Source organism: Astatotilapia calliptera, unplaced genomic scaffold (genome assembly GCF_900246225.1).
Source record: "Astatotilapia calliptera unplaced genomic scaffold, fAstCal1.2 U_scaffold_107, whole genome shotgun sequence".
In the NCBI taxonomy this organism is placed as follows: Eukaryota; Metazoa; Chordata; class Actinopteri; order Cichliformes; family Cichlidae; genus Astatotilapia; species Astatotilapia calliptera.
The window spans coordinates 1-60,338 of record NW_020535627.1 but is presented as its reverse complement, the minus strand read 5'-3'; the positions used below and the strand labels follow the sequence as shown (position 1 = coordinate 60,338).

Sequence of the window (60,338 nt, the reverse complement as noted above, 5' to 3'; positions counted from 1 at the left end):
CTCTCACACTGACAGAACGACTTTAGATCCTGAAGGTTTTTCGAGGGTATCGGGCACGCGGGGCCTTTTTGTGCTTCATCCCTTTTACTCACTTTACTAGAGTTTTACAGGGAACAGCTGCAGAGATGATGATCCAGGTTTCTTAAGAAATTGTAAAATTTCGGATGTAAAGTTGTGTCATCAGCGTGGTCTGTCCGAACTATGATGAGGAGCAGGTGAACACTAATGTTGTTTTAATGGCCCTGAAGGAGTCGTGGCTACATGATAAGCCACCTGACTCATGTAGATTTAAACGTTCATGTCCTCGAGCTTGTTGTGAGCCGACATCTATCCCACATGGTCACATGACCCAGAATGCAGTTCTTTTTTTCATTTTTTTCCAGCAAATGATCAGAAAACGGAAACATCCAGAGGGTTCGAGCTCCTGTGTTGACAGAAAACCTTTTTCCTGGGAGTGTTTTTACTTTGATTTTTCTATTAAAAGAAGCCAGATCATGATGTCAGACTAGAGAAACAATCATGAACCTCATTTTCCTACATGGATGTGAGGCAGCAGATGACAGACTTATTTAAATACTCATATGAAGGCAGTTAGTAAAGGCCAGTCTCAGCCCTGGCTCAGAGACTGAACGATGAATTTTAATTCCTGTTAATGTTGTTGTCAAGTGTGAGTCTGCAAATATTCAACGTGTGAAGCTGAAGTTAATGTACGTAAACTATCAGCTGTTTGTGACGCGGTGGCTGGTTGTTCGATTGACTTCAGGACTTTAAAGGTTCCAGTGAGAGTTGATCTCTGACTGTTGGTTTGTGCTGTCAGATCAAAGGTCGCACGATTCGCGTTGGACCACGTCAAAGACTACCGACCCCCCAAAGACGGCGAGGACATCGACGACGTGACCAAGCATCTGAGGGAAGGAGGGCTGCGCTCCCAAAGTCAGCGAGTCTTCCCCCTCCTCTGAGGATGACGAGCAGTACGCCGTACCTGTGAAGAAGCCCAAGAAAGGTGATGTCACATCCTGTCGTGTGAAACCCGCCTGACACAAGATGAGGTGGATTTTTATTTATCTTCATTCTGCGCTCTCTGTTTCAGACAAGAAAGAGAAGAAGAAAAAGAAGAAGGAGAAGAAGAAGGACAGGAAGAGCAGAGCCTCTTCTTCATCACCACCTCCTGTTTCAGTCAGAGTCAAAGAGGAGAAAGAGGACGCCGGGTACGACAAATACAACCAGAGAGGGCCGCCGCCAAAGCCAGGAGGACAACCGATATGGACAGACAGTGAGACACAACGAGAGACTGAGAGGGGAGGAAGAGGAGAGGAGGAGGAGAGACGCAGATCGGCAGAGAGAGGAAGAAAAGAAGAGGGGTCACGAGAGGGAGAATGACAGAAGCAGAGATAATGATAGAAGACGAGAGACGGAAAGAGAAAGAAGAAGAGACGCAGATCGGGACAGAGATGACAGGCGAAGGGAGAGAGACAGAGACGATGACAGGAGGAGGTAGAAGAAGAACATGGGAGACAGACATGTTTAAATCCAACACAGATGAATATGTTTTAGTCCATTCTTAGATATTCATTTGATATTTCGTTCATGTCAGCCTTTTATGCATTATTCCTAAATGAAAATGCTTCTGGCTCCTGTGTGAGCTCTGAAACATTCAGCCCAGCACTGGTGTCACTGCTGGCTCATCGCACCACAGCGAGTCTGAAGTTCAGCTTCTGTTTAAACTTTACGTGAAAAGCTTGAAGTCCACACGTCTGTCTGACAAAACGTTGATGTTTGTTTTACAATAAATCAATATTTCTAGTTTTGGCATGAACTCATTTTAAGCCCGTCCTGGTGACATCACGATGATGCCTCAGTTTGTTTACATTTGGAAAGAGTCGCATAAATGAAAAAGACTTCTGTGATTTTGTGCTTTGCTCAGAAAAATAATTTCAATGGCAGATTTAAACATTCGTGTAAAATGCGGAAAATAACATCAACAGTACATTTAATCTATTAGATCGATTAGTTTATTGATGCAGCACCAACAGTCACCTCAAAGCACATATTTTAATGTAGAGATACTACAGTAATGAGGTCTACTCTGGAGCCTGTTCTGGCATTTGTGCCATAGAAACTGAACATCATTTAATAATAATCCCTGAAGCCCTCATTTATTTCTTAATAACATTAAAATCTACAATAATGGATTCCACAGCAGTGGGTAACATACGTCATCACAGCAGATGACTTTCTGAAAGTGCTGTCACTAAGTTAAAGGATTTCTTGTAGCTGTGTACCACCACAGCTCAGAGCAGCTACCTGAACTCGCAAAGAGATTGATCATGTTAATAATTTTACACCTTCTGTGCAAGGACTCTGGATACTGGGTCCTCTGAAAACAAATGCCTCAGATCACAAGTACGTGAGTCCCTGGTAGAACTTGCTCTTCAACAAAACGGGCCTCTGTAAAGCTCAAATATCTTGATGTTCTTTTCATCAGTGATTGATGAAAAGAACATCAGGTTCGTCTCCAGGCTGACAAAAATGCTGTTGAGCCAACTATTCCTTTAACATAAACTAGTAAAATAACATTTTAAACATTAGAGAAAATACCAAATCCAATGCCACTGATATTACAATACTTTCATAACAGTTGATCTTTCTGAGTTAACTTCAATAATTACTTCCTCCAAACCATCAACGTGTCTTTTAGACCCCATTCCTACAAAACTGCTCAAAGAAGTCCTGCCATTAATTAATTCTTCGATCTTAAATATGATCAACCTATCTCTAATAATCGGCTATGTACCACAGGCCTTCAAGCTGGCTGTAGTTAAACCTTTACTCAAAAAGCATCTCTAGACCCAGCAGTCTTAGCTAATTATAGGCCAATCTCCAACCTTCCTTTATATCAAACATCCTTGAAAGAGTAGTTGTCAAACAGCTAACAGATCATCTGCAGAGGTTTATTTGAAGAGTTTCAGTCAGGTTTCAGAGCTCATCACAGCACAGAAACAGCTTTAGTGAAGGTTACAAATGATCTTCTTATGGCCTCTGACAGTGGACTCATCTCTGTGCTTGTCCTGCTAGACCTCAGTGCAGCGTTCGATACTGTCGACCATAATATCCTATTAGAGCGATTAGAACATGCTGTAGGTATTACAGGTACTGCACTGCAGTGGTTTGTATCATATCAATCTAATAGACTCCAGTTTGTGCATGTAAATGGAGAGTCCTCTTCACACACTGAGGTTAATTATGGAGTTGCACAGGGTTCAGTGCTAGGACCAATTCTGTTTACATTATACATGCTTCCCTTAGGCAGCATCATTAGAAGACATAGCATACATTTACACTGCTATGCAGATGACACCCAGCTCTCTGTCCATGAAGCCAGATAACACACACCAATGAGTTAAACTGCAGGAATGTCTTAAAGACATAAAGACCTGGATGGCCGCTAACTTTCTGCTTCTTAATTCAGATCAAACTGAGGTTATTGTACTCGGCCCTGAAAAGCTTAGAAATATGGTATCTAACCAGATTCTTACTCTGGATGGCATTACCTTGGCCTCCAGTAACACTGTGAGGAACCTTGGAGTCATTTTTGACCAGGACATGTCCTTCAATGCACATATTAAACAAATATGTAAGACTGCGTTCTTCCATTTGTGCAACATCTCTAAAGTTAGAAATATCCTGTCTCAGAGTGACGCTGAAAAACTAGTTCATGCATTTATTACTTCCAGGCTGGACGACTGTAATTCATGGGGATTCAGTTTTCAGGCCCCTCTTCTGTGGAACCAGCTTCCAGTTTGGATTCAGGAGACAGACACTGTCTCTACTTTCAAGATTAGGCTTCAAACTTTCCTTTTTGCTAAAGCATATAGTTAGGGCTGGACCAGGTGACCCTGAATCCTCCCTTAGTTATGCTGCAATAGACGTAGGCTGTCGGGGATTCCCATGATGCACTGAGTTTTTCCTTTCCAGTCACCTTTCTCGCTCACTGTGTTAATAGATCTCTCTGCATTGAATCATCCATCCGTACTTGGAAGGATGGATGATAACATGACTTAAACTTTTTATTAATCTCTGGCTGTTTGTCCTGTCGTCCTCCCCTCGCCCCCAGCAGATGGCCCCGCCCCTCCCTGAGCCTGGTTCTGCTGGAGATTCCTGTTAAAAGGGAGTTTTTCTTTCCCACTGTTGCCAAGTGTTTGCTAATATCAGGGTCGTCTGATTTTGGGGGTTTTCTCCTTATTATTGTAGACTCCTCACCTTACAATACAAAGCACCTTGAAGAAACTGCTGCTGTAAGCTAAACTGAGTTAAGGTGCCTGTTGAAGACTCCGTCAGATTCTAATAAGCTCAGCTGTCAGTTGAGCTTCAGTCCTCAGAATTGTTGCCATGACAACATCTCCACTTCCTGTCACTCTGGAGCAAATAAATTTGTGAAATTTGGATTGTGACCCAGTCCTTCCAAATTCAAGATTGTATCTTTTATCAAAATAGTTTTTGAACTGCGAGTTTTTGCACAAAAGTTTCTTTTTCTGTTACTGTGTCATAAATATGGTCACAGGATGGATTCAGAGAGAACTTGAACCTGCTCCTGAGGGAACGTCCTCAAACTACAGTGTCTTTCTGGCACTTAGCAGGTACCTAAAAAAAAATTAAAAAAATAAAACAAAAAAAAGCCTAAACTTTGAGCAAAAGCAGCAAAAAATGTGAAAAAGATGAAAACAACTTTAATATTTGGTGTCCTGGTATTTTCTTAAAGACTAAATCGTGTCTCTAGCTGAAAGTACACAGCATCAGCCTAAGTTCAAAGTGAAGCCAGTTTAATACGTACACCACCCTCTTTTCCAAATATGGTAAAAAATTTGATGCTCATTTTTTTTACTGATGGTTTCGAACTGAAATGTTAAAATATTTTGGTGTACTCCAAACGATGAGGAGAAGTTCTGTTTATTAATGGAAGGAGGAATAGCAACATGAAGGTCAGCGTAAACAAACCTGTTTATTACAGAAACATCACAAACTGAGCTTTACAACAGAAACATCACCGTGAGCGTAGAAAACGTACTCTGGAAATCTCAAACAGCAGCACAAATACGTGTGAAAACAAAGAGTGGGAGGAATAAATCTTTAGAAAATAGACTGTCCCTTTAGCTTCATTTACAATATCTCAAAATATTTCATGGAAAGTCGGCGTGAAAGTGATTATTGTTGAGTGTGTCTGTGGACACGAGCGTCCCGGGTTGTGGACCTCCCTGTGCGTCCTCATGCTTCATTTCCAAGGCTGTTAAAACTGAGTCTGATTCTTTGTTGGCATTCAGAGGCTGGAAAACCCTCATTCAAATATGAACACATGATGGAGGCTCAAGACTTTTGCACTGTGTGTGTGTGTGTGTGTGTGTGTGTCAGCATTTTTCTTATGGTGCCATAAAACTTCTTTGCTATGTGGAAGTAAACGTGCTTTCATCCGAAGAGTAAAAAGGTTTCTTCGTCACTCCAACACTGGGAGAATGTTTCCTGCTCTCATTGTTTGTGATCAAAGATTCACATCAAACTGCAGCGAGCACTTTGAACTTTGAACTTTGAAAAATCACAAAATGATCCGCAAACGGAAAAACGGGACCCTGAAACCGGGACACTCGTGTCGAGGTAACCACACCTGGAGACAAAGAGACAGCAGTGTTTGCTCTGTGTTTCTACTGTGTGCACATACAGCAGTCATATTAGAATAAGCCTTTTTCCTGCCCACTCTGGAAATGTGGGATGTGACAAGTTTTATGACAAATAAGCTCAAATTTGCAGTTTTCTGTTCACGACCCACCAGTCAAGCATAACACACCACAGAAACACGATAATCATCGAGCAGGTACGAAGGAGCCGGGTGTGTTTTTCTACAAGCACAGAAATCTAATGACTACAGCTTAAAAGCAGAAGTCAGCCAATCAGAATAAGACGTAACTCTGAATCATACAAAGCTACCCTCTAAAGAAAATCCAGAGCTGGATGAGACACTTGGATGAATGATGGGAAGAAATCGGCTTATTTTGGACTTTTCTTCATCTTCATGAACACAGAGGAAACGCCGCTGAGCTCGGAGGGCTTTGCGGTTCAGTTACAGACATGTCTGTGGTCAGAGGTATCTTTCTGGTCAGTTGCTATGACGGTTTCACGAGAAGGAATTTAGTTTTTAAAACCCACATTTCCACATAAATACACGAGTTTGTGTCGGTCGTGTCTCTGTGGCGTTGAGCAGACGAGCAGCTCTCCGTTCTTCTGAACACATCGTTGCGTTTTTCTGTTTCCCAGAAGCAGCACATCAGCACCAAGGCCCCTTTAGAAAGCGGGTGAATGGGAGGAGGTGGTTAGCGGTAGAAAAGTAAGGCGCTGGCGGCTAAACGGACTGCAGGAGGAGGGACGGGAGGATTATTCCTCCATTTTACTGCTTTTATCAGAGATTAAAGAAAGTCTGAGGATTAACTGAGCACAGCTCAGGTCAAAGGCCGACCTCCAGTCAGAGACCCGCCATCAGTCACCATCTGCAGCTGCAGGGATCTGAACCGGCAACCTCTCAGTCAGAATGTTGGTGTTCACATTACTCTGCTTTACCTGAACTGCTGGCAGCCTTCTTCCACCAGCTGACTCCAGGTCTGTGGAGCTTTTTCACAGTATTTGTTTTTTATGAACACAGACGGATTAACCTGCAGATCATTTTCTATACGTGCATATTAAAAACACAGCTGACAGCCCGACCCACGGCCCTTTCTTTACTGAGTTTATCAAAAAGGTTTAAAAAAGTGTGAGGAAACAGCCAATGAGAATGAGAATGACAGTTTTTAATTTACTGACACGTGACAAAGAAAACTAACGACTCAGACAAACATTTTCCTCGGATTAAAAGTGTCTAATTCCTCATTTTGCTTTAAATTCCAGTCTTAAAATGACATTTATCCTCTTTCATACTAAAACGTTACAGCAGAAATAAACATGTTCACATGCCTCACCTCTATGGACATGTAGATAGTTTTCACCAACTCCTTCAGTGCACAGAGATTATTGAAATAAGTCAAATTCACCTTGAATAATATTTCCTGAATATTTTTGGTCTGTTGGCAACAAGGTTAGACTCATTTTCCGCTCTGTCCTATAATCACTGGATGATTTCTTTGTTATATGTGATACTAAAGCAAATATCTTTACATTCTCCACTTCCTTTCAACAAAAAAGCCAAAACAATAAATAATCTGCACATTAACCAATAAAGAAGCCACGGCTGAACTCTGCATGTTCAGAATCTCTCTGTAAACAACTAATCAGACGTGAACGTTATCAGAGCGTTTCCTGAACCATTAACTGTGAATGTCGTAACAGTCGTGGTGTATTTGGCCTCTGCTGGTGAAGAACGTAAACTCAGTCTGATAGCACCAGAACTGCAGAGCAGAATATTGTGAACACGCCGGCCTGACAGGAAGCCGATTAACCCGACGCAGGAAGAGGGAGCCGCTTCGGCAGAGAGAAGTGTTTGTTTCCACCAATGAGGACCGAGTCCTCGGGAGTTTAATCTCTAACCAGGCCAGACGTCCTGGCTGCGGTCGAACCAGCAGATCCGACCGTTCCTCCATCGAGGAGAGTGTTGGAGGCTCGAGGTGACGCCCTCGCTTCCAGACAGGTAACCAAAGGACATTCTGCCCCACGTCCATCGTTAGCTGACCACAGAGGTCAAAGGGCTGCTGCTGACTGTTTGAGCCGACTCCTCGAACGACTCCAACCGAGGCTGTCAGCAGGTGCACTCTGCACCTCCTTAACTCCTCCCTCGGCAGGAGGCTCCCCTCGGCTCCGTCAGCACATGGAGATGGTGACGTTGATCCCCAGGTTACCATTGTCAGCGAACAGATGGGCGATGGAGGTGTCGAAGACCAGGCAGTCACTGTTCATGATGGCGGCGGCCACGCCATCGTGGATGGAGCGCGGCGTGGCCTCCCAGGTGAGCCGGCGCCGGTTGCCGTTTAGCTCCAGGCGATAAGCGAAGTTTTCGGCCTGCTTACGGGTGCCGATGAGCAGCACGACAGCAAAGAACTGCTGGTGACCTTCATACTTCTCCTGCTTCTCCAGCACCAGCATGAAGTGGTGGCTGAAACATGACTGCATCATCACCCAGTCGACGGCGCCCGGCAGATTGATGTCCGTCGCCAGGAAAACGATGTCCTCCCCCTGCAGCACGGAAACAAGTACCGATTAGGAAGAACTCAACGTTTTCACACTTCACACCTGCAATCATGAGGAAAACAAGCTGAAGAACCAAGAAGTGCTGTGGTGTCAGAGACGTGAGCAGAAAAGGTGAAACGTTCACTTACACGAACGTCACACAGTTAAGGACACTTGTGATCCCGTTTCTACACAGTGCCGTGTTTCTCTGTTTCGCTGCTGAGGATTCCTTAATAATTTACATTGTTTGTCTCAGCAGCTTGTAGACCTGATGTGTAGGATGTCCTGAAATCTCTCCTAGCTGCGTTCCAACTACATCCTGCATGTTCAGTTGGTGAGTAGTTAAATCTGCTGGTTACTTCAAACGGCGCTTTTGTTTGATTCAGAGGTTCCACTGATACTGAATGCAGGGCCTTACACTGGTTAACGGTTGGAACGCTGACATGACAGCTCGACATTCATTGTGGATGCATTGTGTTAAAGCCCCAAAGTGCAGAAACAGTCAGAAGGACAGGCTGCAAACAAAGATGGTTCCCACTTTGCCCGTGTTTCTACCCCATACTGTGTGTCTGTAGAATCAAAGTTTGGATCTTGACCTGCAGCGTGGTGATGGACTTGTGAGCGTGCATGAGGTGAGGCATGACGGCCTCCAGTGAGCCATGCCACTTGCAGGTGGCTCCTGGGCACGGGCAGGTGTACGGCCTGAACTCGCACACCTCCTCGTGATCGGGCTTCTCGCTGTGGTGAAGAGACAGCGGGCAGCCGGCTGACGAATACTGCAGGGAGGACACACAACACAGTTAGAGGCACGCTCGACCTGAAACATCAGCTGCTGAAGGAAAGTCGCATCTCACATGAATATTACATCAAGGAAATTGACCCTTTTCTCTCACCGACAATCTACTTGAACTAATGTGGAAGTGCCTTAAACTTGCATTCTTTTCAATGTTGTAACATGACGGGGAAAATGACCCTTGGCCATGACCTCTGTTACCGCTTTGATGAGTTCATGGACTCACTCAGATCATACTTAATAAAAGTCCATTAAGAGTCAAAGACTGGTTATGCTCACTGGCTAACGTACAGTTTTTCTGCCATCGTACGGTTTCTTGTTGAGATCCGGCCCTCGCCATCCAGGTTCAGCGTAAACACTCATCTTAAGGAAGTAACAACATTTATACTTTCTACAGTTAAAACTACGCTGTGTGCTTAAAACAGAATAAACACAGAAAAGTTGTAATATTTTTAGTCATTGTTAGTTTGGTTCGTTTTAAAAACTAAACTGAAACATTGTTATGTTAGTCCAGGTCCAACACAAACCACTTTTCATTTCAACGGTTCATTGATGCTTCTGTACTGATGTTTTGCCATTTCCACATTTTCCCTCCTGATAAATGTCTGAACTGTTGCCTCGGCTCAGAGGACATTAAATGAGGAGTAATTTAAATTTTCTGGATGAATTAAGAAGCTGGGATATAAAGACAGCCGATGGCTGCTGCCTTTATGCAGACAGGAGTGCGTTACTGTAATGGCTGCAGCTGTCTCCTTCATTTTCTGAAACGCTGAAGGTCACAGCGGTGAGACTCTCCCTCCCTCATCCCGTTTCATCTCCAACAACAGACTGACTACAGACAGACGGAGCTTATAGCGGGGCATGAAGGGGGGGGAGTGATGAGGAAGGCAGTAAATGAGGTATGAAAACAGCGAGGCGGTGAGGAGCTCAGGGAGACGGGAAGGCTCTCGGGGGAAGCGGACGATGTCGTTAGCGATGCCGTTTGAACATCGCCCCCTGGTTTCGGCGTGCTGGGAGAGCATCCATAAACATGAGGGGAGACACATCCAGACAAGAACGGCGTGTTCAGAAGATGACTGCTGATTGGGTGGTTTGACACCGGAACACCACACAGTACACGCTCTGCACCCAGCTGTCACAGCACATCATCGAGATATGGATCCATTATTTATACATCAAATATATGCAGGAGAGTAGCTTTGAACAGAAAACAGGATCCCAGATGCAGAACGGACATCTGTGCCATGTCTCTGATGTTCAATGTCATATCTTTCCCAGTCTTACTAACGCGGTGCTGGAATGGGGCAGACATGTGCCCCGAAGATTTTTAAACTTCAGGAAGCACCTCTCAGGTCTCATTGGCCACTTTGTTCAGCTAAAGCATGATCTCATTTTAAGATTCTTCAAACTTAGAGGAACTATGGAAAAAGGTCTCAAAGTCTTGGAGATAGTCCACTCTTCTTAAGCTCAACTTCTACATCGGTGTAGCCTACACAAGGTTCAACTGTAGCACTTACATTACATTCATACTATACATTAGTCAGTTCAAACTGATCCATTCTGCCGATCAAGGTGAAAAATGGTGACAGAAGCAGCTGGAAATGTGAGGAAATAATCACAGTAATTGTGGGCTGTGCCAACATGACATTAGCTGTACTGAGAGTGCAAGTCAGGTTATGGAGTAAGCTCTGCGTAAGGGTTTCAGGATATGGTAAATGGCCTGTATTTATATAGCGCTTTACACATCCAGTCATCCACCCATTCACACACACAGTCACACACTGGTGATGGCAGCTACATTGTAGCCACAGCCACCCTGGGGCGCACTGACAGAGGCGAGGCTGCCGGACACTGGCGCCACCGGGCCCTCTGACCACCACCAGTATGCAACGGGTGAAGTGTCTTGCCCAAGGACACAACGACCGAGACTGTCCAAGCCGGGGCTCGAACCGGCAACCTTCCGATTACAAGGCGAACTCCCAACTCTTGAGCCACGATCGCCACCAGGATACTCCGTAGACTCAACACAAAAGTACAAAGTAAAGTATGACTGAGTGTTTCTCTAGGACTTAAGAACCATCAGTACGTTCACACCAAACACAAAGTTTTTCTTGAACTTTATGTTCTGCTCCTCCTCTTCCCATCAGCTGGGCAATTTTTCTGTGTCCATCATGAATGAATATGTTCACACAAGCAAGAACTGGTCTGTTTTTCAGGGACTTTGGTTTTTAGCAGAGATGGCACGATACCACTTTTTCATGTCCGATACCGATATGAATCTGATATAGTGTGTTTTTAATATCTTGCTGCATTTTGTATAAGTTCATACTCAAGTTTTAAAAAACAAAACATTAAAGCTATTCTGTTATACCTGTATGTAAAAAAAAAAAAACTTTGGGTGTAAGATTCAGATAATTATTTATTAAAAGCTCGACATGACAGAATAAGAAAGAAAAGTATGTCTTTGTGCCCCCCTTTCCCTGTTCATGCCGTATCGGCCCCCCTGGCTAAACTTTGCTAGATCCGCCCCTGCACAGTTACCAGCGTCAGCTACGTAGAAAAAGATCCTCGAGTAGAAAGTAATAATAAATAAATTCTAACAACAGCTGATCAAGCTTAAACGTGCAGCTGTTGTTCAGCCGCTGGTTTCCTCTTTCTGGTGCAAAGTGGGCCAAAAGCAAACCAGAGAGATGGACTCGCGACAGAAAAGCCGATCAGCTGATCGTTAAGCAGTTTCATGATTGAAGTAGCAGCAGCAGAGAGAGAGGCAGTCGCTCCATATATCGCTTGTTAAGCTTAACGCAGGAATGCTTTACAAACACTCAGAGATGAACTTACACACTTGCTTTACTTCTCTGGGATCACTTCCTCGGAGATGAAATGCTGGTTTGGTAGCGACACTCCGAATGCTCAACCAGGTCTCGCACGCCACAGCCGCTCTATCACGTGACCACACTGCTCCGACGTGCTACGGTTATGAGCCGAGTTACGCCATGTCACAAGTTTTGTGAGGTGCTTTGATGATATTTAATGGATCGGATTACATTTTTTATTTCTCTCCGATATCGATCCAGTAATTTAGGTCAGTATCGGACCGATACGTGATATCGGATCGGTCCGTCTCTAGTTTTTAGTAGAGATGGACCGATCCGATATTACGTATCGGTATCGGTCCGATACTCACCTAAATTACTGGATCGATATCGGAGAGAAATAAAAAATGTAATCCGATCCATTAAATATCATCAAAGCACCTCACAAAACTTGCAACGCGCCGTAACTCGCCTCAGAACGTTAGCACTCGGAGCAGTATGCATCACGTGATAGAGCGGCTGTGGCATGCAGGACCTGTCGGTGGTCTGGATAGCATGTGGAGCTTCGCTAGCAACCCGGCATTTCATCTCCGACAAAGTTATCCCGAGAGAAGTAAAGCAAGTGTGTAAGTCCATCTCTGAATGTTTGTAAAGCATTCCTGCGTTAAGCTTAACAAGCAATATATGGAGCGACTGCCTCTTCTTGCTGCTACTTCAATCATGAAACTGCTTAACGATCAGCTGATCGGCTTTTCTGTCGTGAGTCCGTGTCTCTGGTTTGTTTTTGGCCCACTTTGCAACAGAAAGAGGAAACCAGCGGCTAAACAACAGCAGCACGTTTAAGCTTGATCAGCTGTTGTTAGAATTTATTTAATATTACTTTCTACACCAGGATCTTTTTCTACGTAGCTGACGCTGGTAACTGTGCAGGGGCGGATCTAGCAAAGTTTAGCCAGGGGGGCCGATAGGGCATTAACAGGGAAAAGGGGGCACAAAGACATACTTTTCTTTCTTATTCTCATTTAAAATGTCGAGCTTTTAATAAATAATTATCTGACACCCAAAGTTTTAATTTGATGTAAAATGAATAGAAGTCAATTACTGTATATAGTAACTATTAAGTCTAATATATATACCCTAGTAAGCTATAGTACTTTTTACTTTGGGAAGGTACCATCTGTGCAGTCTGCAATTTTGTTGAAGAAAGATGTTGAATCTATTTAATATTTCTTGAAAAATAATTGATTTCTGTGCATTTTTTTTTCACACTGCATCAAATTAAGGTTGATTACGTCGATTAAGCATCATGAGGTGGAGCATGAGGGGTGGTTCCCTATTTTTTATTTATTTATTTTTGTTGTTGCTGGGAGTTGGAACCCTATTAGTTAGGTTGCTTAATATTTACGCTAAGTACTCTTTAAAATACCAGAATAGGGAGGATGGTGTAGGCTTAAGTTTATTAGATTGATCAGTATTGCTGAACTATGAAATATTTTTTTTGCATACAGGTATAACAGAATAGCTTTAGTGTAGTTGTTGTTTTAAACTTGAGTATGAACTTGCAGACTTGCAAATTGCAGCAAGATATTTTAAAAAACTGTTTTGTTGATTAAAAAACACTATATCGGATTCATATCGGTATCGGCAGATATCCAAATTTATGATATCGTATCGGACATAAAAAAGTGGTATCGTGCCATCTCTAGTTTTTAGTTCCTTCCTCAGTCTCTAGACTTCATTTAGACTCCTGCAGCAAATCTAAATCCAACTCACGCATTAACCACAAAACCCTTTTAACTCCCACACAGCAACGTTTCACGCCATCCAAGTTGCCGTGGTATGTGTCGGCCTAATGTGTAGTCAGATGCACATCAGGTTATGTAAAAGGTTTTAGGTTAGGGTTAAACTGGGGTTCTGGTTATGGTGTAAGCCATAAACCCGACGCAGAAGTACAATTCAAGTTTAGGAGTAACTGATATTTAGTGTTGGAGTTCCATCCATCCTTTTTTTCCCGCTTATCTGGGGCCAGGTCACCGGGGCAGCGGTCCAAGCAGGGAAGCCTCCTCCAGCGAGTCCTGGCTCTGCCTGACAGTCGATTTAGAAATTAGCTAATTTTTCTAACAGTCGTTAAAACTCTTGTTAAGTTATGAGTCACGCACAGCTCAGAGCTGGAGGTCAAGGAGGAATGCAGAGCAACCGGTGAATTAACAGCTTCACGTTCACGCTTTGCTACATTGGGAATGAGGTGGGTTGAGTTTGGCGTGGGGAGTTTCAAGCTTGTTTTGGATCTCTGGTCCTCGAGTGGAGCAGGTCTGCTGTGGCTGAGAGAGCTGAGAAAATGAAACGGACCAAACTCACAGCTCTGATCATGTTGTCCTCAGTGTCAGTGACACGCCAAACACCAGCATTCCCACTGATTCAATGCAACTGGTGTAAATGCAAAAGAAAAAAAGCTTCTGAAGCTTTGCTGTTCTTGAAGGATGGGGAGCAGGTCGTTACCCTCAGGACGCTCAGAGAACTCTTTGGTGATAAAGTGGAACATATTTAGCCTCCTGAGCTTCAGCCGCTACAGTCTCCACCCAACGAAACATTCTCACGCCAAACAAGACGCTGTGATTTCTGCTAATGTGTGCTTATAATACAGTGAGGATAAAATGTCTGACAGCAGATCTGCCTTTGTTGAAGCTCATTATTGAGGCATTCTGGCCAGTGTAGTAATCATTTAAGCTGTAAAGCATCACTCTGCTGCCTAAACACAATAAACAAACCTCAAACACGCTCTGTTAATAAAATAGGATATAACCGGTTTTGGCTAAGCCTGAAGAACTGCTGTCAAAGACTGAGCGTTATCTCAGTCGGCAGCACGATAAGTAGATTAACGTCTGGAAGGCGACTGCTGGAGAGGGTCTGGCTGTCAGGATGGATAAGGAGCACACCTACACATCTGCAGGAGGAGAAAACAGGATGATCATCCATTTATTCACTAATGTATAACACGAACCACTTCCTGTTTGTGTTAACACAGATCTGGTGAAACACTTGTCTACTACAACAGGCAGCACAACCTGCTGCGAGGTCAGGAGACAGCATCAGACTCATGACCAGGAGTCCAGTTCAAGCCTGTGAGGACTAGAGCTCCTCTTTCCAGTAACCGATGACTAACCAGCAAACTGACAGTTTCACTCAGTTTCTCAACTAAGTCCAGGCTTTAAACAAAAGCTCTCAATGAAATGAGACTTTTCAGACAAATTCAACCAGATCTGGCTCGTTAGCTTCCTTCAGACTCCCATTTCTGAGAGACAATCTGCGTAACGTAGTTTGAATTTTCCCCCCAACTGAAGGTTATACTGAAGCCTCCTATGGATGTTTCTGGGGTATCCAGGTTACCTGGATCTAAACTGAGAGCAGATGATAAATTAACCAGTGATAAACTTAAATATGCTATGATGGGTTGACCAGTTGGCGAAGAATATGCCGACTAGCCACTTCCTGTGGGTAACACTATTACAGCATCCCATTTGTTCATAGAGCTTTTAGTAACTTGAGAGTTTGGGTGTATGGATGTCATCTCAATGCAACCCCACCAAAGAGACAGTTCAACTCTAGAGACAATCGATAACCAAGGGACACAAAATAGCCTCGACAGCATTAATGATCAGAATAATGTAGCAGGCATGAAGCCACTGCAGGCGAAGTCCTCGATCGCTGCTCAGCAGGAGCTTTACTCAGTGATTAAATATTTACGATCTGCGGGTCAAAACACAGCAGCGGCTTCCTGGAAAGGGCAGCAGACACAAAGGCCACATTAACCGACTTCTATTCATTAAAGCAAACTGCTGGTTCAGATGTAACAAGCGCAGCTCTCTGAATTATTAACTTGTAAGCTAATTTATAAACTTACATGAGTTGTTCTTCATTTGTCCTGGGTTTAGATTATTTATTTGGAATGATTACTTAGTTGAAATTGTGATTTATTAACTACAACCTATAAAAAATAAAATAAAAATTGTAATATGAATATTCATCTGTTGTCCAAAACCCAGAAAACATGTCCACCACCTTCTGAAGCCAAAACGCAGATATCAGCAGAACTAGGGCTGCTCGATTATGGCAAAAATGATAATCACGTTTATTTTCACTGAAATTGAGATCTCGATTATTTGACGATATTTATTTAACAATAACAATGTGTTGGATAATGACTTTAAAGATTGTCAAAAAATAATATAAAATAGTGTGCAAATACTGATAACAGTGCAAATGTTTGCAATATAAAAAATAAATGAAAAATGAGTTCTGACTGTGCGAGCCCATAATGTTTCCACACCACTGAAGTTTTTTTTACCTCTCTTTTCAACCAACAGCAGTCACTCTCCTCTCCAAATAACTTCTGCTTAGCTTTCCGAACTCCCTCGGGTCCTCTTAATCAGCGGTCCCCAACCCCCGGGCCTCGGACCGGTACCGGTCCGAGAGTCGTTTGGTATGAGAGAGTTGAGGCTCAAGTGTGAAATGTATAGTTTTCAGGGTTTTTATCGGTTTTCAGTGTTATTTTGTTATCGTTTTTATCGTTTACTCGGTTTTCCTGGGTCTTTTCACGTGTGTTATGAATAAATCTTCTTTTTTTTTGGTACCGGTACTAGTTTTATTTTGTTGTATTTATCCGCGACACCTTAAAGGCCGGTCTGTGAAAATATTGCTGGGCATAAACCGGTCCGTGGCGCAAAAAAGGTTGGAGACCGCTGCTCTTAATTGTTGTGACACGTGTTCGAAATGCAGAGAGGTGCGCTCGATTTGCCACACGGAGCAGCGCGAGAGTAAACCACGAGGGAGGGGCTAATAATCGGCTCAGTCATTTTTAATGATCGTTGAAAGCCCAGATCGTAATCGTGATTAAAATTCGATTAATTGAGCAGCCCTAAGCAGAACTAAAAAGAACGACCTGATTTCCATGATCAATTTTCAGGACTCGATTTAGAACAGGTCAGAACATTTTGTCACTTTGTGCCAAACACACAGCAGGCAGGAATCCTCTTATCCAGATTGTTTTAGCAGAGGATTTAGAACAAAACCTGTGCAGCGTCTCATCAGGACTCCGACGGCACAACCTGCTGTCAGGAAACACCTCGCAGTCCTGACCAACACAGGCTGAACATCTCTGCATTAGTCTGCTGTGAATCTGATGAATCAACATCTGTCATGTACAGGAAAACCAAAACTGTAGAGTAAACTGTTGAATTTAAAAGCATGACAGTACTGAGAGTTACGGGCAAACCAAATGTATGCAGGGTTTTCTCACAGAGGAAGCATGGATGATGAAAAACCTGTTGGTCGAAGCACAAACCCCGTGGAACACCACAGACAACTTGTGTGTGAAGCAGATAAATAGATGTGATTCAAACCAGCACATTTCCTTTAAAGCCAACATGTGCTCAGGTAGCTGCAGTGAAAAGCTGCACTGTAAATATAAGTGTCTCATTATGTTCGATGAATTTCATCTTTGAGGTCTTAAAGTATTTTTTTTTTATTTGCTGAGTCATGTTTTGATTATGAGTCAGCCATAAAAGAGAAAACCAGCTCTGTGCAGCCGAGGTATCAAACTCCACCCTCGACCATCAAGGCTGGTTTTTAGGGTAGCTAAATCTTCACATCCATTAACCTCATTTCATCATCGATCTCAGTCAAACTTACTGGACCCATTTGTTCCTAATAAAAACCCGACTGCAGAGGAGGGAGGTTTCTTTACCCCCAACTCGTTTAGCAGCACGTCTCGCTCAGCCTCTCTGATCCTTTCAGCCTGATTGGTATTGATCGTGCTGGGCTCAGCTGAGTGCTTTCCTGGCTGTGCTGCTGCTTCAGCCGGCGCAGATCTGATGAATCTGTTCTGTTGGGATTGGTGAGACGATGAAGGGCGCTGTGGTTCAGGATAATGGTTTTGGTATTCCTGCCGGCTGTTCACCACCTGCCTGAGGATGCTGCTTGTGATTACAGACACATATGTGCACAGTGAACGGCATCTGAATACGAGCTGGGACTCTGGTTCGCTTAACCAACTCTGGATTTGTCATTCGCCTCACAAAGGTGGCTTTTGTCTCTCCATTTCAACAAAGCCTATTTTTAGACCCCTTTATTCTTTTTTATTTTTAGTCATCTCTTCAAGGAGCCTGACAAGCTTATCAAACTCTGCACATATCTTAGAAGTTATGAAAATGTGTATACCTCAGTGATTATCTCTATGAGAGATGCAGCCACATCCTAAGACATTGATAAAGCCTCCTAAAGCAGTCATGCTCAAACATTGTAAACCCACAGCACACCTGCAGTCAAGAAGAGACCCTTTCACCTTATTATTAGACTAAGACATACGCCATAGCACCTTTGCTCTACCGACACTTCTCACAGCCGCAACTTTGCAGTAAGCTAAAGCACATCAACTAACCTCCATTGCCTTATCAGATACTTTCAGACAGTCTTCCTGCCTCTGGTTGAAAGAAGTGTTTCTTTAGTTCACTTGCGGTTTAGATTTAGTCGAATGAAGCAGTTGGTCTGTAGGCCGATGTAACCGCCAGTACGCTGCAGAATCAGATGATGCTCGTGGTCTTTTCAAGACCTTGTGAGGAAAAAACGATGCGACTGGTATGGTATTAGCTCTGACATGAAAAGGTGCACCTCTGCAGATGCGTTAATTGCCAAAGACATATTCAACTGATGTTGCAGCGAGGCCCCAGTCCTTTGGATGAACACCAGCTTCACCCTTTGCATTGCAGCTGGTATTTCCCGCTTATACTCTGCGACCATGATCAGTGAAGCAACACATGAACTGGACCTCACAGTTCAAGGCGGAAAGACGCAAGACTGCAACAAAAAGGACGACCAACACCACAGGATCCAACCACCGAGCGAGGAAATTCGTGCAGACGCAGCTCAGCGATACCGGCGAGAACTGTTGCAATCCGGCTTCACGTGCAGCACAACTTTACAGTAAGCTTTTAAAAAGCTCTGGTGTACACGACAGTCCATAAGCTCAGTGTTGGTTCATTCCCTACTTTGTTTAGTGTAACAAACGCTCGCTCAGAGGACATTGTTCAGATTTTGTCTCTAGTATAGTCAGATGTTTACGACGTGAAAGACACATGGACACGCATCACTGCAACTTGTAGATCGAGCTTCTCTTTCAGCCATCTTGCCTCAAACTGAACTACGTGAGGTGCATTTGATTCATAACAAGACTCAACAAACGTTTCAAGGAAGTGTAAAGTTTTTGTGCTCTTTAAAACATGACACATGTTACATTATGTTATGGAGTTCCACAGGGTTCAGTGCTAGGACCAATTCTGTTTACATTATACATGCTTCCCTTAGGCAGTATCATTAGAAGACATAGCATACATTTACACTGCTATGCAGATGACACCCAGCTCTATCTGTCCATGAAGCCAGATAACACACACCAATGAGTTAAACTGCAGGAATGTCTTAAAGACATAAAGACCTGGATGGCCGCTAACTTTCTGCTTCTTAATTCAGATAAAACTGAGGTTATTGTACTCGGCCCTGAAAAGCTTAGAAATATGGTATCTAACCAGATTCGTACTCTGGATGGCATTACCTTGGCCTCCAGTAACACTGTGAGGAACCTTGGAGTCATTTTTGACCAGGACATGTCCTTCAACGCACATATTAAACAAATATGTAAGACTGCTTTCTTCCATTTGTGCAACATCTCTAAAATTAGAAATATCCTGTCTCAGAGTGACGCTGAAAAACTAGTTCATGCATTTATTACTTCCAGGCTGGACGACTGTAATTCATTATTATCAGGAAGTCCTAAAAACTCCCTGAAAAGCCTTCAGCTGATCCAAAATGCTGCAGCAAGAGTCCTGACAGGGACTAGAAAGAGAGAGCAGATTTCTCCTGTTTTGGCTTCCTGTTAAATCCAGAATTCAAAATCCTGCTCCTCACATACAAGGTCTTAAATAATCAGGCCCCATCTTATCTTAATGACCTTGTAGTACCATATCACCCTATTAGAGCACTTCGCTCTCGCTCTGCAGGCCTACTTGTTGTTCCTAGAGTATTTAAAAGTAGAATGGGAGGCAGAGCCTTCAGTTTTCAGGCCCGTCTTCTGTGGAACCAGCTTCCAGTTTGGATTCAGGAGACAGACACTATCTCTACTTTCAAGATTAGGCTTCAAACTTTCCTTTTTGCTAAAGCATATAGTTAGGGCCGGACCAGGTGACCCTGAATCCTCCCTTAGTTATGCTGCAATAGATGTAGGCTGCCGGGGATTCCCATGATGCATTGAGTTTTTCTTTTCCAGTCACCTTTCTCACTCACTATGTGTTAACAGACCTCTCTGCATTGAATCATATCTGTTATTAATCTCTGTCTCTCTTCCACAGCATGTCTTTATCCTGTCTTCCTTCTCTCACCCCAACCAATCACAGCAGATGGCCACGCCCCTCCCTGAGCCTGGTTATGTCGGAGGTTTCTTCCTGTTTAAAGGGAGTTTTTCCTTCCCACTGTCGCCAAAGTGCTGCTCATAGGGGCTCATATGATTGTTGAGTTTTTCTCTGTATCTATTATTGTGCGATCTACTGTACGATATGAAGCGCCTTGAGGCGACCGCTGTTGTGATTTGGCGCTGTATAAATAAAATTGAATTGAATTATGTCTGGGCATCCATAAACAAAATGTGATGATGTGTTTTAAAATTAAAATAAACTGAAAATCTGTCTTGACGCAGCCGTACGTTAAAGCTCGCCAGCATCATTCAGGACTCACCTGACTGCCCGGCAGGGGTTTGGTGCGTCCGACAGGTCGACGGGCTCTGTCCCTGACCTCTGACCCATGCTGCTGCTGCTGTACGGTGTTAGCAGTCAGCCCTGCAGCACTAGCTGAACCAACCCCATGGCGGTGATGCCAGCCCAGAAGGCAGCGCCAGTGAGCCAACTCTCTGAGCAGAGGTAGGCAGGAGGCTGGGCACAGCATCGGCACAGGCTAGAGCTGCAACAATTTTACTGATTAGTCGACTCTAGTAACTGTTTTTGATCTTTTCAGCTCATATTTCCAGGTTTCTTTGGTCTTCTGTGAAAGACAAGTGAGTATTTTCTGGTTCTGTTGGGTGGACAAAACAAGACATTTGAACTCATCACTATGGACAATGACGAAAGCTGACTCCTGCTGAAGCCGACAGCTCACCAGCATAAAAGTCTCTCACTCTTTTAAACACTACAAGTCAGAATCAAAACTTTAGTTAAAGTTTTTCTGCACATGCTCCATGTGTGCAATTCCTTTCTTTGAAATTTGTCCTGGAAACTCAGAGGCTCCAACTCTAAATTTAACTTTGATTTCTCAAGTCTTTTGTCCCTTTGGGCTCACCATACTGAACCAGACAAAACAAGCAGCAGCTGTTCAGACAGACTGCAGAGCCACGTGGAGATCATATAGCAGAGTGATCAGAAGTTCACAGGAGGACAGAGACCGGACGAGCGTCTGACCATGTTTGGTTTCTGTTTAACTCACCAAGTCAGACGATTGGCCTCAGTCTGCTTTAGTGTGAGCTCTCAGATTTACTGCAAGAGTCTTGAAAACAAACACAATGAGTTTGGTTTGAATACATGCTTACAGTACAGGAGCACCTTTATAGTCACACCAAGTATCCAAAACCATAGTAAAGCTATTAATCAGTACATTTTCTAACAGAATGGTGCGTTTAGAAAGAAAAAAAAAAAAAAAAGACCTCTTCTGTTTTCATGATCAACTTCAAAGGACCATGAAATAAAACCAAGCTGATGGGTTCAAACATCTTGCTTATTCTTCTCAGTAAAAGATTTCAAAGTATGAAACAAAGAACACACATTAATTATCAACAACGTTGATAAATGAAACAACCTCATGTTAGTTGGATTAAATAATGGGGACATTTTTTTTAATACAAATATTTTTCTAATTGTCCACAAATCTCATGTTCAGACTCAAACCCTCACCTGTGACTGTAAAGTGTGCTTCAGCATCCTTTGGTTTGGGAGGCTGCTTCCATGGTTTTGTTCTCACTGTGAGGAATCTGTGTGGAAACCGGCGCCTGAGCAGCGTTAGCCTTCACCGCACGCACCATGTGAGTTTATAGAGCCATATTGCTATTTAAAATAAAAATCTGAGTGATTTTCAGTGATGATGGCTGTTTTTGTTGTGATTTATCAAAGAACAAAAAGAAATGACATGGTCTGTGAATATAAGGCCAGATACACATCAGCCACTGCCAGCAGTAAATTAGCAAAAATCACAGCGACAGGCCGGCTATAGCGATGCTGCTGATCTCGATAGACTATAGAAATAAACACATACAAAGAGCCTGCTGCAGAAACACTTTAGGTCTTTATTGCTAACTGCATTAAGTTTCCTGACAGGTGGACGATGAGACAGGTGCTAGCTGCTGCTAGGCTTCACCTCAGCTAACTGCAGAATCCTTGGACTGGATCTCTGTGCTGTGTGAGTCTATTTGAGCATTTTTAATGCAATGATCCAATAACAGGCCCGTGTGAGGCTAATTCTACTAGATATGGTAGCAAGTAACAATAGTTATATTGTTACTTGCTACAGTTATTTGATATTATATTTTGCACTATCCTACTGTATACTTGTATTCTATTGTACATATTGTATATCTTATTCCTCTGCTGCATTGAGCATGTGTATGACAAAAGAATTTCCCTCGGGATAAATAAAGTTCTTCTTATCTTAAATTCTACAGTATCTGAGCATTAATTAGCAGGTATCCTGTGTCTGTGAGGCACCATTACAGCCAGGCTAGCTAACGTTAGTTGCTAACGTAACACCCTGTTGTCCAAATACAGTCCAACATGGCAGCAGCCAAAACACCAACACCGAGACCAACAAACCAACACTCTTTCTTTTTATATTAGAGTCAGTTAGGCACCGTTTTCATTTACTGAAAACTCTTCATACACTTTTAAATTTATAACTTTTTTAATGTTTTTGTGGTGAAATCGTAGCACACTGTGACTCAAAACACAGGTTTAGTGTTTAGTTTGAGAGGGTATGAACATGAGCTTTGTTGGCAGAAAGAATAAAATGTTTTATATTATTTTTAATTATTAAATAAAAGAACTTGTAAATATTTTAAAATAAAAATGTTTGCTGTCCAACGTCACACGTCAGCTACCCCCCAATTTGTTTAAGCAGCGCCACCCTGTGGTTCAGTGTGAATGTTTATTCTAATTGTTAATTAATCTGCCAATTATTTTCACGTTTCATCGTCTGGGTTTAAACTGCCCAAAGACACTCAGTGATTTTACAGCATTTTTGAATGAAGCGTTTTCTTTGCTGCAGTGATTAACACATTCACTGTGCACGCCAGTTTGAGACCCGGACACAAATACAAGATCCGGGTCACGAGAGTACTCCGAGTGCTGGTCCCAAGTCCGGATCAAGTGGAGGAAGATCCAAACCAAAACATGTGGGGGCCATTTAAGAAACACCGGAGCAGCCAAAAGAGACTTACGTGCTCGCTGTTTTCCATCTAATGTAGATGAAATTGATTCAGTTTAGTTTTATTTATGTTTTATTTATTATTATATGCCGATTCACACTAACAGCCACCTCAGTGTAACGCTTAATTCAACTGTTTTTGCTGTAAATTTGTTTTTTTAAATCTGTGAAAACACCGAGCCTCCGAGTCAAACCACAAATGCTGTACAAACAACATAAAACAGTGAAACGTCTCTAACATGGGAGGAAGTAGAAATAGAAATATTTTTCATTGGCTTTTTTTGGCTTGAAGAGCAACAAGCAGTAACACAATCGACAATCAAATACTCATTGTTGCTGCTTCACTGTACACATTTATTATCATTTTAATTAATGAGGAAATTAACTGGCAGATTAATCAGACCCACAGCTGCACCACCAACATGAATCAGGTAATCGATTACTTTGACAAACAAAAACATTTTCATACGTTGTTCTGATCAACAGCATTCGTCTCCAGTTCAGGCGGTAAAACATCAACATCGGTTCGAACCAACCTGATGACTCAAATCAATCGATAATCGATCGGTAAACGTACCAGAACCTGTCGGATCAAACAGACGCAGCCGTAATGCAGCTGAACCTCGCTCGCCCGCTCTCTCTCTCCTGCTGCAGCAGCAGAAAAGAAAACACGGGCAGCTGTTTTCTTCTTCTGTGGTGACGAAAAAACAAAACGCGCAGGGCCTAAACACACGCACACACACACGCACACACACTGAGTGTGCTGTGTGGCGTCCGTCTGACTGACCGGCGGTGAATAACACCGACACACACTCGATCACTGTTTCTGGTTTTTAGTGAATGTCTCTCGAAGCTCTCCCTCTCACTGTCTGAGCAGCAGAAAAACGTGCGTCCTCCAACCGACACTGAGACACTGCAGCGTGTGCGCGCACACAACACACGCACACACACACAGTGGGGGCGGGGAAACATGAGAGAGAGAGAGAATAAAAGGGGAGTATCGCTTAACCGAGTGCCATCCTCCTCCTCCAAGCATCTGTCAGCACTGCTCTGCATGCACAGTGTGTGTGTGTGTGTGTGTGTGTGTGTGTGTGTGTGTGTGTGTGTGTGTGTGTGTGTGTGTGTGTGTGTGTGACCAAACACAGGACCTCTGTCTTCACTCTTTTGTTTTGTTGTGAATATAGAAATAAAATAATTTCTATTCAATTTTATTTCTTTTGCAACATATTGGTAAAAAGGGTAAATGGCCTGTATTTGTATAGCGCTTTACACATGCAGTCATCCACCCATTCACACACTGGTGACACAGTGTGTGACCAATACAACAACAATTTCCTCAAGGTGCTTTATACTGTGAGGTAAAGCCCTTACAGTAATACAAAGAAAGTAGAGATAGTGTCTGTCTCCTGAATCCAAACTGGAAGCTGGTTCCACAGAAGAGGGGCCTGAAAACTGAATCCCCATGAATTACAGTCGTCCAGCCTGGAAGTAATAAATGCATGAACTAGTTTTTCAGCGTCACTCTGAGACAGGATATTTCTAACTTTAGAGATGTTGCACAAATGGAAGAAAGCAGTCTTACATATTTGTTTAATATGTGCGTTGAAGGACATGTCCTGGTCAAAAATGACTCCAAGGTTCCTCACAGTGTTACTGGAGGCCAAGGTAATGCCATCCAGAGTAAGAATCTGCTTAGATACCATATTTGTAAGCTTTTCAGGGCCGAGTACAATAACCTCAGTTTGATCTGAATTAAGAAGCAGAAAGTTAGCGGCCATCCAGGTCTTTATGTCTTTAAGACATTCCTGCAGTTTAACTCATTGGTGTGTGTTATCTGGCTTCATGGACAGATAGAGCTGGGTGTCATCTGCATAGCAGTGTAAATGTATAATGTAAACAGACTTGGTCCTAGCAAAAATCCACGACACTTCAGGCAAAACCTGACTGATTTTATTACTTGATGTGCCTGAAGTCTGTTCCTGGTGTCTGCCTCCTCACTGACAGCTCTTTAAAACAAATTCAATGCAAAATGCTGTTTGCTGGATTCACATCCACAAAGAAAACCACTACAAAGCGCTGATTCACTCCTGACATCTGTAATCATTCTGAATACAAAGCCTTCTCAGATTTGTTCATCTTGCACCACTGTCAGATCAACTGTAGAAGCTTTAAAAACATGAAAATTAAAGCTTTTTTCCAAAAGTCTATAAAAATGTCCATGTGCCAGTAAAACTGACCTGACAGGTTTCAGGTAGGACGGTAAAATTATTGCCAAGATTAAATAACGTCTACATCATCACACCATCTTGTTTTCAGCAGCACAAAAGCTCTGCATCAAAGCGCAGAGCAAACGTCAGAGTGCTGATATACTGGCTCACACTAAACGTAAAGCCTCAAAGACACACAGTAAAGATTGATGTTTATGCCTCAGTTTAGATTGTGTATTTATCTTGTTGTATTTCAAGGAGTTACACAGAACTTCCTCCTGTTTGTCCAACGACTGAATGTTGCCAAATACGTTCTTCACACACAACCACCTCCTGGAGAAATCAGCAGCTTACCTCCTACCAGTCACCAGTAAAAATGAGGGAAATATATATTTAATGGCAGCTGGCATCCTTGTACACGCAATGCTGCCATCTTCTGTTTCAGTCCGTTATTACACTCTTAAATCCTGCTACTTATTCCTGCGTCTTTTGTGATCTTACAAAGCTTCAAACGACGCGTCGACTATTAAATCAGTCGTCGACGATTTTGATAGTCGACGTAATCGTGGCAGCCCTATTTGAAAACCATGGCACACAGTATATCAGCAGAAATGTGCATGACTAGCTTGACAGTTGATCCTTGCTGCTCTCTGCAGTTGCTTAAATACAATAAAGTTCCTACTCATCAAACCAGTGTTTTAGTATTTTGTAATAAAGCTACTGTGTTAGTGTACAGTGTTAATACTGGGACTGATCGATCTGCTTGTGTACTCACAAGCGCGGCGCAAATTTTGGGTTCTTCGCTCTAGTTAGCGTTGACGCAGCGCATGCCACATCCGATTTGTAAAGACAACTTACTGCTAAAGAGAGACAGATGGCAAAGTGGGCAGTACATCAGTTTAACATTAACTCGTTGCTGCAGCACTAAAGTGATCCCACATCTGAAAAAGCATGCGGGGCTGCTCGTGTGTTGAATTTATGGCAGTGAGGTGCAGGCCTTATCATTTGCTGCAGGAGTTCAGAATCATCGTTATTGTGGCAGTGTACATTCCTCCTGACGCTAATGCTAAGGAGGCGCTATGGGAGCTGTACGAGGCCGTCAGGGACCTGCAATCTCTCCACCCCGAGGGCTTTTTCATTATCACTGGGGACTTCAACCAAGCAAACCAAGGACATCAAGCTCAAAGAAAGTCAGTGATCTCTTTGCCTGGTCAGGAGATTCTCAGCGAATGTGGCGGGACATCCAAACACCTCTCAACCAGACGCAGTTAACACATTCGATGCCAGGTTTGGGACTCAAAACAATGAGCCAGCATGGAAAACCAGCCCCTCGCCAGACAACCAAGTGCTGTCCCTGTCCACGGCCCGAGTGAAAGGACTCTCGCTAAAGTCAACCCACACAAAGCTGCTGGACCAGATAATATACCCGAACGTGTGCTCAGAGCCTGTGCTGACCAGCTGACCGATGTCCTAGGACAGCGGTCTCCAACCTTTTTTGCACCACGGACCGGTTTATGCCCGACATTATTTTCACGGACCGGCCTTTAAGGTGTCGCGGATAAATACAACAAAATGAAACTAGTACCGGTACTGAAAAAAAGAAGATTTATTCATAACACACGTGAAAAGACCCAGAAAAACCGAGTAAACGATAAAAACAATAACAAAATAACACTGAAACCGATAAAAACCCTGAAAACCAGACATTTCACACCTGAGCCTCAACTCTCGTGGCCCGGTACCAAACGACCCACGGACCGGTACCGGTCGAAGGCCCGGGGGTTGGGGACCGCTGTCCTAGCAGACGTCATCAACATGTCCCTGAGCCAAGCTGTTGTGCCACAGTGCTTTAACCCCCCCCCCCCAATCAGACCTGTGCCAAAGACAGCTACAGCCTCGGAGCTCAAATACTACTGCCCAGAAGCACTTACTCCAATCATCACAAAGTGCTTCGAGCAACTAGTCCTGAGTTACATCAAGAAGCAGCTCCCCCCCAAACTGGACCCACTACAGTTTGCATATCACGATCAATGGGTGATGCGATCTCATTGGCACTCTGCCTAGCTCTATCACACCTGGATCAACGCAACGCCCACATAAGAATGCTGTTCACTGATTTCAGCTCAGCATTCAACACCATCATCCCCCAACAGCTGATCAGCAAGCTGGACCTGCTCGGACTCAACACCTCCACCTGCAAATGGATCCTGGACATTCTCACTGATAGACAGTACAGGTTGGAAATATAAGATCCAACACCATCACACTGAGCATAGACGCCCTCCACCCCCCAGGGATGTGTGCTGAGCCCACTAATCACGCTGCTGACCCACGACTGCACCTCCAGCTCCAACACAATCCAAATGATCAAGTCTCCAGATGACACCCCAGTGGTGGGACTCATCAGGGACGATGATGATGCTGCATACAGAGAGGATGTGCAACGGCACTTTGGTGCAAGGACAATAATCTATGTCTCAATGTTGACTTTAGGAAGACCAAGGCTGTCCATCTCCAGCTCAGCATTGCTGGTGTCGCAGTAGAGAGTGAAGAGCACCAGATTCTTCAGTGTTTGCATCACAGAGGACCAGCAACACCAAATCGGTGACAAAAAGAGCTCAGCAGCGACTGCACTTCCTGAGACGACTAAGGAAGGTTTTGCCTCCCCAAACCCATCCTTAACACCTTCCACAGAGGCACCATGGAGAGCATCCTAACCAGCGGCATCACAGTCTGGTATGGAAACTGCCACAGTCTGACTGCAGAGCGCATTATTGGCAGCTCTGTACCCAGACTACAGGATGTTTACACCTCATGCTGCTATTCAGAAAGCCAATAGCATCACTGTCACGACTTAGCTAACATAAACTAATGTTAGTCTGTTAGCCACAACCAGCCAACCAACCACATGACGTCACATTCTGTACGGACAGAAGATGGCACCAAACATCTTTTTAAAACTTTAAGCACTTATTCCTTAAATCCGGCTTCACAGACAGTGTAATATATGTCAGGTGTGAGAGCAGGACTTAGTGGTGTAAATCAGCCATTATATGTAGAGTTTCATGTCCTCTCTACCTCAGCAAGGCTGCAGTTCTTCCTCCTACTGTAGAGAACAGCTCAGTAAATATTGGGTCCTACGTAGAATTTTCGGGCTTTTCAAAACACAAACCTCCCCTGAAAAAACCCAAAACATCTGTGACCAAATGATTTGTATGGCTGACATCTACACCAGCCTGCAGACACTTACCAAGAAGCATTAGACGAGGAAGATCATCACAACAGAAACAAAAAACATATTTTAACAGCAACAGTGAAACAAATGAGCATGAGCCTGCTGTCTGCAGGAGGTATAACGACACAACATGATTACAGGGCAGCAGGACGTGTACGAGTGGTGAGGAGATTCTCGTGGGTTGAAATCTAAATGATGACGAAACGCTCGTCGACCAGCCAAATTTTATGCATGATCTTCACTTACAGCTTCAATAAACTCAAATTAAGCTGAATTTAATGTTTTCTCCCCTAAACTCTTGGGGACATATTCTGTTGAGGTCACATGCACTGCATGAAAACACCACCAGAGGGCAGTCTGTCCTGTAACCAGCCTGCTGAGCTGAGCGAGCTGTGAAACATCTACTTTCAGTTTGTATCAAGTCTTTCTGTACTATGCAGGTTGGAAACTGTGTCCATATCAGACCTCCTCTTCCTCCTCAGGGTCAGAGTCAGGACTCAGTTTTCAGCCGCCGACACACAATTCAACTTTAATGTGCGTGTAATGGAACCAGAGCCGCCGCTCCAATCAGTCGACACGCTGCGAGGCCAAAGGTATGTGGACAGCTGCACACTTGTTGGACATGTTATTTAAAACCTGGTCACGATTCTCACTCTACAGTCACTTTGGTATGCAGGAGATTAAAACACCAGTCATCCATTTTTATCTGCAGGTTTTAGACAAACAGAGGAAACAATCAGCAGAGTGACGAGTCCTGATTAATCAGTGGACTCATCACTGCTGGCTGAACTATGTTTATTACAGTTACTGAACTAAACACAGACTCTGGACTTTCCTGGTTGTATTACTCTGACAGAGTATTAGGGCCACGTAAAGAAAATAAAAATCATTGATATTTTTGAGAATAAAACCAAATGATATTGCGAATGTGTACTTTAAAATGTGTTTTAGTTCCTTTAGGACATGAACACAGTGCAGTGGGAGGCATAAGGACACTGAAAAGAAAGGAAAGACCAATCAAACAAAAGAACAAACACACAATCGTGGAAGCGTTGGCCAAATTTGTACAAAATGAAATGGCAATGAACAAATGCCAGGATATCGATGATTACACCTGCAACAAAGAGGATGGACGTTATCACAAGATATGATAGGAAGATGTTTCAAAGCAAACAAATCCTCTACAAAATAACTAATTTGACTTTTTTCTTGAGATTTTGGTTTTATTCTCAAATTGATCAATCATATTTTTTCTTAATGTCGTCCTAATACTCTTTCTATATTACATAATGAACTCTGTGACATGACTTTCCTTCACTGATTGCACGCAGTGAACTAAGCAGTGATGCTTCAACGTCCGATTATTACTACAGGCAGTGAACTCAGCACGGAAAAAATAAATAAATAAATCCCAATTTTCTGGAGTAACCTTTGACCTTTAACTCCGTTGACTGTGTGTCAGACGTTTTCTTGGAAAATCAATCGAAATTCTAGTTTGGCTCTGATGACGTCACGTGACAGGTGTGCGTGGAGGAAGTTGTGCACAAACTGAAGTGAAGAGAGTTGTGATGTAGTGTGTGAGTATCAGCTGGGCCGGTTTGTGTCTGTGGGTCTACCTTGCAGGGGAACGGCAGTGTGGAGGCCACCTTCTCCATGGCCAGGTTCCGGATGCTCGGGGTGAGCGGGCCTCGGCAGGTCGGGCAGCAGCTCAGCTTCTGACGACACTGGTTACAGACCAGGTGACCCGCCTGGCACTGCAGGATAGGCGGCAGGACGTAGTCGAAGCATACCGGGCACTCGAATAGCGCCGTGAGCTCCGAGGATTGTCCGACGAGGCCGGTAGCCGGCATGGACACGGTGGAGGAAGGGGGAGCAGACCCCGACCCGGCCACGGAGCTCACGCCGGCGGCCGCTGCGGCAACAGAGGCGCCTGCCGTTCCCCCGTGCTTCCCTCCGCCTGCTTTCCCGGCCCCGAGTCCCCCACCTCCGGCTGAAGATGGACGACTCATAGCTTCCAGCTGCGGTCCCGTTCCTGAGAGCTGCCGAACAGGCGGTACCGTCATCTACTGTTTACTACCGGACGTCCCTCGAGGCCCCCGGAGACACAACATGGCGGCTGCTAGTTTGTATCGCCTGTCGGCTCCTGCCATTGGCCGCTACGTCAAAGATTGACAAGCCGCTCGGCCAATCAGAGAGTGGAGTCGTGTTCGGCTTGAAAGCAAAAGAAAAACAAACAGCGTCGCATAAAAGAACAAATATATACAATAGAACAGGAGAGAATATTGGAAACTTATTTAATTATAAATATTAAAAAAATGAATGAAGTGAGAATTTAATGTTTTTCTCTTCTTTGCTTTTTGTTGTTGTTTTATTCTTTTTGTAACTGAGCAAAACACTTTTTTGTGGGATTTTTTCCCCCTAAAATGATGAATCATGATAATTAAGCACCTCAGCGTGGTCGGAAACGGCTTTTGTGTCGGTCCTAGCAGAGCTGACCTGTTGTAGCCGCGCTGGGCTGCTCCTGCTTGGTGGCCAAAGTGACAGTCTCCTGTTTGCTGCAAACTTTTGTGAGTTTCATAATCTTCTACAAAGTTAAACAACTACGGAAACAGTTGTAATAAATTAAGAATTAACAGAACTCAAGCATGAGCAGTTTCCTTCATCCCTGAAAACCCACCACCCAATATTTATGCTTCTTTTTGTAAATGAATGACTCAATTACACCAAAAAGGGTTTAATTTAGAAGTTTACGCTCCCTGCTCAAATCACCTGAAACTCGCTGATGCCCTCTGCTGGATGTTAGACTGACACGACCGCCTTCTTTGCCCTCATTATCTTCAAATCCAGCGGATGTTAATAAACGGAGACACAAAAGCTCTCAGATGAGCTTCAGATGTTCCTTCCTCTGTGTTCATGTCACAGCAGACCGTGCAGGTCACATTAGGCTCGGGACTTGTTTCATTAAAGCTGCTGCACACGTTTCAGTGTCAGCATGTTGTTTGTGGAGTGGAGCAACAAAGACAAACCAGATGTGTGGATGTGTTTGAATTTATAGAAACCAAATCTGAATTTATTCTCACTTCAATAAGCAGTGACTCCACCGAAGGTAAAACAAACAAACAAACAAACAAACAAACAAACAAACAAAAAAAACCTGAAACTGTATAAAGGACGAAAGAAAGAAAAACTTTTCATATTTATTTCCCCAAATGAGCGACTTTAGAACAACAGTTGAAATCTTAGCAAACAAGATGGTGAGAAAAGTATAAAAATCAGAGAATATTTACAGCTGCTGTGCAGCAGTAGTTTTTATTTTGTTGATAGAGAAAGACGGGAATATAAATGTGAAGCTATCGATAATAGAAATCAATATTATTCTTTGTCTTTCGACTGCTCCCTTTGGGGACTGACACAGCAGATCATCCGTCTCCATCTCACCCCCGCAAAACTTCCACATTTAAAAATAGTTTTAAACTTTCCAAAGCAAAGCTGCCAAAAGAATCTGAGGAAACTAGTTTTTTATTGATTGAATCTTTATTTTGAACATGTTGAAAAACATAGAATTCAAAGAGACAAATGAACAAAGCAAAACAAAAGGAAAACGAGCAGCCACAACTCCAAATAAGGAAACTACAGTTTTCATTTTATATCCAGAACATTTTTACATTGTGTTGAAATAAAATCATAAAAATCAACCCACACATGTGCAATAAGACTGCTATATGTGAAATTCTTTTTCTGACAAAGTTGTACTTTAGTATGTTCTTACTCAGTTATAGCATTTGTATTCCATTTTATTCTATATAGTATTTTATTTTATTGCATTCCAGTGTTTTCTAATTTCTGCTACATAACTTTGCACTTTTGCTGTAAGGAAACAAATGTCCCACCTGTGGGACTAATAAAGGTCATCTAGGTCTCGCTCCCTTAAGGCCAAAACAGAGAGAATGAGGAGGAGCTTCTTCCCCCAGGCTATTCGGGCCCTGAACCAGGTGTAGGACTGGACTCTCCCACACATCACCACACATTTCCTATAATCCTATAATTTATAATCTTTATAATACTTTATAATCTCTTCTGCTATTTGCACATTCTTTACTGTAAATTCAGAAGTTAATTTGTAAATTTTGTAGTAACCTGTAAATTGTAAATATTGTAAAACTTTTCTTCTGTCATTTAATGGTCGGGCATTGTACAGCTACAAGCATTTCACCCCCATGTCATACTGTGTATGGTTGTGTGTGTGAGACAAATAAAATTTGATTTATCTTATCTCTGACCTTCCCAAAGTGTGGGGCCCGCCCCCTAGGGGGGGCGCAGAGCCATTGCGGGGGGTCGCGGTATGAAAAGGGAAAAAAATAAAATAAAAACAACGCTTGGACACTGCCAGCACGGGGCTCCCACACAAACGCAAAGCAGGAGATGAAGCATCGCTGAACATGTTTCCAAACCAACTTCATTCTAAGACAAAGACTAGAAAATATGATGAAGCAAATCTGCCCTTTGGTTTCACCTGCACAGGTGCTGAGGTAGGTCTCCCTGCAGGATCAGTTTCCCCGTCTTCGGGAGCAGCGCTGGGCTGTTTAGATCACGGAAAAACAGGATCCCACATTCTTGATCTTTAGTTCACAAACACTTGTTGTAATGACTAACTGCTCCTGACATGTTGGAGATGTTTGCTCTTTATACAGTAAAGCAGTAGCGGTTTTAGATACGGGCGACACGGGCGGTTGCCCGGGGCGGCATCACGGGCATCGGCACAAAAAAATAAAAAATGCTCGTACTCATGCTGCCCCGACATCAGCCAGCGCATACTGGGAATGGTACAGGCACCGATCGGTTTTCTATCGCCCATTTGCTGGGAGTAAGGGCGCCCTCCGTTTGCGGGGTGCGCCTGCTGTTTGCGGCGCAGGGAGGAGAGGGCGGGGCGGCGGGGAGTCTCTGACCGGCTGGAGCAGCGTCTTATAACCAACCCGCAAAATAAAACAAAATAAAAACAAAACAACAAACACGAAAACAGCAGACATCATGATACAGACTTATAATTTGCACCGATGTTTTTTCGAAATTCTGTACACGAGTGAGCGCGAGAGCCCTCGGTGCGCGTGCTCGCTGCCGAAGTCAAAGTAAACTTTATTGTCATCTCCGCTACAGACAGTTCAGGATGTAGAGAGACGAGATGACGAGGCTGCAGCTACAGCAGTGCAAGGAAACAAACAAACAACAGTAAAATAATCACAGCGTGACGCCTCTGCCTTTGTAAACAGAGGGACAGTAACTGCGTGTAAAACCTGCAGACAGTCAGATTAACAGCATTTCGTCTCTATCTGCCATTCTGTTATTCCTCTCATGTAAACAATAACGTGGCCACAGCGTGACGTGAAAAAACATACCTTTGACGTTGCGTGACGAACTCTGTATTCCTCGTCCACACATAAACGCAAAAAAGGAGTTTTAAATAATCTCCGTTTCGAAACGTCGTTTACGTGGACGAAACAGCTGCGTGTTCAAAAATACCCGTGTGTGCGGACGCAGCGTAAAAGAGTTTATTTTCTTACTACCTGTAATTTATAGCAGGTTACTTGTATTTGCTTAACTGTTCACTAAATGTTTGAGGTGTGAAATAAACCGCAATGGAGCAAAATATGGGCGCGTGTGGTTGGAGGATGTGTTTGTGCGTGCGTGCGCGCGTGGGGGTGGGGGCGAACATTTTTCTTGTTAAAATAAAGGGGGGGGGGGGGGGGGTAGCAAAAAAAGTTTGGGCACCACTGTCTTATCTTATCTTATCTTATCTGAACTCTACTGAGATGTAATACCAAGCTGCACCACAAGATGGTGCACTTCAGTCAGTATATGCTGAATATGGGAAAAATAAACTACATAAATAAATAAATTCACCTTTATGTCCAAATCATTATTTTCAATGTTGAGAACCCACGCAAACACGTGGAGAACATGCAAACTCCACAGAGAAAGACCCCGGCCTGATGGTCAGGACCTTCTTGCTGTGCAGCAACAGTGCTAACCACCGTGCTGCCCATTAATCCATAACATGAGGATTTATACCAGCTGTAAAGCACAGGAGGAAAATGTATAAATTCACATCTTTATTCACATTTATGAGCTTTGAGGTATTAAGGTTTTAAATTGATTTGTTGACCCTGTTTTCACTGATTTAAATGAAAACTGTAACTGATAAAAAGAAAAAAAGATCATTTCTGTGAGCTCAGGTGTGAGTTGGACTTTGGCACATCAGACTGTGTGGAGGGACACCTGAGCCTTCCATCACACTGGTCTGGTAACACCTGCTCCCAGTATCAGTGCGCATTGTTAAAGTTTGGCTCCATAACTGGTTTCTGTTGGCCGGTTCAGGCCGGCTTTGGCCCTCGGCCCACCTGAAAGGCTTTTACTTTTATTTTCCAGGAGGAGTTATAAGAATTAGCTGTCAGCAGCGTCCCAGCTCAATTAACCTTCAGATGCTTTTGAGTTCGCTCAACAAAAGCAGCTTGAGAAGACAAAAACGCTGAGCAAAGCCAGCTGGGAGATCTCTGCAGTGCTTTTTAAAACCTACTGCTGGAGTATGAAAACTGAACATGTCAGACACACTCCTGATCTGCAGCTTCTTTAGTAAAACTAAATGTGAAATGTTTCAGTTTTTAGATCAGCTGCTGTATTCAGCTGTTTTATAATGAACCCTCTTACATTTCATGAAATGAAATACAAACTACCAAAGATCAGAGCACTAACCTTTCTGGGGCTCACATGAATGATCGTCTGTGATCATTTCAGTGGAGCACAAACTGGAAGATTGTAGATGTTTCTGTAGAAACTGACATCATTGTTTTAAACTTCCACTGAGTCACTGGTAAACAAAGAGAAAACCAAACTGGACAATATGCTGCTTTTTTCCTTACTTCTGTTCCAAAGAACAGACTTTAACCTCTGACTTCATCACCACGTCTCTGTCTGCCAATTTAATTCCTGCTAATCCGCTAATCTCCTCCTGATGTCATCACATCACTTCTCAGACTTTATTTTTTCAGTCGGCTCTCCACACGAGTCACACCAAATACACATGTGGGCCAACAAAGTGGGTTTCACACGCCACACAGCAGATTTTGAGGTTCTTGAAATATTAAAGTTGTGATGAGTTTTTAAATGTAACCGCACATTTAGGACAAACTGTCAGACAAGCTGGAGATGTGATCGATGCACTGAGCTCCTCCATCCTGCTCATCCTGGACGTCGCTTCGTGTGACACTGATCGCTGGCTTGTGGATTATTGTTTGGAAGGATGGAATTTGTCATTTTGGTTGACACCATTTAGTTTTCTTTCACCTGGATGTCTGTTTTATAGTTTGAATAAAACCAAACCTCTGCCACCTTAAAATGAAAACAGTTTAAAAAATGATGTTAAAGGGAAAAAACAGCAGAGAAAGATAAATAAATGAATCAGTAAACTGCACGAGACATTCTGAGAATGTTGTTGGTTAACCCAACAATACAAAGTGTAACTGTAACATCAGTAAAAGTGCAAAATTATATTTAAGAGCTACAAATTGTTAATCTGATGTTTGAAGGTTTTGTAACATGTTAACAAAAATGTCATCATAGCACCTTAAGGAGGATTTTTAGCCAACATGGTTAGCAGGAATCAGAAGTTGTTGTGACACTGTTGAGCCCCCATACAGGGACCACCGCACTACAGCAAACACACTGACCTGCATCATCAGCCCTCCCTCTCTCTCTCTGTCTCAGTGAGGTTCCTCCTCCCTGCTCTGTGGTCGGACTCTGATGTGTGTTTGCACTGTTACTAATAGACTGTTTTTGCCGGGTCAATAACAGTTATCAGAACGAGATGAAGTTCCTCTGCAGTGGATCAATTGCGCCTCTCGTGCTTCTCCTCATCCTGCCAGGTAAAACCCCTTTTCAGCTTCACTTCAGGTATTTTTAAAGTGCAGAACCATGAACACAGTGAGTGTTTTTCTCATTATTGTTACTGATGTTGATATTTCAGGGTTTTACTGTATGTTTTCTTAAAGTGGGGAAAGTGTGAGCTTTTTTAAACAGTGTTCAGTGTTGTATGTGAACGGTGATATAGCTGAGGATTAATGATATTGATCTCTGTGCTGCTGCTGAACCTCTGAACACGCTCCATTCTCCTCCATTACAAATCGCTCCAAGTGATATTTTATTAGCGGTGAATCTGAAGATTTCTATCTATGATTAGTTCACTGTTTCATTCCCAAAGTGTCCAAAAATACTTTATATATGCCCATCATATTGGATTCAAAGAGGCACACTGAAAGTGCCCTAAAATATAAAAATAATATGATAAACAAAAGCTTTAAGTTTTGGAATATTCCTTTAAAATGACTGATATTTAAAGCCCTACACCCTGTAAGCATGACCTCCCAGGCTTTATTAATAACCATCTGTGTCTTTGTTCATTAAACAGTGAACATTTGCTTCTATGATTCGTTTCATTCTCTGAGACATCAGTGTGAGAGCAGAAGAGAAGCTCTGAGACCAAAACATTGTTTGGATTGAAAATTGGACCTTAAAATGTAAAAAATGTTTTACAAACAAAATATGAAGAAGTTTTCTGGAACTAACAGACCAGACAGACTCGTTCACACCGTGCGTCTTGTGCATGTTCTGCTTTGTGTTGTATGCTGTATATTCTGCTCAGCCTTACTAATAATGACATCAGCGTATGGGCGGTAACCCCTGTGACCCTCACGCTGCTCTGAACACTCAGCTTCACACTGCTTTCTCCTCACTGTGCTCTGTCATGTCATAAGGGCAGAATATCCTTATATGATCAGATCAGGCACACAGCTCTGGTAGTGATAATAGAAGCCCCGCCCACCTGTTATTTAAGATTCTTTTATGAGGGGCAGCCAATCAAAAGAAAGCTGGCTTAAAGCAAGGATTGCCTTAAATGGGGAGAAACTAAAACAGCTTATTTCAGACAAACCTGGGGGCCTTGCTCTCAGGCCCATATAAGATTATCATGGATTGTTTTAAACTTTGAATCATGTAAAGCTACCACGAGAATAAATTATGGAGCTGGAGCTGTGGGAGACTGCAGGTTTTTCAGGACACCACTGGTACTTTTGTATCTTTGATTGATTGAATCTTTATTTTGAACATGTTGAAAAAGTATTAAAAAAGTAGAATTAAAAGAGACAAATGAACAAAGCAAACAAAAGGAAAACGAGCAACCACAACTCCAAATAACGTCTATGTTCAAAAAGGAGCAGGAAGAAGCATAAGCTTATTTAATCCCACCCCTTTTCCACTATCTAGTATCAATAGACTACAGAAATACCTCCTTGTAATTACATTATATGTTATGTGTAATTTATTTATTTATTTTTAAATATATACACATATATGTTTCTATCTATCCATACATACGTATATACACATACGCACATATACACATTTTCAATAACCCCATTAACACCTCAAGGATACACAACCTACAATTATATATATATACATATATACCCATACCAACAAACCCGTGCATGCGCACACACATGAAAATATTAGACAAGAACACCCTATCAAATCTCTACCTTTTCCCTGTACGCTGTAAAAACCATATCCTTAAACCGCTGTTTAAACTGCGCCATGCTTGGACTTTGCTTCATATCTTTACTTAGTCTGTTCCACAGCTTCACTCCACACACAGAGATGCAAAAACTTTTTAATGTTGTACGGATACGAGGATGTTTTAAATTTAATTCCCCCCTCAAATTGTGTCCCCGTTCCCTTCTAGAAAACATTTTTAGAATATTGTCAGGAAGCAGGTTATTTATTGCTTTATACATAATGTGTGCTGTGAGAAAATGAACCAGATCTGTGAATTTTAGAATTTTTGATTTTAAGAATAGTGGATTTGTATGATCTCTGTAACCAGTTTTATGGATTATCCTTATGGCCCTTTTTTGCAATATAAAGATTGATGATAGCGAACATTTGTAAGTATTGCCCCAAACCTCTGCACAGTAATTCAAATACGGTGCAATCAGGGAACAATAGAGAATGTGGAGTGATTTGTGGTCCAGAATGTGTTTTACTTTACTCAAGATTGAGACACTTCTTGAAATTTTGTTATGTATATGATTTATATGAGACTTCCAGTTTAATTTATCATCTATAATCACACCAAGAAACTTATGTTCAAGTACTCTTTCAATTTCCACACCATCTACATGAATCTGCACTTGTGCATTTCTAAGGGAATTCCCAAATAAGATAATTTTAGTTTTACTTAGATTTAGCGATAGTTTGTTCCTGTTAAACCATTTTTTAATTTTGCACATTTCTGAAGTAATTGTATCCAGCAGCTCCTTATTTCCCCCCCAGAACAAAAAATATTTGTGTCATCTGCAAATAATACTAATTTTAATATATCAGATGCCTTACAAATATCATTTATATAAATAATAAATAATTTTGGACCCAGTACAGAGCCTTGTGGAACACCACAAGCAATGTCCAAGCATGATGAGGAATGGACACCCAGCTTCACAAATTGTTTCCGGTCACTTAAATAATTTTTCACCAGTGCAGTACAACCCCCCTGATCCCGTACCGTTCCAGTTTATTAATTAATATGTCATGATTGATTGTGTCGAATGCTTTCTTGAGATCCAGAAATACTCCAGCTGCATACTGTTTCTGATCTATAGCATTCGTAATCTCCTCAATTGATTCGATTAATGCCAGAGATGTTGATCTTTTTGATCTGAATCCATATTGACTGTCAGAGAGTAATTTATATTTATCTAAGAATTTGTCTAATCGTTTATTAAACAGGTTTTCTAGGATTTTGGAGAATTGTGGTAGTAAAGAAACAGGCCTGTAATTTGTGAAGTGGCGTCTATCCCCGGTTTTATACAGCGGCACAACTTTAGCTATTTTCATTTTGTTTGGCACTTTTTCCGTCTGAAATGATAAGTTGCAAATATATGTTAGAGGTCCTACAATTCCTTCAATGACCTTCTTGACGATTTTCATGTCAATATCATTACAATCAGTAGATGTTTTATATTTACACATGTGTACAATGTCAATTATTTCTTTTTCCTCCACTGATGTGAGGAACATTGAGTTAGGGTTCCTATCAATCAGGTTTTCACTACAGTCTACTGATGGCAGTGACTCAGGAATTTGTTCTGCCAGTTTTGGTCCAATATTTACAAAATAATGATTAAAGCTGTTGACCTTATCAGCAGTGTTTTCCATAATATTGCCATTATCGATAAAGTATTGTGGATAACTTTGTTGTCCAGAATTATTTTTAATGATACCGTTTAAAACATCCCATATTCCTTTCATATTATGTTTATTGTTGTTCAATATTTTACTATAATACTCCTTTCTACATACACGTATAATATTGGTCAACTTATTTTTGTATTTTTTATGTTTATTTTCAGCATCTTTTGTTCTTTGTTTTAGGTATTCCCTATATAGTGTATTTTTCTTTTTACATGCATTTTGTAAACCCTTAGTGATCCATGGTCTATCTGAATATTTGTGCTTTCTGTTGTATTTTATTGTTGGACAGTTTTTATCGTACAACTCCATGAATATTCTTAAAAATATGCCATATGCAATATCAATATCAGCTTCTTTGTACACATTGTCCCAGTCCTGATTTAATAGATCGTTCTTAAATGCAGTCATAGTTTCTTCTGTCCTTACACGTCTGTATCTCAGTTGTTCTTCATGCTGATTTTTCTTATAATTAGTGTCATAAACTGCAAAAACTGGTAGGTGATCACTGATGTCATTAATTAATATTCCGCTCACAATGTTGTTTTCCATATTGTTAGTGAAAATATTGTCAAGTAAGGTGGCACAATGTGGTGTAATTGGATGTAAACTCAAACTGTACATAGTGTTTAGGAATTCGTCGCTCATTTTATGCTTTTTTGGATTCAACAGGTCAATATTAAAATCACCACAGATAAACATAACTTTTTGATTTGTTTTAGAGAATATTTCCTGTATGAAGTCATTAAATACTTGAATACTAGAGCCAGGTGTTCTATATATACAGCTAATTATTACATTTTTCTCTTTTTCCTTATAAATTTCAATTGTTATACATTCTAGTAAATTATCAATTACAGTTGTCATACTTTCTACCACCTTGTAGTTTAGGTTTTTATCCACATACACAGCTACTCCCCCTCCACTCTTGTTCCTTCTATTTACAAAATTCACTTCATATCCCTCCAGTCCAAAGTCCGTTCCTTTCTCCGCATTGATCCATGTTTCAGAAATGGCAATAATTCCAAATGGATTTGTCAACTCATTTAGATATTCCTTTATATTGTTGAAGTTGGCATACAGACTTCTGCTATTAAAATGGATTATTGATAATTTATTTTCTGTGTTGATGGTGTGCTTAAACTGTTCATCAGTGAAGTAGCAGCAGTTACAGCTGATGTTGTAGAAGAAATTATTTTCCGGGTCTATATCCTTTTCTAAGTCTAGAACATTATGGTCTGTGTATCGAAATGTTCTCAGTTCCAGATTATCATAAAGAGAATTCCAATGAGTCATGTTGATATTGTTGCCGGATGCAGATGAAGTTCTTTTGGACTGTGCCATGTGTTGTGTTGTGTGTCACGTCACATGTGTATTCATACCTCCAGAGTAAGTTGACCTCAGTATTTGTCCAGCTCCTCCATATTTCTGATGACCAACACTTTGGCTTGTTCCGGTGTTCCATTGAGTTTAATGAATACTTTGCAGTTGGTGGTCCATGTATTTTGAATTTTTCCGTTTCTTCAAGTAACGTGCTTTCCTGGCAATGTCTGCATTTCTTTTTATCAGATGTTCGTTCATGAAGACATCGGATCCTTTCAGTTTCCTTCCTTGTTTTAACAGTGCTGTTTTCTGTTTTCTGTTTGCAAATCTCACAATGATGGCTGGTTTGTCACTGTCATTTTTTCGGGGTAGAGGGTGGCAAGCCTCAATGTTGTTATAATCCACTTCCACACCTTTGGACCGTAGAAAGGTAACCACTTGATGCTCCGTGGAGTTGACATCTTCCTCTCCTGGCCCTCCTACATTGTCAGCGGCGACCGCCCGGGCGTATGACCGGGGTTTGATGCGAAGCCCCGTGATGATAACATCGTTCATCCGGGTGTCCTGCTCCAAATCCGCCACTCTGTTCTCCAGGTACGCCAGCCGCCGATCCTTCTCGGCGTTCTGGATGCGGAGAGCCTTAACTTCCTCGACCAGGTCCAGGATGGCTTTCTGCTGCAGTTTGACAGTAGAAATCTGCTCTGTCATAAACTCCAGCGACTTCTTAATATCGTCTCCTTCCTCGGCTGACAGAACTTTTTTCGGGCCCATGCTGAGAGACGCTCTTGTAGCTTTGCCGTGACGACCGGCTAGCTAGTTGATTCTTAATCACTTATTTAGGGACTAAAACTAATCGGTTAGGTTGAGAAAAGGAAGTAGTTTGAATTAAAATGTGGGCCTTTGCTGCATTAAATATGCAAAAATGACAGATTTAGAATTTTTCAGATTAAGGATGTTCACTCACAGTGACATCACACAGAGCCAAGAGTCGAAAACGTGCCTGAAACTGAGTGTTGAGAGCTTCTAGCTCACAGGGATTATTGGACATGACCTCATTATTTAAGACTTTGGTAATGTTTATTATAAGAAATTTATATTATATCATCATGTAAATGAAAGAAATGGAGGAAAAAGTAAAACAGTTGCAATTTAATGGGATAATTAATTATAAAAATTGCGCATTAAGATGTAGAAGTACTGATGCTGCAAAGCAAAGTTAACTATGCTGTCGGTGAAGTCTGCTGACTTTGAAAAAGTCATATGATGGATTTTTTTATTTTTTATTATTAGATAAGACCATGAGCAAAGAATCCGAATACTTTATTATCTTTGAGCAAATTATGTGTTCACAGTGTCAATGTCCTGCATCTGTGCTCATGTGATTTGTGCAGTAATAATACTACACTAATATAGTAACTCATGTAAAACCTCACATTAAAGAAACCAAATGATGACTTTAAGGTCACAAAATGCATCATCAACCATTTCAATAGTACAGGTTTGTGTTTAGAGCCATCACTCTGGGCCCTTTCTCTATATATACATTCAAACAGAGACGTTGGAACGTCTTCTGAAGAAAATCCCGACGCTGTGCAGTACTGGCAGGCAGGATGTTCAGTGATAAGCATCAGTGGATGGAGGATTAAAGCTGTCTGGTGACCTGTGCACTAGTGATGTGTCGGTCGCGAACGAAACGGCTCTTAGAGCCGAATCTTTGACGTGAACGACGCGAGCTGTGGATTTTTTTTCTCTCTCTCTCTCGCACTTTTCCCCGCTTCACTCCGCACGTGAGTCTTGTGCTTTGCGCTGGGCAGAGGGGGGAGGGGCAGTAGTTACACTCAGTAGCACAGGAACAGAGCCAGAGAGAGAGAAAGAGAGGCAGGGACAACAACATTAGAAAGGTATAGTAATCATCCACAACTATTTTCGGTTGCAGATGATAAAGGATTGAGAAAGTTTATTCATGCAGGTCCATATGACAGAGAATATGCATCTTCTTTTTGTTTTCATATTATAATTTATATTTAATTGTGTTGTGGTTTGCAGTGTTTTGTGTTGTTTCACTTTAAATTAGTTTAAAAGGAAAAAGCTGAAAATTAAAATAGTTAAAAGTTGAAATGTGAATAGTTGATTTTTGTATTATATGATTTATTTATTACATTTTATATGGAGTGAATAAATAAAAGTATATTTACGGTGGCGCCTACAGACAAAGCACGTACAAACTTCAAATCATGTAAAAACTCCAAAACAAAAGACAACGGAGGTGCTCCACGATGCTAGGGGGCAGTGTTGAGCTTTTGTTACCTCGTGGCTACATAAGCCAGCAAGTACCAACGACCAGATTAGGTGTGTGGTAGTAACAGGTAAATGAACATTTTTTTTTTTAAATTTTTGAATATATATGAGTGCCTGTGTATAAATACACAAACAATACACACATGCTTTCAATTGTGTAATTTAAGTGATCTAGTAGCTCTGCTTTGGAAGTTCAGTTAACACAGGAAATGTGTTTTGGAGTTTGTACGTGTCTTGTCTCTAGGGACCACCGCATATATTTATATATAAACATATAAATAAAACCACTTTTTTTACATTAGTAATTCTTTTTGTGCATAATTGTATATTATTGTTAATAATAAATCAATAAAGCAACAAAACAACCTGAAGAGCCGGTTCTCTAAAGAGAGCCGGAAATCCCATCACTACTGTGCAGTACTCTGACTCTCACCCTATCACATCTGGGATAGGTCCCTGCAACCCTGGTAAAGATAGGATGGAGTGGAAGTTAATTTAAAACCATTAACATTTTATGGTAACCAGACTCTAGACTTTTTTGAACACTAAAAAAAAACCTCTTTAAATGAACTTAAAATAATCATGGGAAGGATTTCCACATTAATAAATGGCTTTCTATTCCGATTAAGCATTTTTGTTGCACTAATGTAATTTGCATGGGTTGGATCAAGGCCAGAGTGTGTAAAATCTAATTATATTTCTGTAATACAAGTATAAAAATAGCTAATTTTCAGCTTAGTAGAGGCTGCAGGCAAGGCTGTAGTTTATCTTCCTATCTTTTCAACTTAGTAATCGAACCTTTAGCTATGGCTCTTAGGGAGGACAATCAGGTTGCCAGAATCTCTAGGGGTGGGACAATGCACAAAGTATAATTGTGTGCAGATGACTTATTGCTGTATAAATCTAATCCAACTGCATCAGTCGCTAAACTGCTCAAGGTATTAGATCACTTTGGATGCATATCTGGATACAAATGTAACTAATCGAAAAGCCCACTGTTCCCTATTAATAACATAGAGCAAGATCTCTCTGCCTTCCCCTTTAAATTAGAAAAAGAAACGTTTAAATATTCGGGAATAAATATAACCCGCACAATGATGGAGGTGCGGATTCATAATTTTGACACTTACCAAAAGTACCAAAAGAGGCTGGTGGGCTAGGGTTGCCACTACTGGGCGGCTAATATCACCAAATTATTGCACTGGAAATATGTTTATGAGAACAGCGAGGGTGAGGCTTGGGTAAAAATGGAACTGATGTCTAATCCACTTCCCCTCCTAACCTCATCCGTAGCTCGAAATCAAAAACAGAAAATAACAAATCCAGTTGTAGGAACATCTGTTAGAATATGGCTTCAATTCAGAAGGTGCTTCTGTTTGCAACAGGTTAGTAATTTTTTCATTGTTGCTTTTAACCCTTTTATTGCCATCCGTTTCAGATAAAGCATTCCAAATTTGGCACAATAATGGTTTGAAGTTTTTTTTACAATTTACTTTCAGGAGAAACTTTTAACACCTTTGATGTTCTGATGAGATATTACAATATACCAACCTCACATATGTTTAGATATCTGCAAATACGAAGTTTAGCAAAAACATCGTTTCCTTCATTCCCCTACCTACCTCCTAAAAATCAAGTGGATACCATTTTGGAAATGGATCCTTTTGGCAAAAGGCGATTCTCCGTCATATACAAACTGATGCAGAGCTTAAGGCCTGTTACTTGGGAAAAAACTAAAAATAATTGAGAAAAAGACGTTGGGGTGGATTGATCTGATGATGAGTGGAGATCTTGAATCGTATACATACTTCCTCCCTTTGCATTCGCCGTGGTTTCATTCAGTTTAAAATTCTTCATCGTCTTCAATATACAAGAGAGAGGCTTTCAAAGTTTTTCCCAGAAGCCGATCCTGCCTGTCCCAGGTGTGGACATAATCCAGCAAATGAGGGTCACATGATGTGGTCTTGTCCGAACCTGGATAATTACTGGGGAAATATATTCAAAGTATTATCTCAGTGCGCAAAATTTAGTGCTTCATTTCCTCATTGGAATTTTTGGAGTTATGCCACCTCAATATGAAATTAGTAAATCTCAGGAAAATGCCATAGCGTTTGCTACGTTGCTTGCCTGTAGACTCATTCTATTCCACTGGAAGTCTAATAAGGCTCCTTCATACATACAGTGGTTAAAGGAGGAGCTTTTCTTTTTGCCACTGGAGTTCTCTCATCACAACAAAAATTCTCTGCGACTTGGAACCCATTTATTGACTATATAAAAACGTATTTTCCAGATGTGTGACGTACATTTTTTGTTTGTTTTGTTCTGTTTCTCTTTACATGAGCCTCGGGTGGGGAGGGAGGGGGGTTTCTTTCTTTCTTTTTTTTATGTATAATCGGAACATTTTCATTTTATATTGTGACCATGATTTGTGTAAAGCGATTCAATTTAAAATAAATCTAATAAATAAATAAATAGTGGATTAAGACATAATGTACAGGATATATTTGCTTAAATTGCCAATAATAATATAAAACATTAACTTTGAATAGCTGGAAAATGTTCTTGTGCAGTCATGTAAAACTTATGCTACAGCACGGGCTTTTGACAGTTTTTCGACTTTTTTTTAATTCAAGCCGTATCCCTTTGTCAAATCCGCGTGTCTGTGTTATGTTTCCTGTTTTACTTTGAAAGTCCGTGTCTCATGTTAATGGGTCTGGTTTTGCTTCCTTTGTGTCGTCAGCCCTGATTTGTCCCAGCTGTGTTTCCCTCCTGTCTCTCGTTCCCTGATTGCTCCCCCTGTGTGTTCTCTTTGGTCTGTGTCGCGATCGCCCTTATCTACCCTCATTCGTGCTGTGTTCTGCCTGCCTGCGTTTATTCTTTGTATTTTGGAAGTTTGTTTACTTTGAGTTCAGCATTAAAGCTGTTTTTGTTTTTTTTTAAGTTCACGTCTGTCTGTCTGCACTTTGGGTCCTGTTCCTGCCTGCACACAGCCGTCACATAACAAATCTGAGCTTCTTCATCATGAGAGGTGTTAATTTGTCTGCATGCTGTAACGGGTCTCATGATCGCAATATGCTTCCTTCACAGCAATAATTGCTTGTGGAAGTTTGTGGTAGGTCTCTGTTGTAACATGAAAACCAAGCTGGAGAATGTCCAGATAAGAGCAAAAAAATCCCCCCAAAAACAAAAACTCGTTTTTTTGCCAAAAACTTGTTTTTGTGACTCAGAGTGTATTGACAGAATCAAATGTCAGCAAAGGTAAACATTTGCACTGAAACGTCTGTATTGAACCAGTTGTCGAAGTCATTAAAGAAGTAACAACAAAAAACCCTAAAAAAATAAAAATTGCCCTGATGACGGCAGTCAGGGAGGTTTCCTCTGGAGACCATGAATGATGATTAGATAGATTTAGATATTTTAGTTTTTATCAGTCACTCACTAAGACCAGTCTTTGATTTCAGGTGGGGCAGTTTGGTGTTCTGATCCATCTGCAGAACTTCCACTGGCTGAAGGATTTGTTTGTTAAATCAGGCTGTTTTTAAGGAGACTTTGTTGCAGTGTTTTGCGCCTTGTTTTTTTTTTATTTGTCTTAAATTATTGTCTTTAAAAAACTTCAAAAATCACTTCAACCTACTGATTTTACATTTTCCAAAAATGAAGCACTGCCTAGCTAACACAGATGTTAGTGTGATGATTTCGTTTAGCTTTGGTAGTGTTGATCAGAATCGGATCACTGATGGGGGATTTGTGTCAGCGTGCTGCGCTGGCGGGCGGCGTGGACACCCGGGTTTGTGACTGTGATAACTTGAGAAAGACGTGACGCAGTTTCTTGAAATTCACACCACAGATACATGTACAAAAAATTTCAGATGAGTTTGAACTTTTCTGAAAATCTTGTGAACACAATAAATGTAATCTAGGATGTTTAAGACGATAGCACAGGTGCATCTACGAGGAGGCAGAGGGCGGCACTGACCGCCGCCAGTATTTCTCATTTTTGTTCGTGTGCACAGCTGTTAGAGTGGCTAACAATGTTGTTGCACATATGTACTTATGTCTGAGTATTTGTTTGCTTTTGGTGACTGGAGAAGCATTTGGAGATTAGTATTTTCCTCAGACCACACTGAAGAGATAATCCTATTTGGTCTGGGAACACTCAGGAACTGCAAAACATATACAGGAGAAAATTAATGAATGTGTGAAGCAAACTATCAATAAACCCACCTAATGAGGTTATTAAAGGCATACTGCCATCCTTATCGAGATAAATGACAAACTGTTGAAAACCCCCTTTGCTCCATGGCAGTTTGTTTGGTTAGCATGGTTGCATACATCAGTGGGATCATGAATCAGGAGAGCAGAACTGAGAAGTTTTCCTTCAGGTCCTCAATTCAGTGAACAGTGAGGTTAAAAGTTGATGATGGACCAAAGTGCTGGACAGGACATGCTCACATCATATGACATCGTGGTAAAACAATGTTTATATGAGCATGCTAATATGCAGATATTTGTTTACCAGCACTAGACACAATGGACATACTTTGAACTGAAGATGAAAAAAGTCAAGGCATCATCAAAATCAGCCGCCCTCTGCGGCAAACAGTTGCACAACATTTCACAAAAATCCAGCCAACAGCTGCTGATGTCCTGTTTGTATGTTAGGCCGTTTTGATTCGATCTGCTGAAGATCATCCAGACAATTATCTGACAGGAAAAAACAATCGTAATGTTGATGCACACACTGAAATCACAGTTGGTCAAACATCTGTTGGTTTGTAGGGACAGGAAAGAAACTGATGAAGAGTCACTGGCCCATGCAGTGAACTGTCTCCAGATGGTGAACTTCCCACATTTACTGCTTCTTTTTGTTTCTTATGAAGTTAGATAGTAAGTGCTAGTTGCTAATAAACAATAAACAGGCATTGCTAGGATCGGTCAATGAAGACTGATGTGTAAAGAATGAATGAAATTTGGTCCGTTCCTGTATTCCACTACAGATTACAGATTACATGCCCCAAAATGTATTTTGTATCGTATTCTGTTACGTTACTCAATGAGAGTAACGTATTCTGAATACTTTGGATTACTTAATATATTATCATGCTTTTTACAACTGAATGTACTATTTAGTATTTAGTATTTATTTATTTATTGTCATTGTCAAGAACAATGAAATTGTGTTTGGGGCTTCCATACAACCCAAAAAAAAGAAGAAAATAATAAATACCCCTTAAAACCCAAGTGTACATATTTAACCCAGTGTGACTCCAATGCAATAAGACAATCCTTAGCAATAATGTTCGTAGAAATATTGCTGTGATTTATTACTATTACTGAAGGTTACCAACACCAACTAGATTTTTAAATCTTAATATAAATGAGTAACAGTAGGGTGGACATTAGGTAAGGCTGCTCCAACGGAGCTTATTGTTTCAGAGGAAAACACGAACACAGCGTACAGTCGAGTCTTAACAGCTTACTTACAGCTGGGCTCGTCAGTGGTTATTATTATATTTACATGCTTCATACATGCTATGCCTGTAACACTCTGCCTGTTGCCTTCATATTAAATCATTTTTTGAATAACACTTTTAAAAAATGTTTCTTCACGTCATTATGCAGCCGTAAGTAGAGGTGACATGAGCCGCGAGATTGAGACACAGACATTAGAGCCTCTTGATGCGTGTTTGGGTTTCCCCCGGCGTGGAATCACCAAAAATAGAGACGGCATAGCCGAACATATGAAACAGGAAAATACGGCCGTGTAATCCATTTATTTCAGCAAAGTAACTGTAACAGAATACAGTTACTCATATTTTGCATTTTAAATACGTAACGCCGGTACGTGTATTCTGTTACTCCCCAACACTGTCCATTCCATACTGATCACAACAGATCACAAAGTTTATCGGTAAAGACTGGATCTGCATCCAGATCCAGGAGATTTTGGGCCCATCAGGGTCTTCAAGTGTTTTTCTGTTAGTCATTAATGAGGAGGTTCAAGTACTTATTAAAGAGGTACAGTCTGTGATACGTATGTTTAACACCTTATGGAAAAATGTTAAGCAACATGTTCAACTGGACTATCCTCCATTATCATCAAAGCACCAAATAAGGATATTCTCATGCTGTTGTGATCCACGTGTATATTCTTACAGACTCTACCCCGTCCTCAGCACCTTTATGCTGCGTTTCACTTTCATTTGTCATCAGTTGGTTTATACGCTGTCAGATCTAATGGATTTCTGGCCCATAGTTGTTTGGATATTTCGCCTGGCGTAAGGTGTTGAAACTAGAGACATGAAGGGTGTTTTTATTGCAGATACATTTCCTCAGCTTGCTGAAGCATTAAGTTTGTGTCCTGTCCTTGTCCCTGCATAATCCCCAACTCTAACTCTCACAGTAGGATAGAATAGAATAGAATAGACCTTTATTGCCATTGTACATGTACAATAAAGTTGTGGCTGCTCCACACTAACTGTGCAGATATAAAATGTATATAGTAAGATACAAACAAAGTGAAAGCAGATAACACAAGAACAATTCAATTTCAATTTTCAGTTTTATTTATACAGCTCCAAATCACAACAACAGACACCTCAAGGTGCTTTACATTGTAAGGTAGACCCTACGATAATACATACAGAGAAAAAGCCAACCAGCAGGTTGTAAGTAATTGGAAGTCGTGCAAAAGTAGTGGGCAAGAAGTCTGGTTTTTATTAAGTTGTGCTCCCAAATGTTGGCAATCAGGGAAAAATGAAAATACTTTGAAATGAAACGCATGACAAAAATTTCACACTCACTTCTGGCATGTTCTGTGCTGTAAATGTTGTGTGGTTCAGATGTGGTCCATGCTGACATTTGGTGCGTGTACAGCAGACCAGTGGTAAGTTAAGGACACTGGAACTCGTCCTGAGTGAAAGTCATGTTAATGTGGCTCAAAGGAAACTCCAGTCATGGGTCACATCTGGGCCGAACATTTATTGCTGTTTGGGTAAAAATACCATTAAAATGCACAATCTGGAATACCAAGCTTAAATATTTTTATTAGTGTGAATTCCGATTTTTACTAAAAACACAGTAACTTAGTAAAAAGTACGTATATCTACTTATAAGCACTGCTGAAAAGATGAGTTAATTTAAATCAAAAGGTAAAATGTTGTTTGTTTTTTATGCCAAACTATCAAAAACTTTACAAACCACTCAGTTAATTTATGGATCTTTTTTTTAAGTAAAGATAAGCTATTTCTATAAATTTGCTCCATTTAAACTGAAGATTGTCACTAATTTGGGGCTTTACCTGCAGGTATTTCCTTCTAACCTTGTCTTTGTAGCACATTTGGTCAAGAACAGAACCTTAACCTTTTCTCCATCAGTGGGTTTGTTTGCAGACAAAAACATCAGCTGTGAATCAGCCTTAAACACAGAAACAGAGCTGAAGCAGAACTGGACCATCTCCATGTGTTCCTCGAAACGACACCCAATCCCGTTTTCTTCTGTTGCACAGATCCAGAGCTTCACGTCCACATTTCCATTTTAGTACAGACGATGTGAACACTCTGACCCCCCTCGCTGTGTCTCTACAGTCATATTGCAGTAATCTATTATTTCCTGTTAAGTGAAGGTCGTTAAACCAAAAACGGAGTCTCGTGTGTCTCCTTTTTTGTGCAAAGCATGTGTGTAGTCCTTGTTATCGAGTGTTCAGAGTGGGTGAAGGTTTAGCATCTGAGTTTTTATTTTACTTTATTTTATCCGTAAAGGTTTCTGAATTGCGCCATCTTTAAATGAACATCACGTAAAAAGCAGACTATTAGGTCTGGATTTTGTTGTTATGTAGATTTTAATTTACTGAATTTGAATCGAACAGTTTCTCTACAGTCTGTGAAACAAAAGAAGTCATTTCTATTTTCCCTCTTATACAGACTGTAGGTCTGTAATAAAGTGTAATCTTTTTATTACATAAAGCCAATAATCTGCGAGGTGTCAGGCAGAAAGCGACAGCATGTTGTGGTTGCGAGGTGATTTTCTCAGTGAGCGTCACTCTGCAGCCAACAGTGAGGTCTGTGCTGTTTATCTGCTGCTGTCTGGCTGAGAGTTCACATGAATCATCAGCACTGCCAGCCACGATGTCTGACCTGATAACAACTTTGGAGAACATGAAATATTTATTCTCCCCCTCAGACACCATTTTATTATTCCTACAGAAATGATTCATGGGCCAATATTATTGTTATTATTAGAGAGGGTGAAGGGCTCCAAGTAAAGCTGCTGCCCTCGACATTAAGAGGAAGCAGCTGAGCGAGTTCAGGCATCCAACCAGGATTCCTCCCTTATCCCGAGAACACATCAGGACTTCCATAGAAGAGCATGAGAGGGTGGCTGAGGTGACAGAGGGTCAGGCACAAGCTGAGACTACTGCCCCTGTGACCCAGGCTGGGATAGGAGAGTAGATGGATTATCATTCTCATCAGATATTTACAGTGTGATCTTGTTGCAGAGTAAAAACACATTCAGGAAAGAAATATGGTGTGTGAAAGGTGAATATGCACAGTTTGTGAATGTATTTTATGCTCGTGAAAAAATACATTTGAAACTTGAGTTGCTTTTTACACTGTAAAAACTAATGGTAAGACCACACACCTTTGGAGTGGGAGTTGCAAGTTTGATTCAGAGTATCCAGTAAGGGTCCTGACCAGACCGCCCATGCTAAAAAAACAAACAAACCAAGCCCTGGAATGACGGCCACGTCTGCAGCTCGGACACAAGCACATCACTCATGTTGTACTATATAGAATTGTGTATGTGACAAATAAAGCTTGTTTGTTGTTGTTTGTAAGTACGACTCAATAATTTCATCCTTTGTTGTTTGTTCCAGTTTTTATTATGTGAAAAATCTATTGGACAGACTCATAAACAGAGTCATCGTTTGCCTTCAGCACTGCTGTCACCATCATTAACTGTAAACAGGATATTAGAGCAGTTATCAACCTGCTGCTGCTCTGGAGACCCTCGCTGATTAAACGCTGAGGTGATTACTGGGTTAATTGAACTGGGAAATGTGGTTTGCATGTGTGTGTTATGGTATGTAGCGTTGAGCATTTCTGTAGAAAGGATCCAGCAGCAGATCAATGCAGAGAAAAGCAACAGAGAAATTACATAAGACTTGACAACACTTAAAGTTTCATGTGCAAAATATTCTAAAGATGTGCACCACAGCGTGAAGAGTGAACGATTATACACCTTGACTTCTTGATCCTTTTTACGTCATCATCGTTTATTTATATAGCACTTTAAAAAACACACCTGGTAGACCAAGTGTTGAACAATACATCTATAAATAGTAATAATATAAGAACTGAACAAAGCAATTAAATCAATAAAGAGTTAAAAGCCAGAGAATAAAAATAGGTTTTTAATCTCGACTTAAAAACCGGCACTGATGTAGTCTGTCTAATATGAAGAGGAAGATTGTTGCAAAGCAACGGGGCCACAGCAGAGAACGCCCGGTCTAATCTGAGTCTCAGCCGTGACTTAGGGACTGAAAGCAGCAGTTGCTCAGCTGACTGGAGGGAACGAGTTGGAACGTAAGGCTTCAACAAATCGGACAAATAAACAGGTGCCAAAGCATTTAAAGATTTAAAAACCAATAAAAGAACTTTAAAATGGATCCTAAATTTGATTCAAAGCCAATGTTGAAAGGCCAAAACCGGAGTGATGCGGTCGAATTTAACTTTTGCACTAATTGTAAGCGTGACAAAGTGCCCAGCCCCTATTAAAAGGGAATTACAGTAATCCAGGAGTGAAGTAATAAAAGCATGAATTACAGCTTCTAAGTTACGTTTGGAGAGAAAGTGCTTGATCTTCGATAGACATCTGAGGTGGTAGAATGCTGATTTTACCGCCCCATTCACGTGGCCATCAAGAATCAATTTTTACTCCAAGATTTGTGATTGAATTCTTCAAATGAGAGATCAAACAGTGAAATCAACATCTGGAGGGTCAGGAAATGGATTTGGGCCAAATTGGACTCTCCACCATTTGACCTTAGAACTGAAGAAGCTTCTCGGATGAGAGGTGAAACGTCTTCAAGCAACTTAAAGAAGTCCAGACGCTTTTCTTTGCAAGCTCCTTTGACTACGATGACCTGGATGACTGAGAACCTTCACAGACATTTGGGCCAAATAAAATCACTTCCGTTTTTCTTTTCTGTTTACATCAGCACAGGATTCACTTCAGCTGATTAGAATGTGGTCACATCGTTCCTAAAGCATGGACAGGCAGACCTTTAACTAACAAATTGACATGATGCGCCGTCTTTTTAATAAATCCAGGAAAGCAGTTTCTTCTCCTTTAAACAAAAATATCAAATACATTTATCGCCATCATTTAAAAAGCGTATATACTTGTGTTCTGGGGGCCTCTGGATGTCTGGAGTTTTGATCTCCTCCATACCTGCTTCACGCCCTGGAGGACGGGGCTGTGGCCCCCCCACACCCTCTAGCAGATCATTACATGAAGGAACCTTTTAAAAAAACAAAAAACAAGTGCGTCCATGCTCACAGGTGTACACACGGGTGATCACACCCACAAACTACACCCTTTTTGGCTCCTACCTCAAAGCACACTGTGTTCTGTTGATCTTATGTGCTGCACAATAATGTTTAATATTTAGTATTTACTGTCATATTCACATATATCATTGTGATGTTGTTTATTCTACTACTCTTGTTCTCTTCTGCTTGTTTGCTTTTTTCTTTCTCAGCAGGTGATCCAGGTGATTGATATATGCATTTTTTTTCTGCTCATTCTGTTGGTTTTTGTCTTTTGCCCTTCTCCCCCGTCCCTCTTCTCAGCTGTTTCTCTTTCCCTCTTTCTTTCTCCCCTTCTTTCCCCCAGTCAAGTCTGTCCTGTATTCAGTAAGTGAAAATAAAATAAACAATAAAAGGTGAATCAAATGGACCATTACGGCAAGGCTGGGATGGTCAATTTGGTAAAGTAAATCCGTTGGGCATCTTTCTTTGCCTTTAGACAACAATTCTGATGCAAAAGAGCCAAACGGGACAGGCAAAAAAAAAAAAAAAAAAAAAGTGTACATACGCTTCACACTCCATTAGCCTGAAGTATTTGGTCCTTGAAAGTGATCACATTTAACCAGTACCAGGTACCAGTAGTTTTTATGGAGGAACTTGCCTGCAAACATTCAGCAGCTGTGAAAAGTGAAAGAGAGAACATCTGTCTTCAGAGTAAAAGTGTGTCTCATGTTCTGAAACATGTTGGCTGCAAAGGTGAGGCACAACTTTTACTCTGAGGGCAAATGTTCTGTGTTTATATCTGATGTCACACTATAGCTTTTGCTAGCACCTAGCTAATAATTAGGCACATCTCAGCATCTTCCATGCAAACTATGGATAATTGCATTGACCTGCTAGAACCAATGCTATTGCAAGGAAGGTTTTGGTGCAGCACCCTCTTTGTGACCAGTTTCACTGAGCGACTGCCACAGCAGGTAGAGGTGGGTTGCAAAGCAGCCTGTAAATGCACAACAGTTGTGCATCAGTTGATCTGTTGCGATTGCAGGTAATGACTTTGAGGTCTGCCTGACCCGGCACTATGCTTGTCATCTGTTTTCTGATCCTCAGTTTGCCGGGCTGCTCATGGGCGCTTCGCTCAGAAACTGATGAAAGACTTATTTACCAACTACACCAATGCTCTGCGGCCGGTGGAGGACACCGACCACATCATCAATGTCACATTACAGGTCACTCTCTCCCAGATCATTGACATGGTAATCAAACCCTGAATGCCTATCCAGCTCTTTATGCTGTATCTAGTCAGGCAGGTACTGGTGTGACCTTGCCGTTTTCATGGATTTTCACCAGGATGAGCGGAACCAGATCCTGACTACCTACCTGTGGGTCCGCCAGGTATGGATGGATGCCTTTCTCACATGGAAGAAGGAGGACTATGATGGCCTTGACACCATCCGCATACCCAGCAGCTACGTTTGGAGACCCGATATTGTTCTGTATAACAGGTAGGTGTATCATCCTGCTGGCTGATCTTCAGGATATTTATTGATGTTTTCAAACTCCTTCCTTGTTTCTATCATAGTGCAGATGATGAGTTTTCCAGCTCCATGGAGACCAATGTTGTTCTTCGTAACGATGGCCAAGTCATGTGGGACCAGCCAGCCATCACCAAAAGCTCCTGCTCTGTTGATGTGGCCTTCTTCCCCTTCGATTTGCAGCAGTGTAACCTAACCTTTGGCTCCTGGACTCACAACGGAAACCAGATGGATTTGTTCAATGCCCTGGACAGCGCCGACTTGGCCGACTTTGTCCCCAATGTGGAGTGGGAGGTCAGTAATGGTGTCATGTGTTTAGCACATCCTTAATGAATGTTTTGACGAACCCAAATTTTTCTCTAACCAGGTTCTGGGAATGCCAGCCAAGAAAAATGTCATCGTGTATGGCTGCTGCTCAGAGCCATACCCAGACATTACCTTTTCCCTCCACCTGAAGAGGCGGGCCTCCTTCTACATCTTCAACCTCCTCATTCCCTGCATGATGATCTCCTTTCTGGCTCCGCTGGGCTTTTACCTGCCAGCGGATTCAGGTGAAAAGGTTTCTCTGGGTGTCACAGTGCTGCTGGCCCTCACCGTGTTTCAGCTGCTCGTAGCTGAGAGCATGCCACCCTCTGAGAGCGTCCCGCTGATAGGTGAGAACAGCCTCTGACTTTTATTTACATCTATGTATTTAAAAAAACATTCATGATGAATCAGAATTATTGTAATGTTTATATTCATCATCCCTCCTGCAAATGTTACATGGCTACACTGTATCTGACAAGTTACTAATATTTGAGGGTGCCTTAGGATACCTCAGACAGACACATTTCAGCCTTAGGGATGTCCCTAGAGTGTATCCTCGGAGTAATCCAAAGAGATTTTCCTGTTATGCCAATGTGTTAGGCAAGCAGAGCTTCCCTGCAGAAAGAGTGCAGAGGCTAAGCCTATGTTTGAAGCCACTGAGGTGTTTGATGGGCGGGGTTGACATGATGTCACTAATATGACTGAAAACTTGTGGTATGGAGAAACTCCAATAGCTCCAGCGTTGTTTAGATTAAGCATTTATTGCTCATCATTGCTTGAACTTGCTGTTCCACAGTTCATCTTAATATCCAAAATAAATCCCAGCAGTCACAAACTGTTTGGTCCCTTCAACCAATTAAACCTGACCCTAATTAAATGTTCCTACCTTAAATCCAATCATTTACAAACACAAAAAGTGAAAACTAGTCCCACACATAAGATAATACACAAAACATGAAAATGGCTCCTACAATGAGGTTCAGGTTAAAGGGAAGACTAAATGGGATTTAGGAGTCACCAAAGAGTCAATCAACAGGAAACGGAAAATCACTCTGAGGTCTCCGAATGGTTACTGGACATCTCTCTGAGGGATGTTCTTGCTTACCATCGCGCTGATCTCTGTCTAAAATCGAAGCTGGAGAAGGTGGAGCTGTTTTTAGATTACGTGAAAGATGTAATCTTTTGTATTAAATCTATTAGCAGAAAATACTGGTGATTGCCCAACAACACCTGATGCTGACCAGTTTATAAAGTCTAATTTACACTATTGTGTTCATTGATTGTTTACAGTCAGACATGACCTTCACTGACTTCAGAAGTCTTTTGTAGATGCCTTTAAAGTATGTAATTTGGATAAAAGTAGCACATCTCAGTGATTGCTGGGGCACAGTTGTTGTCGATGGATTTGAGGACCTTTCAAAACCTCCAGCTTGCAGCTCTCATTGAGTCACTGAGCCTTGGCATCAATGACAAGAGGACCACTGACAAAGAGGATTCAGATACAGACCCAATCAAAATGATAGGTGGAGCTTGGATGGAGGTGGGTTGCAAAGCAGCTTGGATCTTACTCTAACTGTGATTTTCAGCTTTCAATTTTCAGAGACTTCAATGCAGCAATGCAAGCAACTACCCAAGTGCCTCTGCAGTAAATAAAGAAGTATAAGAGGAATGTTTGCTCGTCTGCCGCTGTCTGTAGTCCACACCCACTTTAGACTTCACAGGGTTAATCAGAGTGTCCTATATTCACCAGCTGTATGCTTTTACTGCAACTAAGACTAAAGCTTGATTTGGAGTTATAGGGACAGCAAATAAGGGTCACCAACCTCTACCTGACTTTTCGGTGTCTTATTTCTATAGGAAAGTACTACATTGCCACCATGACCATGGTCACTGCATCAACAGCGCTCACCATCTTCATCATGAACATCCACCACTGTGGCGGGGAGGCTCGTCCCGTGCCTGAATGGGCCGAGCGCTTCATCCTCAAGTACCTCGCCCGCATCTGCTTCGTGTACGAGGTGGGTGAGAACTGCCTCGGTGGCGCCAGGAAAGAACCTTTATCACAGGAGGGGTCTGACAGCCCATCAGCCAATGGCGGCAGCACCAAAGGAGCAAATTGGGATGTCAATGGGAAGGCGTGGGGAGGAAAGGTGGAGGTGGAGCCTCTGAAGATGGGGCAGGAAGTAACCAACCAGACAGACTGGAAAGAGGATCTGTTTGTGACCATTGACCACTCACAGGAGAAAGGAGCTGCTGTAGTGCGAGGGGAGGAATCAAACTGCGGTGAGCACGAAGAGGAAAGAAAGGCGTAGGTGTTGAGGGAGGAGGTGGAGATGGGGGAACAGGAGGGAGATCTTGGTGAAGTGTTTATGCCAACACCAGGAACTGGGCAAGAATGTTGAGTACATTGCCAACTCCTACCAGGACCAGCGAGCAGCACAGCTGCGCATCGGCGAGTGGAGGAAGGTCGCCAAGGTCATGGATCGCTTCTTCATGTGGCTCTTCTTCATCATGGCCTTCTTCATGAGCATCCTCATCCTGGGAAAGTCCGTCTGATGGGAGCTCAGCCTAAGAATTCACGAGATGATAAAATTGTTTGTTTAACGATTAAATCATTTTTCTTCCTTTTTTTCTGACACACGTAAACAGCTAAAAAATAACTGAATGATGGTTTTAAGGGTCAGTTTACTGTTTTGTAAGCTGGTACCTGGTAGCTTTCCTCAAAATCATTTCCACCAGAATTTAAAATGCTTATCTTTGGATTTGAAAGAGACTCTGAAGGCTGATGAAAGTAAAATGATTGGGAAAAAAATAGTTTCTAATTATTTACAAAGATCCTAACAAATGCTGGAGAAGCTAAACACCTCTCTGTTGGACACAGCATGAAGGGAGAATCAAGGGTGGGTTGCAAAGTGGTTTGCATGATGCAGCAACTGAAATTTACCAGTTAGATGTGTAGATGGGTGTCTGCAGAGCCGTTAGTTGAGAAGGATGAATGAAATGAAATGAGTAGAGCTCTAAGCGTTAATCTCAGCGTTAAAATTACATTAACACCATGACCACATTAACGTGGCAAGTATGGTTAGCAAATTATCACGGATCGCCCTGTGCGTGGGGCTGGATAGCGCTAACGCATTAACGAGCTAACCGCGCTAATGTGTTGACGCGGTCCAGCCCCACGCTCGGGGTGATCCGTGATAATTTGCTAACGGAAATTTGCCGCGTCAATGCGGTTATGACGTTAACGTCATTTTAATGAGATTAACGCTGACAAGATTAGAAATAAGTGATCTGCTGTTTTTCTTAATTTAAGTTGTATCGTGCTCATATCTTCAGATCACAGAGGTTTTAGGCTTGCGACTGTTTTCATTCCAGCACTGAATTGGTCACTCTAGATTTCAGCATTCAGGCATTTATGAACCCATTCATCATGCCTTAATACTTTTCATTGAGCTATCTGACTCTCAGAACAGCATCCCCACCACCTTTGTTCCTGAGGGTAAGTTGGTATCGGTGCTTTGATGCATCTGATCTCGACTTTGTAGCCTTGATGAAGTAATAATAGGTTCAATTTGTCCTTTCTTGTCCCACATTATTCATATTTAACACACTTTAATCTGAATCAATTCTGTCTGGCAAATACAGACTTTTTATACTCTAAATATGGTAATGCTGCTTCTGTGATTACGATCTGAACTACAAACTGTTTTCTTGCAAATAATCATAATCTGGAAACAAAAAGGAAAAAAGGGAAATCTCATAAGAGTCAAATCTGGTTTTTCCCTCCAAAAATGCTTTCTGGTACATTTAGCTACTGAAGAAAAAAACAAAAACAAACTTTAAATGGTTGATAAAACATTTTCAGGCTCAATCTTAAACAAACTAAAATTCACTCACAAGTTGTGGTCATTTAAGTTTCTAAGAAAGCTCAAATAAACTGTAGTTCCAGGAGAAAAAACCCCTGCAATTATATGTAGTTTACTTTTATTTTAAATCCAAACACACCTCACATTTTTACTGCTTTTAAAGTCAAAACCAGTGACACAGAAAATCACTTCCAAATATTTGCAGTGATCAAAAGCTAAACAGCTCTGCACAAAGCCTCATATCAGAGTTTGAAAGTCTTACTTTACACGTCTGGATGTTTTTTTTATTGACGCTGTTTGCAAAATAATCGGTTTCATCACATCACACAGATTCTTTGTTCAGCATTTTGTCTTTTACTACAGCATGTTAAATAATAAGAGTAAAGTCTCATATGATCGTTTTTTTAATCACGTGGGTTTGTGGAATCGCA

At 41.6% G+C, this 60,338-nt stretch overlaps 2 protein-coding genes and 1 pseudogene across 2 annotated transcripts; 2 read left to right on the top strand and 1 right to left on the bottom strand.

Annotated features, from left to right (window-relative positions):
* The first annotated feature begins 817 nt into the window (after positions 1–817).
* On the top strand, positions 818–1,803 carry LOC113017340 (RNA-binding motif protein, X-linked 2-like; annotated as a pseudogene).
* A 3,176-nt stretch (positions 1,804–4,979) lies between these two features.
* On the bottom strand, positions 4,980–31,075 carry LOC113017341 (E3 ubiquitin-protein ligase Siah2-like). Its single transcript, XM_026160498.1, has 3 exons — positions 30,372–31,075; positions 8,796–8,975; positions 4,980–8,205 (listed from the first exon to the last, which is right to left on the bottom strand). Exons 1-3 carry the CDS (start codon positions 30,816–30,818, stop codon positions 7,834–7,836), a joined length of 999 nt encoding a protein of 332 aa, XP_026016283.1. The 5' UTR covers positions 30,819–31,075; the 3' UTR covers positions 4,980–7,833.
* A 5,452-nt stretch (positions 31,076–36,527) lies between these two features.
* LOC113017342 (neuronal acetylcholine receptor subunit alpha-10-like) lies at positions 36,528–58,597 on the top strand. Its single transcript, XM_026160499.1, is given in 8 exon segments — positions 36,528–36,671; positions 55,311–55,456; positions 55,551–55,705; positions 55,783–56,029; positions 56,103–56,388; positions 57,899–58,339; positions 58,342–58,374; positions 58,377–58,597. Coding segments are annotated over 8 exon segments (1,587 nt in total). The 5' UTR covers positions 36,528–36,613.
* Positions 58,598–60,338: the final 1,741 nt, after the last annotated feature.

Bases quoted from the DNA above. Each gene is read 5' to 3' on its own strand.
- LOC113017341 (XM_026160498.1), bottom strand. From the start codon at position 30,818: ATGACGGTACCGCCTGTTCGGCAGCTCTCAGGAACGGGACCGCAGCTG. The intron at 8,976-30,371 runs GTAGACCCACAG...TCCTCCCTGCAG, and splicing joins CACTGCCGTTCCCCTGCAAG to TATTCGTCAGCCGGCTGCCC. The intron at 8,206-8,795 runs GTCAAGATCCAA...TCCGTGCTGCAG, and splicing joins AGTCCATCACCACGCTGCAG to GGGGAGGACATCGTTTTCCT.